The sequence below is a fragment of the Eublepharis macularius genome, chromosome 1 (assembly GCF_028583425.1).
Source record: "Eublepharis macularius isolate TG4126 chromosome 1, MPM_Emac_v1.0, whole genome shotgun sequence".
NCBI classification, from domain to species: Eukaryota; Metazoa; Chordata; class Lepidosauria; order Squamata; family Eublepharidae; genus Eublepharis; species Eublepharis macularius.
Genome location: NC_072790.1, coordinates 51,940,180 through 52,012,268, shown reverse-complemented (window position 1 = coordinate 52,012,268; position 72,089 = coordinate 51,940,180).

The following is a 72,089-nucleotide window of genomic DNA, read 5'->3' as shown; positions in this document are numbered from 1 at the left end:
TCTTCATTGTCAACTTTAAAATCATGTAATTCCTTAGTAGTCATTACTTTTGTCTTCTGTAATCCTGTTCAGCTGTAATCCTGCTTTGGCGCTTTCTCCTTTAACATTCATCAGTACTCGTTTCAAGTCTTCACTATTTCACTAGTATAGAACTGATTGGTATCAATTGGAACAACCGATAAGGAGACTGTTATGTGAAATTAAATTTTTAAAAATAGAGTAAAGTGTAGAAGTTACCTTTGCTGATATTGTAGTTGCTCTGTCCTTTAATAAACGTCTTGATTATATCCTAAGTCTTATTCTGTCTAAGAGTGCTCTCTGATAACCAGGGGAAATAGATGCCAGACTGTAACAAAAGTCTATGAATAATTGACTTGTAGTTAAATAGAAAACTGCCATCTCTGTTGAAAGGAATGAGAACTGGAGTAAGATTGGCTTGCAAGAAGGCTAGTGTAGGAACTACCATTTGCAGGATGCAGAAATCATTGGTTGTATTGCGGCTAGACAACATCTTCTCCAATTAAGAGATATCCATGAGCTTTAGATCTTATTCGTCACCATCTCTAGGTCTTTGTTTTGGAGATTGAACTACCATCTGTTACTACATGTTGTTCTCTTCCTCTATCTCACTCTAGTCCCTGGACTAAATATATCAAACTCTATGGAGTGCTCTACTGTGTAAACCCATTACAGATATCAATTAACATGAGCATATTTCAATGATTTTATGTGGGTTATGTCTAGAGATGGGCACGAACCTAGATACGACCCAAAAAAACCCATGCAGCAGGCTGGTTCAGGGTTCGTGAAACAGGGATCATGGAAGCTCTTTTCTATGCTGGTTCGTTGGGTCATATTTACAGGGGCAGTTTGAATGGCCATTTCCCCAGGGGAATGGCCATTTAAACTGCCCCTTTAAGGGCCCTGCCACAGCAGATCCCTTTAAACCATCAGCTGGCAGGTGGCAGGGAGGATCCCCGCCCACGCCCCAGCCCCAGCCCCAGCCCCAGAGTTATCTTATCCTGCTGTGCAGCGTCCTTCCTCCAGGCGGGGCGGGAAGGTCATTTTTGACCTCTTCCACCACCCTGGGGACCTGCTGTGGCAGCCATTTGAGGGGCAGGGAAGCTGTTTTCAGCCGCTTCCATCACCCTGCAGGCCCCCAGGGTGGCAGAAGAGGCCAAAAACAACCTTCCCGCCCCTCCTGGGAGGAGAGGAAGGACTGCGCTGCAGGATAAGGTAAGTGTGGGGCTGGGGCTGGGGGGTAGGGGGTAGGGGGGTGGGGTTTGGGCAGTTTAAAGGGCCCTGCCACCAGCAGGTCCCTTTAAACTATCAGCTGGCAAGTGGAGGGGGGATCACCCCTGCCGCCTGCCAGCTGACAGTTTAAAGGGACCTGCTGCTTGCAAGGCAGGAAAGGGCCCTTTAAACTGTTAAATGCCCCTTCCCCTGCCGCTGTTAAGGCCAGAAAGGGGCATTTAAACCCCACAAACCACAAACCATGAACTGGTTCGTAACTGGTCCAGTTCCGTGGTTCGGTTTTTTTTTTTTTTTGGTTCCATGCCCGTGTCTGGTTATGACTCTGAGTCTGAAGAGTTTTGATCTGTTGATCTGGCATTGCATAGGAAGGAAGGATCAATGCAAAACTTTTTACAATATTGGTTGTTGTGGGTTTTCTGGGCTGTATTGCCGTGGTCTTGGCATTGTAGTTCCTGACGTTTCGCCAGCAGCTGTGGCTGGCATCTTCAGAGGTGTAGCACCAAAAGACAGAGATCTCTCAGTGTCACAGTGTGGAAAAGATGTTGGCAGGTCATTTGTATCTACTCAGGAGGGGTGGGATTGAGCTGAGTCATCCTGTAAGAGTTTCCCAGGGTGTGGAATGCTAATGGCGGGAGGCTTCACTGTATCCTGAGGAGGTTCTTTTGCATCTGGATTGGTGCTTGATGTGCTAATCTTCTCTGCAGGGCTATTGTCGAGTATAGAGTGTTTTGTTAACAATATTATTGCTAATGAAATAGGAAGATGGCAAAGTCCACCATTTTCTTCTTAGAGTACCATGCCTATTATAACAATCTAAGATTGTCATCCATCTATTATTTATTTTACAGGTGTGTTCAACAAAACTGCTTTCTGGCAGGTTACAGCATTAGAATTTTAAGAGTTAGTAAACTCAAAGCCAGCTTGACCAAGAACTTTTGGTACTACTGATTCTGAACCCAACAGGATCGGTCAAGTTCTGTCCTGAGTGACTCTATTCTTCTTCTTCTTCTTTACAATCAAAAATTGACAGTCCTAAATAGAACCAACCCAATATAGAATGGGATATTGTTTCTTGTATTCTTTGCCTTTTTGTTCAACCACAATAATAGTGGTGTGAGAGATTACAAACCTTTATTATTATAGCGTTTAAAGATACAGAGAACACATTGCTAGGCATCATGTGAAACAGTAGTGTAGAATGATCTAAGGAGAAACAGCTATTTTGCATCCTGCAGTGCAAGCCTATAGCCATGTGCTCAGAAGTAAATCCCAGTTCATCAGGGTTTTACTCTCAAGTAAGTGTGATTAGGATTGCAGCCCCAGTCAATTTTCTGTTTTAGTGATTTGGGACAGTTTATTATTCCCATTCCAATTATGGCCTCACAGCTTCCAATTAATGAACTTTGCTCTGCATCACTTCTCTTTCTTCTTGATGGGAGGGAATACAGATTCTGAGTCTGTGAAAGGGCAAGTTGGATGACCGAGACTCTAATTGGGCTTGAAAACACTAACCCTTTGAAGCCAGAGAAAGATCCACCAGTCTTGAAATTATTATTCATTTTCTTTACATTTGTTGCTTTCCTGAGTGAGCGTCAGTTCTAAAATGCCGAGTGGCTGTTTTGCAGAAATAATGGCTAATCTGAATGGTCTATTTAAGTAAATACAGTGAAGGTGTGATCTAGGGTTACCAGGTTTGAAGCCAGCTGAGTCACTTTGGGTCAGTCTTCTGGGAGCTCTCTCGGCCCCACCCACCTCACAGGGTGATTATTGTTGTGGGGATAATAACAACATACTTTGTAAACTGCTCTGAGTGGGCATTAAGTTGTCCTGAAGGGCGATATATAAATTGAATGTTGTTGCTATTGTTGTTGTTGTTGTTATTATCATTCCCCAGGTTGGGGGCATACCCCATTCCCAGCCTCCGGTCCTCACTACCTCTTACCTGTCCGGCAGGAGGGAAGGGCATGGGGAATGGGCCCAGGAGCCCTGCAGCACTCTCCTGCACACTCCGGAGCACTTCTTTGTCACACTGGGAATGATGTCATTCCTAGCATGACAAGGAACTGAAGGCCCCCATACAGGGCTGATCTGAGGCAAGTACTTGTGATGTGTGTGCCCCACCACCACCCTATCCTCCAGTTTGGGCTCCGGGAAACCTGGCAACCTTAGTGTGATCTCACATGAGTTCAAAGATGTTATTCTGTTCACACAAGTGCAAATCTCATGAACGCTTCTTTATTTTCACAAGTCAGCCACTGGCATATTAATAGAACTGGTCAATAATGCAATGTATTGATTTATTGCTGTGGCAATATTAAGAGAAACTTAATACCTTTGCCGATTTTCTCAAACTATGTCAAATGGAATACCCTTCCAGATTGTATCATACACTGATGAATTACTTGTTTAATACTAAGCATTTGAATAGTTCATGATGAGCAGTGCAGAATTTTAAATAAGCTTAGAAAGATATATTATCTACCAAAAAAAAAACATTTTACATTTATAATAATAACATTCGATTTATATACCGCCCTTCAGGACAACTTAATGTCCACTCAGAGCGGTTTACAAAGTGTTATTATTACCCCACAACAATCACCCTGTGAGGTGGGTGGGGCTGAGAGAGCTCCAGAGAACTGTGACTCACCCAAGGTCACCCAGCTGGCTTCGTGGAGGAGTGGGGAATCAAACCTGGCTCTCCAGATTAGAGTCCCGTGCTCTTAACCACTACATCAAACTGGCTCTAAACCTGCACATTTTTTCATATTCCAGGCATCTAGTTCATAAACAGTGTACTTGCAGGATTGGAGGCCAGTGGCCCCTTAGAGACTAACAGGATTTTCAGAGTATGAGCTTTTGAGAGTCAAAGCTCCCTTCTTCAGATACAAGGAGGACTCAGATACAAGGTGCCACTGGACTCAAATCACGCTGTTCTACCGCAGACAACACAGCTACCTACCTGAAAATAGTGTACTTGTTTCAGAATTTCAAAGTATGTGTTAGCAATGGTTGTTGTGGGTTTTCCGGGCTGTATTGCCGTGGTCTTGGCATTGTAGTTCCTGACGTTTCGCCAGCAGCTGTGGCTGGCATCTTTAGAGGTGTAGCACCAAAAGACAGAGATCTCTCAGTGTCACAGTGTGGAAGTTTGGAAAACTTGTTAGCAAGTTTGGAAAATTTGGCACTAAAAAGAGATAAAACAGAACAGTTGTGTGTTGTGTAACTGTTCAGAAGCAAATGCAAGTAGGCTGGAATATTTGATGAGAAAAGCAAAACTTTGAAGACTATGAAGTGTAACAGTTCTTGCCACAAGTTCCCTGCCTTCTAATGGGCCTTTGTGTTGTAGAGATGAAACCCTTACAGATGCATAGCTCCCAGTGACGATTATACTTACTCCATGCCAGATGGGCATTCTCTTACAGAATAAGGATACATGCTGGGAAGTTCCCCTCCCTTCCAGGCCCTTTGTGATGCCAGAACCCTTAGGAATGGATTACTAGTTAATAAGAAAGTTGAACTGCCCCAAGGACCAGCTTATAATGTCGCCTGTTTCCAAGATTCAGGATCTGTAAAAGTGGCTTGATGTTCAATGTTGCCTCCCTTTCATCAACTTCAATAGAAACTGGATACCGCCTGAGTCTAATCAATGTGAAAAAGGAAAATGGAAGCTTGGGTCTTTGGTTCCACTTAACAGGTATGGGGACTTTTTTGTGCATGTATTTCTGGTCATTATTAAATATAAAATTGTTCTTCTTCTTTGGTCTGATTTATTTACAAAAGGAAAACTCCCAATTTTCACATGAACCAATTTGTTGTTGTTTTGGAGGTTGATGGCTCTTTATGCACAATAGACGCACAATCTCTGTGGTGGTTGGTTGATAACTGGCCGTTTCCACACAGCTTACCTTGTTCCAGAAAACAGCGAAATCTCGCACGAAATCACGCAAGAAGATGCTGTTATCACGCGAAATTGCACAAGAAGATGCTGTTATCGCGCGAGAAGATGTTTTGGTGACATGGTGTCATGACACAAAAGCAAAGGTCTGCTTGTCAGACTCTAATCTACCTCTTGCTACAATCACTACTTTTATTCCTTTCCTTTCTTTTCCTTGGCACGAGGCACAAAATGACCAGGAAGCACAAGGAAGTTTTACATCTCCTTGACTTTTGAGGAAATGGAAACATTTAACAGCAACTTCAAAGCAGTCACTCTAATATGGATTTTTAAAAATATATTTCTGAGGAAATGTCTGCCTAGAGTCATACCAGGGCTACTGTGAAGTGCTATGCCAAAGCCAAAGAGTCATATAGTACAATCATTTAGTACATCATAATCAATTCTCTCACCATAACAAATGGACTTGTACTTTTTATGAGGAGCTACTCAGAATACTTGGGGAAGTGTGAACCTCAAGTGTGTTGCTTGCAGCACAATCCTCCAGCATTCGTCTCAAGAAGTTTGGGGCCAGGACAAGGAGGAGTATCTATAGCTGATTTGGAGAGCTTTTGTGTGAATACTCAAACCAAGAACTACTTCCCCCTCCACCCGATAAAGACCATGGAATGTTCAAAGTAAATTGGAGTGAGCAGAAGAAAATTCAGCTACAACTTTAAATCCTGCTGTTTGCTACCCTGAACTAGACAGACAGGGTCATGGTGTTCTGGGAGGGTCTGATTACATATGCACTAAACACAAGGTGCATTGGGGGGAATCCTCCTGACCCGTCTTCCGTTTAATGTGTGACCACACTCACTTTCAAAATAGTGTGTGTGTGGGAGGAGCTCCAGACAGAAGCAGCTTCATCTATCTGTGCTTTCCACCCAGTGCACTTTTCCAGATAGAAGGGGGTCATGGGGGCAGGCCGTCCAACTTACTGCCAGAGACACATCTGCCTTGGCAATAAGACAAATAGCCTGCCCCCATGGGCTTCTTCAAACTGCAAAAGCATTCATGGTGGAAAGCAGGGACCAATAAAGCTGCTCCTTCTTGAGTGTACATTTGGGAGCTCATCCTTCCCCCCATACACACCACTCTGAAGATGAGTGCAGTCATACATTAAACAAGAGTTGGATTGGCGTAATAGTTTTGCTCCTCATTCAGACAGAAAAAAGCTCCCAGAGACATATTTCCAGCAATGGTCCAGAGAAATGTACTTGCTTGGGACATCTATCAAAGACCAAACAACTTTCAAAAGCATTGTAAGACCTCTTTTCTTCAGCTGGCTTTCTAGTAAGTGATTGTGCATTATTGGTTAAGTCACCAGAGAGGCCTGAGTAGTCCAGGCTGTAATCGTATTAATGTGTGCACAAGACCAAGCTCCAACCACACATGCACATATATTTATTTCTATCCAGAACTAACCTTATTCAGTTTTAATGGTATATTTTATATTCTTTAGTATTCATATATTCTTTTAAACGTGTTAATTGCTCCAAACCTTCAGGACAGGATGAACCCAAAAATTAATAAAGCAAGTTAAAAGGGACCTAATGAATATTTCTCTGAGCAGACTTACGTAGCCTGCTGCTATTCATCTCTTGGCTATTTTGCAGAGCTTTCCTTTATACTAAATACACTGGAATGAACCCATTTCCTAATTATATAATGCACAGTCTACAGAAAAATACAACTGAAGAAAAGAAAGAGCCAGGGAAAGGGTTGGTTTTTTTTCTTTTTCTTTTTTGGAAAGGCTGGAATTAGCTTAATTGCAATCAGTTGCTCAAAGGGTTATATTACATTTGCAGTGATACCAAAATGCAGCCACCATGATTAAAGTCATAAATTGAATGCCAAAGGAAATAATACTTATTAGCCTCCTTTCATAGAGAAAACATTTCCATTATTGTGTACAGTACAATTATATATTTTACTTTCCACACTGCAGTTGCATTAACTTAAAGATCCAGAGGAGTTAGCCGTGTTAGTCTGTAGTAGCAAAATAAAAAAGAGTCCAGTAGCACCTTTAAGCTTTCGAGAATCAAGTTCTCTTCGTCAGATGCATGATACAGAGACTGGTCAAATATAGAAGAGGAGGGAGGAGAAGGGGAGGAGAGAGAAGAGGCAATTAGGGGGGGGAGGGGGAGGGTGCAACCAAAACATTCCTTTGCTAGTATATGTAAACATCTCCTTTTGGTGTGTGGATCAGTTGGCTTCAAAGGAGTTTGCCCTGTTAGTTTGTAGCAGCCAAACAGCTAGACCATCCAATTCCAATGCAGAACTCTTCCTCCTCCCTCTTCACTAGGGTTTCCAATCTCCCAGTAGGGCATAGAAATCTCCTAGAATTACAGCTAATCTCCATACTAGAGAGATCAGTTCCCCTGTGAAAAATGGCTGGTTTGAAGGGTAGACTCTATGGCATTCTACCCTGATGAGTTCCCTCTACTTCTCCAAACCTGCCCTCCTCAGGTTCCACCCCAAACCTTCAGGAATTTCCCAAATTGAAGATGGCAACTGTACCATTCACTATTGCCTAGACTAGGGGTGGGCAATTGTTTTGGCTCGGGGGCCACTTTGTGGGAGCAGAGGTTAGCGGAGGGCCGCACCTTTTAAAATGATTGCATTCATTAGTTAACTTTGCATTTCAGAAAAGGTATAAATTGTATCATAAAAATCAATAAATATAAATTAAATAAAATAGTGGTTTCACTAAAGTTGGAAATTTATAGATTTACTGTTGCAAAGACAAAATTGAAATTAACCAGATCAACCAGAAAAGCGAGTATCTACACTGCGCATGCGTATTGACGTAGCCGTCCTAGTGGAAAATACGAGACAAATCTTCGGTCGCGCACAGGAAGGAAATCTCGGTTCAAGGTGGATTTTTCTGACTGTCTTGGCAGGCCACAAAAAACTCTGTAGCAGGCCGCATGTGGCCCACGGGCCGCAATTTGCCCACTCCTGGCCTAGACCAAAGAGAGCTTCTCCAGGTTGTCTTAAGCCCTAGAAGAAAAAAGAAGCACATTATGAGTACCTGTCTCTTCTTAAAGCAGCTGGGCGGGGCGGGGGGATCATTTTTGTTAGGAAAGTACTATGTGAGGGATCTCCCTTCATAAGCATCATGGCCCTAATCTATATTTCCCACCCCTCTTACATGATATTTAGGGTCAAAAATATGTCATCAGCTCCAGCCACACAATTCCAATGCCATGCATAGTTTGGCATTGAGCCTTATAACAGTTATTTATTTATTATTTTAAAACTCTCCAGAGAACCTGCTCATGGTGGCTTTGAAAGTAAAACATGATTTTAAAAGTATAAAATTCACTAAAATTAAAAATTAACTACCACCACCACCATCCCCCTAGCATAAAAACAGCATCAAATATTTCATAGCATAAAGCAGGTCTGACTCAAGAACAATTTTAAAAGATCAGCTTCTCAGTTTTAAAAAAACCTTGATAAAAATGATGTCTTTGGACTGGTTCCTAAAAAAATGTAGGCTCCAGACAAGCCTGAAGAGGACATTTAACTAGTATGTAAAATGGCTTCCCCAAATGCCTATGGAAAGCCCTTCCCCCTCTTTCTGGACACATTCCTTCTAGCACATAGAAGAAAACAGGAAGCCTTTTCTAAGCTTACATTGGAATTGTCAGTTCATAGCCAGGTAGTACTAACCAGGGCTCATTTTGAGGGGAGAATGCACAGGAACGCAGTTCCGGTAGTTCCCCAAAGAGGTCACATGTCAGGTGGCCTAACCCACCTGACTTTCAGCCATTTTGGGCCCGTTTCGGCCTGGATTGGGGTCAAAACGGCCCGGATCAGGCCTCTGATGGGTGGTGGATCACTCTCCCGCTCAGCAGCAGCCCAATCCTGACCATTTGGGGCCCTTTTCGGCCATTTTCAGCTCCTTTTTGCCATTTTGGGCCCAATTTCGGCCCTGAATGGCTAGGATTGAGTCCAAAAAAACCAGGATAGGTGGTGTCAGGGGGTGTGGCATATGCTATTGATTTATGCTAATGAGTTCCTCCAGCTCTTTTTCTACGAAATGACCCCTGGTACTAACCATTATGGTACTTCAGAGGGGTAGCTGTGTTTGTCTGCTGTGACAAAGTTAAATAGATGACCAGCATGCATTTGAAGACTAACATTTATTGCAGCAGTAGTTCTCACCCACTGAGAACTCAGATTGGTTTTACATGGACCTCTCCCTGTAACTTCTCTCCACCCCCCTCCCTTCTCTTGTGTGAAATCTGAGTAGAAATATATCTACTTTGGAGGAGCACTCCATGCATCTGATAAACTCTGATTCATGAAACCTTATACTAGAATTAATTTTGTTAGTATTTAATGTGCCACAGGGCTCTTGTTTAATTCCATTATTTTAATTGCTTATATTGCTTTGGATCTCTGATTCTGATCATTTTCTTTATTTTTTAGGAGACTGCTGACAGAAAAATTAATCAAACTGCGATTTTGGGTACAGGTTTTTGTAAACTTATTTAAAACTTCACACTCAGTCAGCTTTTATCCATTCTTTCATACTATACAGAAAGAATAATTTAACCTAAATGAAGAAAAGAAATCCACTAAATTATTAAAAATGTTATTAAGAAAAGTTAAAATATAGCAGAGGAAAAAGACCACCAGGGACGTCAGGTATAATACAATCTGAAGAATAATTTCATATCATAAATGCCTGAGTTTTAACATCTAGGCCATAAACAACACCAAATATAAATGAAGAATTAATATCAGAATACATGTATACAAATCTCCCCACTAAAAACATGAGAAATTATTGTAGAGTTACTTGAGGCATAATTTGCTTCAGAGATGACAGGAATTCTCTGTTAAATTTTCCTGCATGAGTTCATAATTAATTCTACAAGCATGAAAACGCAAACTAGCCAGCCACCCTTGGTACAATATCATTATTAGAATTATCTAATAAATATTTAATTTTAGAATATGAAAACTGATCTGTAAACATTTAATAAGGGTTCCCAACTAGAGGTGGGCATGGTCTGGAAAACAGACCAAAATTTTGCACAGTCCGGCCTGGTTCATGGTTTGCGAACATACCGTTCGTGGGACTTACCTTTTTAATGAATTTTGGTGCATTTGGGCCGGTCTGTCGGTCCATGGTTTGCGAGTCCAGACATCCTGGTGTCGGTCTATCAATTCCCTATGCAATGGAGGTCCATAGACCTTTTGCAGCCTTTAAAAACTTGATAGGCAGCTCTGCCTGCTGAGCAGAGAGCTCCCATTCTGCTCAATGGAGCAAGGAGCAAGAATGGATTTCCTAGGCAACGGAGGGGTGGACATTCTGCAGCCAATCTTAGCCCCCAAAACCTTGATAGGCAGTTCTGACTGCCAACCAGAGAGCTCCCATTCTGCCCTATGGAGAAAGGAGCAAGAATGAATTTCCTAGGCAACTGAGGGGTGGACTTTCTGCAGCCAATCTTAGCTCTGAAAACCTTGATAGACAGCTCTGCCTGCCAACCAGAGAGCTCCCACTCTGCAATGTAGGGGTGAATGTTCTGCAGCCAATCTTAGCCCTCAAAACTTTGATAAGCAGCTCTGCCTGCCAACCAGGGAGCTCCCATTCTTCTCTATGCAAGCAAGGAGCAAGAATTAATTCCCTAGGCAATGGCTGGAAAGGTGTCTGTGTGGTGAGTGAGGGGGCTCTTCCCCCACCCTTTTCTGTTTGATTTTGCCTCATTGCAACTTTTTGGTGCTGCTAGCCAATGCAAGTCAATTGGCATTTGCGACTCCAGTATCTACTGGAAGTTTCCTGGGGGCAGCTGCTTTGTGGATCTGTAACTCGGACACCTGAAATGCAATCTTGACCAAACTTGGAGGGTGCCTGGAGGAGAGGCTGCTGAAGATTGGGCTCTCTGAGTATGAAGGGGGCAGAGCCAGGGCTGCTGGAAATGATGGACCATGGACTGACAAACTGGTCCATGAATGGGGCTGGTCCGTGAAAAGTTTGTGGTCTGTGGTCCATGAAAATCAATGGACCACAGGCTGGTGGTCTGTGGGGTTTTCCCGGTCCATGCCTACCTATACTCTATGGCATTATACCCGGCTGAAGACCCTTCCCTCCCCAACCCAGCGCTGGCAACCCTAGTAAATAAGCTTAAACTTGGTCAAAGGACACCATCAACTGAAAAACACCATTAAAAGTTTTCTACCTCTCCAATAGAAATGGGCACAAAACGAACTATGGAACAAAATTCCATACGGAACAGCCGGTTCGTAGTCAAAGAACCACATGTTCCATGGGACCACATTTTTTCAAACCAAACAAACTTTTCTTACCATTCCGTTGCTGGTTCGGACACTATCGGTGCCAAACACTCCCTCGCCCAGGCAACGATGGCAGTCTTTAGCTTGTCCCCAATCTGAGGCCTCCAGGCTTGATTGGTAGCTGTCCCTGCCAACTAGAGAGCTCCCAGTCTGGCCTATCCAGCCAGGAAAAGGGGGGGAGAGGATTAGAATCTCCAAGGCAACTGAGGAGATGGGCCTTCAGCAGCCATGGTAACACCAATCTCTTCCTTCCAAAACCATGTTAGGCAGGTTTTTCTGCCAACAAGAATGCTTCTGTCAATCTCTTGGCTTTTTCCATAAATAGGGGAAGTCGTGTGATTCCTGGTTTCAGTTTCTCTAGAGTGGGAGAGGGAGAAGAGCTTGGTGGTTGGCTGTGGTGTTGGTATTGGGATTGGAACTTGGATCTTTGGCCTGCACTTCTGGCTGCTGGAAAAGGAGCTGAAAAGCCTCTTTTCTCTTGCTTTCTTGTTTTTCTTACTGACGGGGGACTAGGGAGGTTTTTTGGGAAAGGGTGCTTTTTTCCTCCCCCCCCCATCCTTGTCTTAGCTTTTCACCCCACCCCCAGCTTTGGGACTCTATAACTCAGAGATACATATTGCAATATTCATGAAACTTGGAGGGTGGCTGGAGAACAGCCTACTGAAAAGTCCCTGTGAGTTTAGGCTCTCTGAACATGCAGGGGGCCATCATGGGTCCCCCGAACCCCAAACCTCAAATTGTTTCAGAAATTGGGTGAGTTCTTTAAGTTTGTGTTCCATGTTCTGTGGAAATTAACAAACCACGAAATGAGCAGTTCGGGTTTTTTTTCGTTCTGTGCCCATCTCTACTCTCCAATATCAAAAATACCCAACATGTTATCATGCTGCACACTGCCACCCCAAGAACACTTTCCTGGGAGTAAGCCCCACTGAATAGATCAGAATAGGATCTGAGTAAACCTCCTTAGGAGTGCTCTCTTGGTCGAACTGCCTTCAATTGTCTTGGAAGGAATATAAGAAGTTATAAAGGACCTTGCTGTGATAATAAATAAGCTCTTTTCTGCTGTCTTTTCCACTGGCTTTTTAGGTGATATCCAAAGAACTGTCAAAAGTTGTCCATAAAAGAGATTTTTCAGAAATAAGAGATCGATAATAAGTCACCAAGACCAGGTGGTATCTATCCAACAAATTTGAAAGAATTCCTATAGGAATTGCTGGTTTACTGAATTTAAAAGGACTGGTAAATACAAAACGAATCAATTCCTAGAAGTTAAAGGAAATGGCAGAAATCATAGTTAAAAACACATGCATTAAATGTACCATAAGAGTCAAATCTGGATCTCTGATTATGTCAATACATAATGCAAATACATAAGAGTATATATTTTCTACTCATCGTGTCAGAAATTCATCTACCAGGTCTTCAATAAAAATCTCATTTAAAGTAAGGCTTTAAGGGGTTGCACAACAATTAGAAATGCCGAAAGGAATAGAAGAAGGAAACACGAACACGTCTGATAAGGCAGAGAATCAAACAGTGATGAGTCCTTGGCTGTTTATATTGTGCTGACTTCTTTTAAAGAGTTGCTGTGGAACATGAAAAAATTCCAGAGGCACAATTGTCTTGCATGGGAAGGAATAGATTCTATCCTATAAAGCCCGTAGATTCTAGCCAATGCTGAAATATAAAAAGAGACCTGGGCTGTTTCCACAAGGCTTACCTTATTCTGCAAAATAGCGAAATCTAGCGAGAAGACGCTGTTATTGTGCGAGAAGACGTGATAACAGCGTCTTCTCGTGAGATTTCGCACGAGATTTCGCTATTTTGCAGAATAAGGTAAGCCGTGTTGGACTATGGTTGGAGTGTTGGACTAGGATTGGAGAGACTCAGGTTCAAATCCCCACTCTGCCATGGAAGCTTGCTGAGTGACCTGGGACAAGGCACATACTCTCAGCCTGACCTTCTTCACAGGGTTGTTGTGAGCATAAAATGGAGGAGAGAAGAATGATGTATGCTGCTTTGCGTTCTCATTGGGGAGAAAGGCAGGGTATAAATGAAGGAAATAAAATAAAAAATAAATGAAGTTAGATATATATGAAGTTAGCAATCAGTAGACCAACAGTGCAATCTTAAACAGACTTAACCTCTTCTATGCCCAAGGGTATAACTCTTCTTAGGATTACTCTGCAAATGCCCAAAGCCAGCTGCTTGGTTGCATGCACAGAATGTCTGTAAATTACTCTCAATTATAATTTCATTAATTGCTATGAAGTATGTGACCAGACCACGCAACTAAACAGCTTATTGTTTGGTGATCACCTTCTGTGTTGAGGGGGCAGCGGTGTTTCTAATAAATTCTATTGATGGTTACAGTGAAACCTAGAGTAGCTTGGAGGGAGGCATATTAGAAAGAAAAATATGATTTGGTATACATTTTTCATGCCCTACAAAAATACTTCGGCTTAAAACTACAAACCTAATAAAGATCCAAGAGCAGCATGACTTTTCCATTACTCTACCATCTAATGTAGAAAACATAAATTTTCATTTAAAACATAATATGAAGTAGAAACGGCATATTGAACAGCATAGCTGAGATAAAGTTACACATTTTAACAAGAAACAGAATTTTGGATGGCTCCTGTGGAAAGAATGGATACAATAAGTGATCAAGTCACCACCACAAAAATGAAAATTAGTGATCAAAACCAATTTTCTAGTAAGCAAAGAGTCATGCTTGTCACAGAGGGGAAGGAAGAAGGAGGTCCTTCTTCCAGAACCGCTACTAATGTTGTTTTGGATCCCATCTGCCCACACACACACTGCACAATAACATGTGGGGAAAGGAGAAAGGAATATATTTGTTTCACTCAAGCAATGCGGCCTAAACAGTTTGAGATAATGACTGAAAGAACGAGAAACAGCCAAGTCTTCTCTGCCATCCCACGTATAGCAGTCAGGAAACTGGAAGTAATTTTTAAAAATCACCCATTTGAGCTAAAAATGGCCTGGTGTTATGGCAAAATCAGCCAGAGGTATTTTAAAGTATAAGGAAAATTAATTCCTACTGTATCAACAAAAAAGCAAGCAAGACCTATTTATTTCTTATAATGCCAAAAAAGGGAAAATGACGATCTTGCCATCTCTTTTAGACAAGCAAGCTAACCCTATAATGAAAATAATTCCAGATGGGTGCCTGTGTTAGTCAGTTTGGTGTAGTGGTTTAATTTAATCTGGAGAACCAGGTTTGATTCCCCAGTCCTCTGCTTAAAGCTGGCTGGGTGACCTTGGGTCAGTTGCAGCCCCCTCAGAACTCTCTCAACCCCACCCACCTCACTTGGTGATTGTTGTAAGAATAATAATGACATACTTTGTAAACCGCTCTGAGTGGGCATTAAGGCTGCTTCCACACACGTTGGATAATGCACTTTCAATGCTCTTTAGTGATCATTTGGAACTGGGTTTTCGTGTGTGGAACACAAAATCCACTTCTAAAGGACAACTAAAGTGCATTGAAAGTGCATTATTCAACGTGTATGGAAACGGCCTAAGTTATCCTGAAGGGCGATATATAAATCAAATGTTATTATGTTATTATTAGCCTGTAGAAGTAGAATAAAACAGGAATCCAGTGGCACCTTAAAGACTAGCAAAATTTATTCCAGCATCAACTTGTTTGTGTAAGAGTTCACTTCATCAGTTGCAGAGGATGTACATCCATCTGGCCAATTAATATACAGAGCAGAAAGGTGGTGAAAGGATGTCACAAAGGGAGCTCAATTCAAAACAAATCCAACGCCAAACCCCTGGTCTTCACTTTTATGCTGTACATATAAACCAGCCTGATAGGTACACCCTATGCCTCTGATGAAGTGAGTTCTGTCTCACAAAAGCTTATGTGGGAATGAATTTTGTTACATCTTCAAGGTGCAACTTGGACTCCAATTTTAGTAGAACAAAAATGGGGATTTCATTTAAATGACTGTCTTCATTATTGGTCCCTTCAAAGCCATTGCTTTATTTTAAACCTGAAAATAACTTCAAATTAACTCTAGCAAAATATACTGACATGATTTTTTCAGAGTAAAAGGTATGAACATATTTTATGTGGGACAACAGCTACCTGGGTCCTATTTTGGCTAGAATTTATATTTTTATGAATGTTACTTTGTAAGCCGCTTTGAATCCCCAATGTGAGAGAAAAATACCATTAAAAGATTTCCATCAATTCATATTGATCAAAGTGTCAGTGATAGAAATCATAATGCCTTGTGAGAGACAAACAGGCTCAGATTGGATTCTAGCTCAACAGAAGGAATCACAGCAGGGACCGAAGCTTTTCTGTGCAGATGTCAGCTGTATAGGATGTGCTCTCTAAGCCTCCAAGGGAGGTCTGAGGAAATCATAAAATGAGGAGAGAGAGAACTCAGTAGGGAACACAGTTTCTTGGCACTGCTAGGGTTGCCAGCCTCCAGGTGGTGGCTGGAGATCTCCCAGAATTGCAACTGACCTCCAGATCATAGAGATCAATTCACCTGGAGAAAATGGCTTCTCTAGAAGGTGGACTCTATGGCATTATACTCTACTGAGGTCCCTCTCCTCTGCAAGCTCCACCCCTAAAATATCCAGGAATTTCCCAACCTAGAGCTGGCAACCCTATGCTACAAGAGCCTTCTGCAAAACAGAAGATCTCAGAATTTCCTTTGTTATCCAAACAGCACAAGGCATTCTCCTCCAAACCCCAAAGTCATCACCACCATTTCCCTGCAGCCGGCAACCATGATAGACTCCAGGCTACAATTAATGTAAGGGCATCCCAGTTTGACCCTAAAGATTACTTCAAAACATCCCCCAAACAGAGTGGACAAAGAAGTAGTTGCTTGGAATCTGAAAAGGTGTTGAGAATGTCACAACTGGGTTGACCACTTAAGTTCAGGTGACTAAAATTTTGAAATGAACCATGTGAATGGATTTGCAGACTAGAGATGGGCACAAACTAATAAAATTCTGAACCATGTGGTTCATGGTTCATCACATTTCATGAACCACGAACCATGAACTTTCACAAACTTCATTCAGTTCGTGAAAAGGTCACTTCTGGGTCAGCAGAAGGTCTGCAGAGAGCCCATCCCCCCCATTGCCTAGGAAACTAATTGGTTGGCACCAGGCTGTCTGCAATGGTGAACTGAAATACGAACCAAACAAACTGGGCTAAAATTCATCACGGTTCATGAGAAAAGAGCTCCTACAAATCACTGGTTTGTGAACCACGATCCGGCCCAGTTTGTGACAAACTTTGGTTCGTATTTTGGTTTGTGCCAACTTCTATTGCAGACTCAAAACCCAGAGTCCTCAAGACAAAGAAAGCCCAAACAGAGTTCCAGCTGTTCATAAACCAGAAGGCTGCCATCAGTCCCCACAGCTACATCCTCACACTGAGATTGAGGAGCAAAGTTTCAGGCTAACCCTGACTCTACCAGGGTACAGCCGAAGCTGAATCCCAGCCAAATAGTTAGTTTAACAGTAGCAGAAGGCAAATTGGCCAAGGCACTGTGTTTATAATGAAGCCATGAACTGAAGAATCATAGCAGAGATAAAGTATAATAGCTTTTATTAAGCACAGGTCAAGATTACAGGCTGGAATGTGTGCATAAAGTATAAGAAAAATAAGAAAACTAAACATTTCTAATCTCTAATATACCTGACACAAAGAATCAATAGCAGGGGAAACGGCCATGTAATCCATGGTGCCAAGACCCAGAATCACATATCTAGACTCTCGTTTCCCATTTGTAGAACACAGCCACTAGGCTGGCTCACTGCAAGGCATAAATGGACCAAGCAGTCCAACTCCTGATGCCCAAGTGAACCACAAGAACAAAGACCATTCGCTGGGAATTAATCTTTATTCCCTTTGTCCAGCAAACGGGCAAGGCTAATTAGCCAGTCATAACTGAGCAATGAAGTAAAGGTGTAGGATTCTGCAGCTGCCCCAGGCCCCACCTCTTGGCTCATCGTCCCTTGAGAGTCCAGGTTGAACTCAGATAAGGTAACTGAGATAAGGTAAGGAATGTGATTTCAGCCTTGAACGCTCAACTCCCCTTCAGTTAAGTGCTCAGCTCCCTGCTAAGTTTCAGGAGAGCCTGCAGCTGGGTCAAAGTAACAGCGCCAAAATGTCTCTGTAGAAATGCAGGCATTATTCACAGGGTGTACAACTACCCAGATAGCTCTGGGAAAACTTTGCTGAAGCAGGCTCTAACTTCTTAATACAAAATTAGGCCCAAGATAGGCCAAATCCTTCACAAACCAAACATAACTTAGAGCCCATTTGAAGGCCTATTCTGTGGCAGTGTTAACAGTGAAGAAATATTACTCCATTTCCAACAATGCACAACAAAACTTTGTCATGTTTTAAAAAATACATACAACTACCTTAAGTCTGTACCTATGGGATGATCAGGAGTCCAGTATAATTTATTTCCAAAGCATTATGCCAATAAATAAAATCACCTGAGCCTATTCTGACATGAATGCCATATTGACTTCATGTTCTATACAGAACACCCCGCTGGTAGATACAGTTATTTTGTTGATTTCACATGAAGATCATTGTATAAAATGCTTTCCCATCCTTTGTCTTTCTTAATTTTCTGTGCATAACTGTCAGAATGGCATATGCTTGCCATGGTAAGATCACGGTAAGATAAGGTTCCCAGGTGCCTGCTGGTGGCAGGCAAACTCCTGGAGATTTGCCCCCTTGTCCGCCAATCGTGCAGTGATCGGCAGAAGGTGGCAAGCTCGTGGAGGTTGCCCATCATCAGCAGGCACCTCAGAAATGTGCACCACATGGGCACTCCCAACAGGTGTGGCGACATCACTTGATGTTGCCACACCTGTTGGGAGTGTGCGGAAATGATGTCATCTTATCATCTTCCGGAAGTGATGTCAACTTATCAGCCTCGGGGCGCACATTCTTTGTGCATGTGCAAAGAGGATCTTCATGGATGGCACAAGGTAAATGCCAACTGTCCTTACCCTCCCAATGGGGAGGGTAGAAACTGTAATTAGAAGATTAAAATGTTAATAATAGCACTAGCAATAAGTTTTTTCATCAAGTTTTGTAGAATACTATCCCCTCAGGAAATATGTCTGGATCCTTTGCTAACAATATCATTCTACCAGTCTTTGTGGAAGAAAGCCATGTTTGCTATTTTTAGATGTGCTGTCTGGTTTGTCTATCAATTGTTGGTGATTTACTTTTAGGGTAGCCACATCTGGCTTAAGAAATTCCTGGAGAATTGGGGCAGTACCTTGGGGGGACTTCTGTTACTCCTAGACTGTATAGTATACCATAGAGTCTGCTCTATGAAGCTGCTGTTTTCTCCAGGGGAACTGATTTCTGTAGTCGGGAGATCAACTGTAATTCTAGGAGAACCCCAGACCTCCCCTGGAGGTTTGGCAACCCTATTTGCTTTATTGACTTTAATGTAATTAATATAAGAATTTGACAATCTCTGCCATCTTTTAAATATAGCTATCAGTACAAAGGTGCCTTTAGCTTCATTTTAAGGGAATGTATTTTGCCTCCCCCCCCAGTCAAAATAAAGAGGCAGATACAAGGCTTGGGAAATAAAGGGCCACTTTTTATTTATGGCAACAACATGAACTGCAACAATTGAAACTTGGCAAGGGCCTAACCAGCGGTACAGGTCAAGCCCTGGGGTCACTCCCCTGGATCCTGCCTTGACCTGTCTTGGCGAGACCCACTGCCCCGGATGTGAGCCATCCAACTGCGTGACTGGGATCCGGCCGGCCTGGTGGATGGTGTCTGGGGTCTGGGTCCCAGCCCCCAGACTTGCCAGGAGGGAGCAGTGGGAGGCAACCGGGAGGCAGTGGCCCTACCACCCCAGCCAGCAACCAGGTCCAGAACCTGCCCACTCCAGGGGGAAGGGGCGAAAGGCCAAAGCCTCAGAGGGCTGGAGGGAGCAGGGGGAGACCAGCCAGTCCCACCCTCCAGGGGAAAGAGAGGGGGTAAGCAGGACAGAGGAAAAGGGCCAAGGCAGGGGAGATAGGGACCAGCAGCAGCCCAAACAGAGCCCTTACCAGCCAAGGAGGAGAAGCAGCCACAACAGCCCAGAGCCACACCCCGGCTAGAGGACAGCAGCCTGGCTCAGGAGTTGCTAGGAGCCAAGCCCCTCCAGGTGGAGCTGCCACAGGCATTCTGGGGGAGGAGATGGGCAGCCCCGCCCAGCATCAATGAGCAGGCAGCCCAGAGGCTGGCCAGGGCAATTCCTCGTGAGCAAGGCCAGGCAAGCTCAGCAGTGCAGAAGCCGGCTGGGGCAGCTCCTCGTGAGCAAGGCCAGGCAAGCTCAGCAGTTCAAAGGCCTACTGGGGCAGCTCCTCGTGAGCAAGGCCAAGGAGACCTCAGCTGGGGATGGCTCGCACTCAACCCCACCCTGCCAGCAAGGCAAGGAAGCCAAGAAGGGATTAGTGGTAGGAGGGAAACACCTGAGGGAAGGCACAGCTGGGCCAAGTCAGGAGAGGGAACAAGCCTAGAAGGAGGGCGGGGCAGGGAAAGGAAACCCTATATAAGGTGGCTAGGAAGAGCTCTGAGGTGGTGGGTGTGAGTAAGGAGTGATGGTGTGGAGTGAGAGCAGAGCAGTGTGAGAGCAAAGGCGAGGAGAGTGGATGAAGGAGGAGGAGATGGCAGAGGCCAATGAGGGTGAGTGGCACAGGTTGAGCAGGCCAGCGAGTGGATTGAGAGGGAGTCTGGGTGATGTATACCGCCCCTCCTTCCACAGAGCAGGGTCCTGCAGAATCCCTGGCCCCCCTTTGATGTCAGGAGCAGACCACCCAGCGCCCCACCCAGTGGTGGCTGCTGCAAGCCCTGACAGATGGTTTCCCCCTTAAAGCTCCAAGCACCCCCGCTGCAGAGCATGAGGGCAGGACTTTTCCAGGGGCTCCCACCAGGCAGCCTGCCCTCTCAACTGGCCCCTGCCAAGCATGCCAGCCGATCCTGACAGGCCCCCAATATCTCCACCAATGGGGATGTGCCAAGTGTACTCACCATCGCGCTAACATTCCCCCAACTAAATCCTGCCAGTGATCACCTATACAGCACCACCATAGCCAATAGCCACAGCTCCAGCAAGCAGTGCAAGGTACGCGAAAAACTTAGTTCCCAAGGCCAATCAGGGAAAGAAGAAAAAATTCCTACCTGGTCTCCATAAGGCAACCGGTCAGAAACCTGCACTGTCACTGGGCAGGCGGGTGGGCCGAGCAAAAAAGTGGCAAGTGCAGGAACAGGGGCAGGGCTGCACTGTTAAGGTGCTAAGCCCCTCCCCCTTACCCACGTGGCCCTACGAGTCCGGGGGAATGCTGCAGCTTTTTCTCCGCGGCAGCAAATGCAGCTCCCGGCCTCAAGCCCTTGGCTGCCGGCCAGGTGAGGCCGGACTCCTTGATATAAGAATTGTAGGTCAATAGGAAAAAAGACAAATTAATAAAAGAACCATGGACTCTGTGCAATAACTGGAAGTGGCATTTCTACCTCTGACTATTATTGACCAGAATTCAGAATACAGTTGAGAATACATTATATTAAATGTGTCTTAAGAATTGACTGAAATGTAACATTAGAAGATTAAAAACCTCAATACATTCACTAAGTCCCATTAGCAATAAAAAAGATATATACAACAACTGGAAAGTATAAAAAAGCTTAAATGAAAACCATAAGTTCTCATAGATCCAGTGAAAAAAGAATGAGTCCACAAATCAGCCATGAACTTATTCAGCTTATATTCTACTGATTGTCACAAAACAATATATGATGATATGACTTAATGTGGCCAAAATCCAAACTGACATAACATTTTAAAGTATAGAGCAACCCCAGTGACCCCTTTCAGCCCCCCCCCCCAAATTAAAATGATACATTGGCTTAAAACAGATTTGGCCAAACCCTGAAGGGACAAATTTTCTTATTTGGAATGATAATTCAAGTGCGGACTTCCCAAAAGGGAAAAGGTCAGACAACACCAGGCCAAATTCACCACTGTCTTTGGACTGATTGCTAAATTCCAGCTGCATATTGTTGGGAAAAGAGTATTTAACGCTGTCCCTTTCCTCAGGTTTCAGAGGGGGGTAAACCAAAAGAAAGATAGAGAGGTCAGGGCACTCTGTTTACTGTTTACTGCTCTGACTGACTTTTGATATGTAGATTGCTATTCTCAGGATTTCTTCTTCCTGACTTCCTCCCTCTCACTTCTTCTCTTCCTGGCATTGTTCCAGGCAATATCTCTCTCCTTCTCCTCCCTCCATCTTGGCAGCATGGATGCAGACCTTGTCCTGCCATCCATGTCCATCTTTAGACTAGACAGGTAGTTAAGATCTGTCTCTCCTCCTTTCCTAACAGAGTATGGTGTTCCTACAATAAATAACTCTTATTTCTTTTCTAAATATAAAGCAAGTGTATGATTTATTATTTTCTCTCCTGCATACACACCAGGCAGCAGAACCAGCTCACAACGACCTCTAATCATACTTCCTATGCCAAACAATAGAATCTGCTAATGGCCCAAACATGAAATCCTTCAATTAGGTTTCTGGGGCCTACATAACGATTTATTTATCACATATGAAACAAGCACTAACAGACATAACAAACTTCAGAAGTGGACACTGCATGGGTTCAAGGGCCAACCTAGAAGTGACGAATTACACTTGAATGGCAAGTGAACAGACTCACATGTATTCCTCCCTGTTCACTTGTGCTCCTTTTGTGCTCCACTTGCGCTCCATGTAATCAAGTGGAGCACAAGTTAACAAGGAGGAATACATGTGAGTCTGTTCACTTGCCATTCAAGTATAATTCGTCACTTCTAGCTTGGCCCTAAGTTTGTTGCCAAAGAAGAAAGACTGTCCCTTCCCCCGCCCCCGCGCTTTTTCTGAAGCAAGGTGCCAAACACCTAAAGACAGCTGCAGTTTCAACACAGCAAACAGAGTGCAACAGAGCAGCAGAAAATCTATGTAAGCCACAGGAACATATTATGTATGCTGACGAGTGATGCCTGCCATGTCTAATATCATTATAAGAACTTAGAAAAAAGCTAGTAGGTGAGAACCAGGGGAGACCAAACTTGTCCCTGGTCGAATCCACATTCACCCATTACCCGCATGTTTATCGGATATCTTCCGTTTGCCTCCAATCCGCGATTTTTTCCTCTTCATTCACATCCCTGCTTCCAATCTGTCTTTCTCGTGCATCCCTCCAGTCACACGGCCGCTCGAAAACCGCTTTTTTGGGCGGGACCTTTTTTTCCCCGCCCATTTTTTAAAAAATTTTTTGAGCGCACTTTTCCGTTATTTCGATCTTGCCTTATAAAGAAACATCATTGAAGATAATGATGCCTCTCTTTCCCCCACTGACAGCACTGATGGCTCTCTCCCATTTCTTTTTTGGAAATTTGGAAGCATGTGGGAAGCTTTCATGGGCATTTCCTATGCAGGACAGTTCAGTGCCTGATTTTACTGAAGTTTCACTTCCTTGGAGTGTCATTATTTTGATATTTCATAATTTCGATATTACAGTAATATAAAATAAAAAAAATAAAAAACAGTTAAAAAGGAAGTTTCGCGAGTCCGTTCTGAGGATGGATTCACCCCAAAATGATTTTTCAAACTACCAGATTTGATTCAGAAACAGCATAATCAATAAATCTAAGCCATGAAGTCAAAAACAGTCTTTGCAGACTACGGAGCACTTGCAAGTTGAATCAGCCAATAGGAACTCTCGGAACGGCCGGAGAGACAGGAAGGGGGGTGGTTTTTAAAAAAACCGCGTAAATTGCGCATTGGCCCGTTCACGGCCACCGTGAAACTCCCGTTGAAAACCTGTGACCACATATTCGGGAGAAATGCGAATGAAATGCGTCTGTTTAATGAGGTAATGTGACTGGCACTCGGGATTGCGTGGGGAATGCGGGGAACATGCGACTTAGAATGAGTAATGTGGATTCGACCCCTCTGTAACTATATAATAGAACTAACTATAGAACTATAGAAATGTGAGCTTTTCCTGCTCTCAAACTCAACATATATGGACTCAGGGAGGATTTCCACAAACAATGGTGTGGAGGGGCGATTTTTACCATCCCCACCCCCACCCCGTGCTACAAACCTCAAATTCACTCCTGTGAATTAGCTGTGGATCCAAGCTATAAAGATGGAAATTAACAGTGGCAGGTGACTTCCTTTTACATTTGCATAAAACAACAATCAGTTGCTGCAATTTTCACTACAAATAGGGCCACCAGATCATTACTACTAGGAGTCAGTAGTCTAATTTTATCAATTGTGAATCTTCCACAATTTTGAGACAGGACTTGTATTCCAAGAAGATGCAATGCTAGGGCTTCCAACTGTGGGTTGAGAAAGCATAGACAGCTTCAAGAGGGGATAGTGAAAGCATAGGATTTCAAGCATAGACAGCTTCAAGAGGGGATTGGATAAACATATGGAGCAGAAGTCCATCAGTGGCTATTAGCTACCCACAAGGTATAGCTGGAACTCTCTGTCTAGGGCAGTGATGCTCTGTATTCATGGTGTTTGGGGGGGGCAATCAGTGGGAGGGCTTCTAGTGTCCCTTTCCCACTGGTAGACCTCCTGAGGGCACCTGGTTTTTGGCCACTGTGTGACACAGAGTGTAGGACTGGATGGGCCATTGGCCTGATCCAACATGGCTTCTCTTATGCTCTTAAGTTCTTAACATACTTTGATTTTCTTTCCTGACATCTTAAACATTGCTGAGTTAGAAAGAAATATGTGCAGAGGTTTGGTGTGCTAAAAATGAGCTGTGCTTGGGACTTCTGGAATCTGTCTATGCATTTACAAAAAGAACAGCTTCTAGTGTATGCGTAATAGAAATCTGAGTGACATATATGAGCATCTTGTTTTGTTATGTCTGCTGTGTGCTGTATCAATTTTTTTTGGTGTTCTCTTTATCATCAGAGTATTTTTTCCAAACGAAATACAGATGTTGACAAAGAAAATTTTGAAAATTTTGTTTTCTGAAATGGAAGAAATATAGGATTGACACTGTTCCTGCTGTTCATTGGGCTGCATAGTATCACAGATCACCACATATTCATTATCATTTAGTGTTTTTCTTCTCATTGTATATAGAGGCATAACCCATAGTGGAATTACATGTAATATGAATATTGCCATTATTATTATTTATTCATATATTTTAATCTGAATCCAATCCCCTTTTAAATGCTTTGCTACCAGTGAGAGCTCAGTGGCTGTGTACACATTACTTTTCTGCAAATGGATTTTCTGCAAACTTCCTGAAAGTTACAGATCCACTTTAAGTGGAATCCAGCCCTTAAATTCTCAAGGTACCCCGAACAGACATATACAACTACATCAACAGGCACATATACAACAGACATATACAATTACACCAACTGCATATATAACTAATCCATATTTTAAGATAGCTAAATTAGATAGTTAAGTTTCTACAATCCTTGGCTGTAGTCCTGAGTAGAGATGGGCACGAACAGGAAAAAAAAAAAACATGATGTTCGTTGTTCGTTGCCATCCACGAACAGGGTTTCACGAACATCGACGGACATGACATGTTCTCGGACATGTTCATAGTTGGAGGTTCATTGGAGCCAGAACGGCCCCTTCAGGACTTAGCTGAACTTGAGCCGGGGAAAGGAGAGTCCATGAGTCTCCCCCTTTCGTGTTATTTTCTCTTCACAGTGGCAAAAACTGGACTGTCTGCTGGAAGCTAATTGAGGAGTTAAAAACTGACCTTCCCAATGTTCAAAACCCACCAAATTTGCAGGGGAAATAGTTCTCACTGTCCTCTGAAGGCCACCCAAGTTTCAGAAAGATTGCACCCCGAGAAAGGCATGATCCATGGGTCTCCCCCTTTCATGTCATTTTCTTTTTACAGTGGCAAAAACTGGACTGTCTGCTGGAAGCTACTTTGAAGGGTTACAAACTGACCTTCCCAATGACCAATACCCACCAAATTTGCAGGGGACATAGTCCTCACTGTCCTCTGAAGACCCCCCCCCCAAGTTTCAGAGAGATTGGACCCTGGGAAAGCCATGATCCATGGGTCCCTCCCTTTCCTGTCATTTTCTTTTCACAGTGGAAAAAACTGGACTGTCTGCTGGAAGCTATTTTGAGGGATTACAAGCCAGAAGGAAAGCCAGAAGGAGTTCAGACAGAGTTCAGAGAGTCCATGCCTATGTTGCCAGGGGAATTGATTGAAAAGCGCCAGACTGTCTGGCTTTACGAACGGTTGAAGGACGCCATGAAGAGGGGTTGGAACGAACACATGTTAGCAGAGAATGGGGCCTCATGAACAGCTTGCTTGTGAACAGCAGATTCGGCTGTTCGTGGCTTTTTTTTTTGTTCGTATTGCTGTTCGTGCCCATCTCTAGTCCTGAGCATCAAAATCACAATCAATCTAGATATAACAGATTATGGGAGTTTTGCTTTTATCCTCTAGTGAAGAGTTCTCCATCCTTTTTGAGTCTGTGAGCACCTTCAGCATTCTGACACAGCATGATGGGCACAGCAACGAAATGGTAGTCACAAAATGGCTGCCACAGGAGCCAGAGTCAGTCACAAAATAGCTGCCATAGCTTGCTTAGGGTCACATAGTGAGGATGCAAACTGCAGTGCTGAAAGGGCGGGGCTGCATTATAAGCCCCAGATGAAGAAGCAGCACTCTGCCACTTCCTTCGCCGAGGCGGCAAAGACAACACCACCAGTGTAAACAGCTGCACCGCAGGCCAGGAAGAGCAGGCCTCTAACATAGAGTTGTTCCTGACATTCAAGTTCTTTATTTGCAGGAAATGTTTCTTTTTCAACCCAAGGAAACATCTAAAAACATTTTTTCCTCATATCTACTGACTGAAGCGATGCATTGCTTGCAACTGGGAAGAGAAAGATTTCATGGAATGGAGCTCATAAGATGCAACCCATTGATTGAAAAAATTGATTCTGATTAACATGTAGCTCTAAATTATAGAAATATAGTTCTAAACTATAGAATGGTATAAAAAGAGGGTCTGTATCTACTTTCTACCTATCCCGTCAAGCTTCATCTTATTACATGCCTATCTATCCTTGGCATATTAAGTGTTTCAACAATAACTGCGCCAGGTAAAGTCAATTTTTAATTAGATGAGCCATGAAAAAGTGCAAAACCTGCCAGTACTGAAAGACCTTAGCCAAATATCTCAAACAAAGCTTGAATACACATAACCTGCCAATAAATAGTGTTTTCAAAGGGAGTAGAAAGGAACCTGAACTGGTTTTGCTCTGTTCTAATTAACTGATCATAAACCTTTGCAGTCTCCTAATCTTCTGTAGAGCAGATTGTTCAGGAATGTTCTACAGTCAAAAGGCTAGCTTGATAATGATTAATGAAATATCAATAATCAGACTCAAGAGAGTGTTTGAGGTATATCTTAAATTTGTAGCCTACATTGACGTTGGTACACTGGTGATAATATATATATGCTCATTCCCCATCCCCTAATATTGATTTTTGAACTTATTTTGATGAGCCTGCATCACCATTTGCAACTTAATTTTTAGAACTAACTTGCGGCAGACTGAAAGCTGGCGTGCAACTTTTTTCTGATCAGCTACAAAGTTTTTTTTCAGAATGTCTGTTGAGCTCAGCTAGTAAGCACAATTTATAAAACAATGAATGACTAACCCCTGTAACCATTTTAATGACCCTAAAATAAAGTGCTTAGAGCAACATCTGTCCCAGCAGCTGGGTTCTCTGCATGAGTGGGCAGAGCGACACATTGGGACAAATTCTGTTCTCCCTTTTGACAGAAACAATTGCAGCAGATCATTTTTATCGTAATCAATTTAGGTACAGTTTCTTGGAAACCATCTGTGTAGTGTTCATAGATTGTGCTTAAGAATTTAAATGTGTATATTTTGGGTTGCTTGATGTAGCATCTGCTAATGACCACATAAGTTCTACTTTTTATGCAGAAAGCTGCTTCCTTGTAAAGGGATTAGTAGAATGACTACTTGATTTTATCCTTTTAACTACCCCATAAGCAGCCGCAGCTTGAATGGCATCCGCCACTGAACGCAAGTTGCAGAATTAATTGCATTTCAGAGCCAGAGTTGAAGTCAGAAGGATAACAAAGAAATATAATAAAACCATTCCACTCATGCTATCTCAAATCGGTAATTTAAAATTAATATATGTTTTGTACAGACAATTTAAATTAAAGAAAGGGAAATGCCTTTTTAGATAGCAGCCTTTTTTCCCAATTCTTGCCTCGTTTTCATATTGTCCTTTATAGCTTTTTTTGTTTTGTTTTGTTTCCTTAGTGAGTTATTAAAATAAAAGGGACTTTAAAATCAATAAAACATATTGTAGTTGCCAGGTTTATTTCAGTCCTATGCTAAAAGATAATGGCCCTAAAGCAAGAGCAAAATGTTTCAAAGACCATAGCAACTCTACTGAAAGAATTATTTTTATTAAAGCAATTTTATAATTAAAAAGAATACTCCAATCTCTGTCCTAATTCTTTCCAGTACTTAATATAGAAAATAAATCCTCTACCCCAATATACAGTTTAAAATTAGGAGGACTTTTTTGGTCAATCATGGGGAGGGGGGGAGTCATGGACAACTTTAGCTATCAGGAGGTATAAAAGGAATAACAATTAATGGTCTTAAAATGCACTAGGATTTTATTTTTTTGCATTTAATTTCAAACCTTATTGCAAATCTTGTTTCCCTACTGAAATTTGTATAATCCTCCAAACTGCAAATGATGTTCTAGCTCTATAGTTTAACTTCTTTAAGTAACTTTGGAACATCCACCTGCCATAGACAAGTGAAACAGTCAAAATGATCAGAATCCAATCACTGCGGTTGTAATTCTCTTTGTATCTACTTGCAAAGAAACCCATTGTGAATGAGCAAATGTGCAAAAGATTGAGCTGCACAACATCTTAAGAAAAACGTAAGTGGGTAGCTCTTTAGATTGAAAAGGATCCAGGGAATCAGTTCCCCCCTTAAAGACCCTGGAGTTGCACCATCATCAACTATGAGTACCTTGCCTAAGAACAGTATATTTGTCACAGATCTAAGATGGTTGATATCAGCATTTAGGAAAGACTTCTTCAATAGGGTCATCATCACACAACTTCCTTCTTTAAGATGTCTAGGATCTTACCTCATGGAAGCACACACCATTTGGATATATGCAAGCAATCCCCTCCAGCAAGAAACCTATATGGGCAGATGTCAAGCATGGAGGTCTTGTCCTCTCTCTATAATTACATTTTATTATTTTACTTTTTTAGTTTACTGCATTTATACCCTGCTTTTCTCCCCAATGGGGATCCAAAGTGGCTTACTTCATTCTCCTCTCCACCATGTGTATGTGATGGGCACAAGGTCACCCAGCAAGCTTCCATGGTAGAGTGAGCAATTGAATGTGAATTGCCCAGATCCTAGCCCCCCCCACTCTAGCCACTATACCACACCTTCTCTGAAAATATCCTAAGATTGATCTGCTAAAATAGTGCTCATACAGATGATTTTGTCTATAAAATGCCTTGTAAGTAAGTCATAGTGAGATTCTCTGTTATCCCAGTTCAGCTGGATGTTAAGTAACTTCTGTTGTGTCTAGGACTTACTGTATGGTGTGTGTGTGCATGTACAGAACAACCTTAAACTAATGTCTAGCTTTTTAAATACAGAAACACACACAGAATAACTAGTTTGTGTTGTTTCTAGTGCAAATGGAATTAATGGGGAAAATATTATTCAACACCAGGGAAAAGCAATGAGTAATATCTACTTCATTGTTTATTACATATTTTATTACATATTTTACCATTACATTTAGTGAGATAACAATACTATTGTTAAGTTGCTAGCACATACATACATACATACATAGTCTTGATGAAACTCTAAAATGATCACACTGAGAGCCGAAACACACGTGATGAAATACCTAGATTCAACTTGTGTTCTCTTACCTCAAGGTTTGTCAGGAAGTGTAGGCATCCTTGCAGCTTAAAGTTTAGCATTTACAGAGCAGCAGAGAGGGAAGTGCGGGCGTCCTTGGAGCTTAAAGTCTCCCGGTGCAGCCAGGCGTCGCTCTGCAGGGCCAGGCCGGGTGAGGGGAAGGGAAAATGCCGTGATGCACCTTGAGAGCGGGAGGAAAGGCGCCCCATGCCTGCACTTCCCTCCCTGCTGCTCTGTAAATGCTAAACTTTAAGCTGCAAGGATGCCTGCACTGTAAATGCTAAACTTTAAGCTGCAAGCACACCTGCACTTCTCTCCCTGCTGCTCTGTAAATGTTAAACTTTAAGCTGCAAGGACGCCTACACTTCCTGACAAACCTTTAGGTAAGAGAACACGAGTTGAATCTAGGTATTTAGTCACGTCTGTTTTGAGTCTGATACTCCACTCTTTCCATGGTTCAAGCACCACGCAGATCTCTAATTAAGGCCATTTTCACACAGCCATACGCCTGGAAGATTGCACAAAACTCAAAGCATAAAAGCATCTTCCTAGTGCGACTTCCTGGCACGATTCTGTTTAATGGCGCTTTTTCTGATGTCATCGGGCCATTAAAGGGGATCGTGCTGGGAGATCATGCTAGGGAGACACTTCATGTCATGAGTTTGCGCAATCTCCCGGGGCATGTGTGAAAATGGCCTAAGTCTCAGTGACAGCAACATCAGATCGAATGACATTCTTCTCATATAAGAAGGATTACACCTTGTTCAAAAGTAAGAATGCATGGACTCATTAGTCAGTCATTCTGAGTCATCAATATAACAAATGAATGATCAGCGAGCAGAGTGCAGGTTAGAAAAAAACTTAATCTTAGTTCCTTAAAATGTGGGTATCAATAATATCTATTTTTTTCTATTGAAATATTTCTGTAAACTGAACATGTACATCACTCATAGTCATAACTTCATTTCTCAGTTTGATGCAGGCCATCAAAGTTTGAGTTGAACCAATGCAAAACCATGGCAAAACTGCTGAAAGATCTTTGGGAAACTTTGTGCCTTTACAACCCTGACATTTGAACTAAAGGATTTTCAGACAAACTTTCTTGCTATCAACAAATTTGAGGGGTGCTGAACTTTCTTCAGACACACCTTTAATTGCAGGAAATCATCTACAGAGCAGGACTGGCAGGTTCATCCTAAACGTATGAAGCTCTACTGCTCATAATCCATATCCCACTAGGAACAGAGTTTTCCACTCAAGATGTCTGGCCCTTTATGAAAATGTGTAAGTCCACAGTATTACACAGTCTTCCTATATTTCTTGGCATCACTCATGCAATATTAGTATTGTTGATATTTTAGATCTGATACAGTTCATTGTTATTATTGTATTTTACGGTATTCTGTCAGCTGCCACAAGAATGATAGTCATTAAGTGGACTGTAAATGTTTGAAACTGGACATGTCTTTCTGGGAGCAGAGGAGGCCAGGTAAATCTCCCAGCAGCTTATTCTTGATGAACTGTTCAAATGCATACAAAGCGTTTATCTCCTATGGCGATGCTTTTGGGTGAAATTTCTGTAGATATTACAAAGTGGGAATTTTGAAAAGAACATTGAATCTAAAAGGCAAGGATGTGAAACTAGAGTAGGGTTGTAAGAATTCTGGATGAAATCATTATGCATTTATGGGGGGTTGGGGTGAATCATGTTCAGATCCCTACTCTACTAGCAAAATAGAAATACCACCGCCACAAAAAACCTCTTCTCTACCCTGTTTGCTACCTATTAAGAGTTCTTCATCTCAGAAAAAGTGTTGGGAGATTCTTGCAAGCAGTAAGCATATGGCTGCAGAGACTGTGCGGTTTGCTGTTGTTGCTCCTCTGCTTCCACTCTACAATACCAGAGTGTAGCAGGAAGCATTGTCCTCACTCTGGTTTGGCTTCATGTCATTTAAACAATCAGATTTGGTTTCATGAGGACCGCCCTCTGGTTTCTCTGTGGGGAAAAATGGCACCATGCAGTGCTAGAGAGTACAGTTACAACCAGGATCACTAACAAGCAATGAAAGGAGAGGGCAAATAGCTCGGGGGGGGGGCTTTTATCCTCTCCTCCCCTAAACCTTCTTTGGCCCCCCAAAAGATTGCCATAGAATATATAACTCAGCCTAAAAACAAAATGTGTCCATGTGTAGAATGGAAATCTTGCATGTGGCAAGCCAATCACATGGTCACCACCACTTGAACTAGTCTCGCCACTGAATTGGGATTAAGGCATTTATTGGGTTTAAAGCTCTTGTGAACTGAAGCAACCATCAGAAGACAAAAGGAGGTTTTGTGTATCATTTAGAGGTGGGCACGAACTGAAATACGAACCAAAATTCGTCACAAACCAAAGTTTGTCAGAAACCAAACCAGTTTCTGGTTTGCAAACTGGCGGTTTGTGGGAGCTCATTTCTCAAGAACTGTGACAAATTTTAGCCCGATTCATTTGGTTCGTATTTTGGTTTGTCACTGCAGACAGCCTGGCGCCGATCAATCAGTTTCATAGGCAACAGGGGGGATGGATTCTCTGCAGACCTTCTGCTGATCCAGAAGTGACATTTTTCACGAACCAGATGATTCGGTTCATGAACTGGGGCAAGTTTGTGAAAGTTTGTGGTTCGTGAGATGCAGCGCCCCACAAACTGCATGGTTTGGAATTTTCCCGGTTCATGCCCATCTCTAGTATAATTTCAATGATTCTCCTTATTCCAAGCGCCCCTCAAATGATATTTCAATGTTGTTAGCTACATGCTTAATAACAGTTCTAAACTACTTTCTTTTTGACTTCTATATCCAAACATGAAAAATGAGCCCTTTTCTCTTTGTCTGAAACTTAGTGGATTGAAGATGTGAAAGCAAAGTAGAAATAGGCATGCAGTCCTGCTTCTGATTTGTAGGCATTTTGTGTAGTGTAATCAGTAAAAATAGAAGCAGATTAAGTAGAAAGATCCAAGGCACACAGAAATTGCACATGCACAGGATCTACGAACAGAAACAAAGTATGGGTAGAGGGCAGAGCTGAGAACAGCACAAATCCCCTCCATCAATTTATCTGGCATAATTTCAGATCATATCAAAACAGTCATAAGGACCAAATCCTTTAACCTGTATTTTCAATGGGGTCCTACATCCTTAATTACATACAGTCCTATTCTTCTAAAAGTTTGTTTCATCAAAAAAATAAAAAAAGGTTTCTTCCATTATACCCTACAGTTGCTTGAACACAACAGTGCCATCGTTTAGCCTAACGATGTAACTCACTTTACTTGTGTTTGAGGTGCCTAATAAAAATAAATTTGATTATGTATAGTAGGAACCGATTTAATTTTGGCTTCTCGTGCTGGATGAATAGTGGATATTATAACACAGAGGAAATACACTCTTTGGCACACAACTTTATACAGCATTTTGCTTGCTGTGTAATTCAGACTAACACAGCATGACTTACTAATATACATCATAATGTTCCTTCTTTTTAGAAACAAAAAATTTCCAGGGTAAGTGGGGGAGGGGTGGATTAGCTGGTAGCTCCTCATTAACAGCAATTGCAAATAACCCATCTGAAAAGCAGGTGGGTTTGGCAGATGGATAGAAAGTAGTAAAGCGAATGTATCAATAGCATTTGCAAGCTGGTGAATGCTTACTGCCTGACTTACTTTAAAGCAGTTCAGGAGATTTCTATTTTCTATAATGACAAGCTTATTTGCTTCGTCCAGATTTTAAAACTATAGTTAACATAATTTGCCTTTTAGGTCTTGCATGCAAAGCTAGCTGTTCAATATGAGGAAAGAAATCCCATGTTGAATGAAAATGATAGGAAGGAGGGCAAATGTAGAATGAGAACACCAGAATTGCCATAGTGGGTCAGACCAATAGTCCATTCCATTTATATCATCTCCAATAATAACCACTACCAGATGTTATTGGGGAAATGTATGGAAATCCACATGACAATTACAGAGACTCCTATTTACTGTCATTTCCCCCTCATTTCTGGCATCTGAAAAGTTTATGGACACCCTGAAGACTCGGCTGAATCATCTGGCCATTTGCACAGTGACCTGTTGGCCATGGATGCATTTATGACTGTCTAATCCTTTTATTGTAATCAGCAACAGATTCGCATTCAAAAAATCTCATTAAACTGAACCCCATTCTTCAATAATGCATCACATTTTTTTTTTAAAGTTGCCTTCCGCTGTGTTAGTTCTGTTGTTTGTTTATGCTGAGGCTTTCACAAGATCATCAAATGTGGAAGAGTTATTCTTTAACCTTGTCCCATTCCTACAGTCAACGGGATTCGGAAGCAGCCAAGCATGGGTGATCTTAGTGATTTTGGAGCCTGGGAAAGAAATCCAGGATGGGGACCCAGAATCACTGCCCCCACCTACCCCTTGCCACTGGAGTCCAAACAAGGAGTGGCCTGAGCCCCACGTAATGGTGGCGGGGCTACTGCTGCCACCAGAAGTCAGCTATCCAAGTCTCAGATGGAGCGTGTGCAAGTGGCGGCTGCTGCTGCTGAGAGCCAAGCTACAAGTGACGCCTGACACAGGTTGGACACTTGTCATCTTCCCTCAAGTTTTGATGGGAAATGTAGGCATCCTGGTTTTACAGCTTGGCTCTCCATTACAGCTGCAAGACCAGGATGCCTACATTTCCCATCAAAACTAGAGGAAAGCTGACAAGTGTCCAACCTGTGTCAGGCGTCACTTGTAGCTTGGCTCTGAGTGGGCTGTCTGAGCTCCAGATGGTACAGAAAAGAGAAGCACCCTTAGAAGTAAACTGCAAAAACCCGGGTGGATAACCACGTCTAAGGGAACAAACAATGTACATTAAAGACTCTCTTCAAAATTATATTATGTGAAATGTTCTTAAAGTGGTGCAGTGCATATAAGACAATAATAATTATTATTGTTTATAATTTCATACTTAATTCACACCAATTTACAAAGTGACTATAAGACACAAAATCCGACCAATAATGGGAGTGGGATTGGCTCCCACAAAGTGCTGAAAGTTTAGTAGGGGATTGCCAATCATGTCCATGCTGAAATGTGCAAAATAGTTGCTGTTTGATTGTAGATATTTATGTTGTTGTTTTCATATTTCTTCACAGATGGAACAAGGAGATGACACAACTTGAAGGACTGAGGACCCGACAAGGAACCGGTTATTATAAACGTTTGTTTCCAGACTGCATCAGGGGTCATCAGGCCTCCTCCCCATGCACTTTCAAAGCAACGCTGCTGCTTGGGCAATCTCAGGTGGCATATGGCGCACCCCTCTTTGAGAATTAAGGGGGAAGTGATGCTACAAAGTCTTAGAAACACCTTCTGAATTATGTAAATGGATTTTAACCCATTTCTACGAGGACAGAACTACACAGTGTCTTTTATCTAATGGCGTGTGTATTATGCTGTGGTTTTTAATTGTAAACTTCCTCGAGCAAGATTCTGAAGAGGTAGGATAAAAATATTCTAAATAAATAATTGAATAAATATTCTAAATATTTAAATGAATAAGTAATAAACAATGGCATTCATAGTGAGCATAGTGAACATCACCCCCAAACAAACAGACACAGCAATCATACTTGGGTTTAGCTAGTTTATTTACATGGCTGATCTACACCATAAATTATTATTAGCCTATGACACAGTATACATCTTGTCTTTCCCAGATAAAAAGCCAGGCTTAGTTTTACCCATCCTAATATCAAGTATTAGTCTTGTGACTGGTTAGGCAAAATTAGGGATTGCAAGATTAGGGCTCTTTGCTCATGATAAGTGTGCAAATTGGTGAGCACCCTGAGGCACGGTCCTTTGACAGAGAGCTGTTCTTGTAACAACCTATTGCAAGATGGATTTGGGAGGGAACACCCTTAATGCTGAACAGCCTCAACCGCTATTTGTCTCTGCAGGATTTGCGGGGAGGGAGATGAAGCTTTGCACCTCTTTGCACAATTCATGTGCAAATGAGGAAAAAAGCTACCAATTGATTGCTGGCCACATTTGATGCCAGAGTGAAGTTGCCCAAATGATGGTAGCTTCAAAAGGCTACCTAATGCTGACATTAACATAGCCCTGTCCAGAGGCAGCCGACCCCTCAACACTAGGTGCTAAAAAATAATCTACAGCAAGGGTGGTCCTGTGACCTTCCCAAGAGAGCATTTGTCTGGCAAGTGTTGGAAACGGGAATGCTGGACAAGCCGGCCTTTGATCTGATCCAGAAGGGCTCATGACCTCCAGAGGAGCTGCAGGTGACAAGGGGCTACCAAGCCACAGAATTGATGTCGCCTCAGTTGTTAGCTTCAGTTACTTGACTCACCTATTCCAGTAACAGAAAAGCCAGCCAAACATATGAATGCAGCACCAAGTACTAGCTTGAATGGTTCCAACTGACTGTGAAAGGAACTGGATGATGCCAAGTGAAGGAGATCAGGGTGGTAGAGCCCTGAGGCTAGGAGGACTCATTCCCTCTTTCAGGTAAGACTAAGCTTCATCATCACCACTCATGTGCACTTGTATACCTGGATAAACATACAAGTACTATGGAGAATGGATGTCCTCAAGGCCCTGCCCCTCTGCCTCTTGGCTGTAACAGCTTCTGGTGGGCATCTTTCTTTTCTTCCCCTCCTAGGGTTGCCAGCTCCTGGTTGGGAAATTCCTGGAGATTTGAGGGGGTGGAGCCTAGAAAGAGCAGGGTTTGGGGAGGGGAGGGGCTTCAACTGGTTATAATGTCATAGAGGCCACCTTCTAAGGTAGCCATTTTCTCCAGGGGAACTGATCTTTGTCATTTGGAGATCAGTTGTAATTAGAGATGGGCACAAACCGGAAAAAAAACGAACCATGTGGTTCATGGTTTGTCAAATTTCATGAACCACGAACTTTCATGAACCTGCCCCTGGTTCACGAACCGGTTCGTTTGGTGAAAATGACACACCCAGGTCAGAAAATCATCACTTCCAGGTCAGCAGAAGGTCACTTCTGGGTCAGCAGAAGGTCTGCAGGGAGTCCATCCCCTATTCCCTAGGAAACTGAATGATTGGCACCAGGCTGTCTGCAGTGATGAACCAAAAAATGAACCAGCCTAAAGTTTGTGGCAGTTTGTCAGAAATGGGATCTGATGAACTGTGGTTCGTGAACCACGAACCAGCCTGGTTCATGCTTAATTTTGGTTCATATTTAGGTTTGTGCCCATCTCTAGTTGTAATTCTGGGAGATCTCCAGCCACCACCTGGAGGCTGGCAACTCTATCCCCTCCTCTCACTCCCTAAACAGGCCCCACAGACTTGAGTCCTATGTGCTCCCTTTTGAGTCCTTGGGGGACAGGGGTCAACTTGAGGTTTTACCTTTTCTTTCTAGTAAGCTGAAGTGATTGAGTCATGCTGAGATGGCAACATCAACAGTAGCAGGTACATGCCACTGGGATATTGGAAGAGCAGGCAGCCTAATGGTCAGAGACCAATGCTTAGCTCCACTGCTCAGGCATCCCTGACTCTTGCTGGCCACAAGAGCAAACAACACTGCCTGAGGTGGAGGTGACATCTGCTCCATTTGGTGGTCCACATGCAGGAGTCAGCAACCTCCTGCCTCACAGTCTAGTATGGTTGGCAAAGCTGCTGGAATGCATGGTAAGTGAGGCTTAGAAGAGCTCTGAACAAAGTCTCAGAGCTTTGCTCTGGCCCATCTTTGCTCCAGTACATCTCTAACCACTAGCACCAAAGTGTTTTTATTACAGGCACCAGAGAACTCATCATAGTATCAAATACAGCAGTATGACATCATGAACAGTCATGTGTGTTGTCAAAGCCAATCAGATTAAATGGCAATGACAGCAAATATTGGCAAGAACAGCAATGGCAAAGTGAGATAATGACACAGAGAAGAACAGCAGCTAACCACCATGAAAGCGTTTTTCAGTAGGCACAAGGAACTATCAAATACAGGCGATACTTTCCAACACTTAGGAAAACAAATTTGAAATTAGTTTAGGTTTTAGTTCTGCCCTAACTAATAACGGCAGTCAACAATTTGGCATTTGTGGGCTATTTCACATATAGTACGCTTCTCTGGACTATCACTGATTTTTTTAAAATTATGTTTTATTCAACGTTTTCAGTAATTTTTTTAAACAACAATAACAAATTAACAACATAGAATATTACATACAACAATCAGAAAAGTACACCTCCTGTTACATGGTTCAGTATTCATTATTCAGTTATTTGAGTGGCTGTTATGTGACAAAGATATATAGGAAAAAGCTCTGTTAAACAAAAATTTTCCAGGTTTGGTTACTGCTGATTATATTAATGTGTCAACTGGTATCATAAGTATGCTAGGGAATAGTAGACGTCATGTTTCCTGCTTGCATTTGTCATATTTTCATCTTTTGTTAAGTAATCTAGAATTGAGGAGCATTGCTCCAGAAGGTGGGATTTATAGTTTTGGTTTTCTCTTTGGGCAAGTTGATCCAAAGTTTTTCCATTATAAAATGGTCCCAAATTCAGGCTTGCCAATTAGAGATAGTTGGTGTGGATTTTTGTTTCCAATTAGACTATCACTGATTGATTTAATTTTACACTTATGTGTTCAGGATGCTCACACTCCTGTGGGTTCTGATCCACTTGTAATCAGGTGCCAATTTGTCACTGATTTTACTGACTGGTTTGCAAGGTGTTTGTTGGAGCTCTCTGGTGGGAGGGGTGGCTGCACAATAGGACTTAGACACACTCCACTTTGTTGTCTCTTACATCTGGCACAGACACTGTTTTCTCTGCAACCATGATTAAATCTTTCTTATAAAATAAATTAGTTTTAAAGTAGATTCTACCTTTGTTCTCATGAATGAATCCCACCTATAGCCTGCTAGCGTGGTTTTCAGCGAAATCCTCCCAAGCAGTTACTCCAGTCTAAGCCCATTGAAATCAACTCTGCTTTAGAATCTCACTGTTTGTTGCTTACAATGTAGCTGTTCTGGAAAGGAGCCCAGCATAGTGGTTACTGTTAGCCATAAAACTAGAAACTGATTTGGAAGAACAAGGGAATGGATTCAATATGGTCTCTACATGTAGATTGAGGTTGGGTCCTTCATTTGAGTAGACCTACTTAAAGATGGACTGGGAAGCCAAAACACCCATAGAAAGAACCTCACCATCCAACAACATCTTCTTTTGTTGAAAGAAGTGGACAGGACACCAACCCTCCAACCATTAGGTCATACCAACCAGTTTGCTTTCTCTCTCAGTTCTGTACTTTTCTACACATAATACGAATATACTTTGCTAATAAAATCTGCATGCTGCAAACCTATGTATCCTTACTTAAGAACAATTCTGAAGAAAAACATGTGAATGAGGCTAATACATTCTCTGTAAGTAGAACGAGGATACAGTCCTTCTTCCTGGGAGAAAGCTCATTGAGTAAAGAGGGGGAGGGCTTGCATCTGAACAGACCAGCTAAGGAGGTGATCTGGGAAGTCAAAACATCCCAGAAAAAAGCACTCATTCCAATTCCAGGGACAATTATTCTAGCCTGTCATTTCAGACTTTGGGGACTGAGAGTGCAGTCTGAAACTGATGTACTCAGAAGCAAATTCCATTTTATTCAATGAGGCTTACTTCTAGGAAAGAGGATTGCTGCTCATTCTGCTTTGGGGGACTGTTTGACCCATTCCTTTGGTTTTTGTGATCTATTCTCAAAGAGTTCAAGTGCTTTGTTGCACTAATGAACTAATCCCAAGATCTGCTTACAAGAGTCACTATATTTGGTTATAGTAAATTCACCTAGTAAATTTGTTCATGGCAAAGTTTGTGGGCTTCTGTTCTGGTAAAGGAGGGTAAAGAGCAAAGAAGACACATACCTTCATTGCTATCCAAGTGATTAATATGATGCATACTTTGCTGTGCTTAAATAATCTTTACACATGCTTGTCATTTTCTGGAGCTGCTCATACATATTGCTTTATTTTTTTTCCCATTAGTGGGTAAATATTTCATTGTTTTTTGAACAACACCTGGCAGTTCTACAGCAGGCAGACTCCAAACCATGAGATGCAGCATTAAGTTAAGCTGATTAACATGGATTCCCGAGTTATTTCTGAAATACAGCAAGAAGTGAATGCTCAGCCACTACATTCCAAAGATCTATGTCTCTCAGCCCATTTTGCACTCCCCTATGAATTTATGCCCATTCCAGGAATCACTGAAGCATTTACTTAGCTGAGTTCAATTCAGCTCCTTTGATAGCCAGTTAATTCCCAGTGCTGCCTGAAAGCAGGACATTTCTGTCCTTGCCTGAGAAAATAAAATTGGCTTTGGATTTTTCATTTCACAACTAATATTATTACAGAATTCTATTATCAGAGAAATGATCGCCTGCAAATAAACCCTAGGAGTAAAGAGAAAGAGAGATTCCAACCTGTATTCACATCCACATGCTAATAACACTCGCATGTTTTAACCAACAGAAAGTTAAGTTTTACGGAGTTGCAGTAATCCCATCCTGCCAGCCAGGAAAAGAACCATGTTGGCAGTAGCTGCTTGGCCTGTGAACCATGTGGTATCCAACTTCTAAGCCTGTTTGGAGTTGGCCAGGAATCATCTGCTTATGCTGGCAAGGGGGAGGTGGAGAGGGGCCTCAGCAGCACAGCAGTGTAGATTTTATCACACCCAAAGTTTCAAGACCAACTTTTAACTATGGTCCCTGAACAAAACTGGCACTTTCTGTCAGAATGAAACATTGCCATACTGTCGAATAATGAATTCTGTATCACGTTGCTGCTGCTGCCATCTCCTGCAATATGTTGTCTACAGAAGGGTACTTTCACAACTCTTTTAGCACTGATTTCTGTTTATTATTAGCTTTCCTTTCTGGACAGTTGACATGTATGTTTGAATGGGGGGAAATGGCAGCGGAAAGCTTTGAGGTCTGAAATATTTCAGTATGCTAAGTATTTATGTAGTCAGGAATGTCTGCAGATGATTTCACAGCATGCTGGATTTTGGATAAAGATAAATTGGCCATCATGTTTTTAAAGGGTTACTCTTAAAACCTACAAGATTAGAGTCCAGTAGAATCTTAAAGTCCCACAAGATTTCGAGGGTATGAGCTTTTGAAAAACAGAGCTCCCTTCATCAGATACAGGACCCAAACATCTGAAGAAGGGAGTGTTGACTCTCGAAAGCTCAAACCCTGAAAATCTTGTTGGTCTCTAAGGTGCCACTGGACTCAAATCCTGCTGTTCAGATCCCCCCTCCTTACACACATACTCCAGATATTTTATTGTCCATTACTCAGAGCTCAACTAAATTCACTCTACAGCAATATAATCATAATTCCAGATGGGTAGCTGTATTAGTCTATAGCAGCAGAATAAAACAGGAGTCCAATAGCACGTTAAAGACACAAAATTTATTCCAGAATAAGCTGTGTGAGCCAAAGCTCACGTCATTACAAGCAATCATAAGATCTTAAAATCAAAGGATTGTGCTCTGCGACAAGTATTTAAGGCCTGAGCATGCCTACAGGTGTGAACCAAAAGGCTCTTTGGGTCACAGTCTAAAGTATGGAAGAGGATGGTCTAGTTGAAGGAGAGAAAGAGAGGCAGGCATGCCCTGCTTTTTGAAGATCTTGTTTTGGATGGGTTTTGTTGTTGCTGTATTTTTCTTGTATTGTGGGTGTGTGTTTTTTTTTGGATAGGAAATTGCTTTGAGTCCTCATGGGAAGAACAACAGGATGCAAATAGAACTGTTAAATAGCTGTCTACTCTACTTTATGATATGTTTATGTGGGTTTTATCTTTTTTAACTATATGGGTCCATTACAAGGGAAATGACTAGACATGGGCACGAACCAGGAAAAAAACGAACCATGGGGTTCATGGTTCGTGGGGTTTCCACGAACCACAAACCGGCACGGAACTGGCCCAATTATGAACCAGTTCGTGGTTCGTGATTCCTGGGGTTTAAATGCCCCTTTCCGGCAGGTCAAGGGGCATTTAATCATTTAAAGGGCCCTTTCCTGCTGCTTGTAAGCAGCAGGGCCCTTTAAACAGCCCAAACCCCAGGCCCCCAGCCCCAGCCCCCCACTTATCTTCCCTCTGATGCTGGGGTGGTGGAGGCCTCCTTCGCTGCCCGCACAGCAGAGGAGAAGGCCAAAAAGGCCCTTTCCGTCCCTCAAATGGCAGCCATGGCTGCCATTTGAGGGGCGGAAAGGCAGTTTTCAGCTTCCCCTGCTAGCCTGCGCGCATGCAAGGCAACGGAGGAGGAGCAAAAGGGCCCTCCCACCCATCTCTAGAAATGACTCAAAGGGTTATATAGTGCAGTTGTAAGAAGAGTTGCACCATTCTAAGCCCCTAATAGACATGTGTGTGTGTGTTAACTCTGTTTGAGATTACCTTATAAAGAGAACTGAGGGCAGGAAAGCCTTTTATTTATTTTATTTATTTATCACATTTCTAGACCGCCCTCCCCATCAGACGGGCTCAGGGCTGTTTAACAACAGTTTAAAACATTATAAAATTATAAAAACATTATAAAAACATTAAGCCTTCAAGAAGGTTAAAGGTACATGTGAAATGCCAGATTTCCTTTGCTGCTAGAGATCCAAATCTTTGGAAACCAGTATACTTTGGAAACCAGTATTTACTTCAAATTTCTTAGGCTTAAGGTTTGGCTATGTTTAAAGCTGATATTCAACTGGAACACATTATTGAAATGTGAGTGAATGTTCCTATTGGTGAGGTGGCTTACAACATCCCAGTAGAACAATGTAGCGGTTGGATGCAAAGGTATTTTCCAGCATTCTTGCAGTCCAGGGCCAGCTCAATTTAAACAGCCGAACAGGTTCATCCCATCATCACCTACAGAACTGGGTCAGAGGTCTGGGTTTTTGATATGAGCAACAGCAGGCACATGGCGCAGGAGCATGCTTTACAAAGAATAGCCTAGAACACCTAACGTTGAAATATAGTGAAGAAAATGGAAGGCAGTGGGCAGTATTCTAGCACTACGTAGCTGTGGATCTTTCTGAACGCTAAGGAGATCAGTCTTTGGGTCCTGGGACGCATGTGGAGGAACACCTGTATGCAGGGGTTATTTTGTAGAAAAAGAGCTGGAGGAACTTATTAGCATAACTCATTAGCATAACTCATCAGCATATGCCACACCCCTTGCCAGCACCGGAAGTGTGTCATTAGCATAACTGATTTGCATATGCCACACCCCCTGACATCACCTATCTTGGCTGTTTTGGACTCAATCCTGGCCATGCAGGGCCAAGATTGGGCCCAAAATGGCAAAAAGGGGCTGAAAATGGCTGAAAAGGGGCCCAAAATGGTCAGGATCGGGCCGCTGCTGAGCGGGAGAGTGATCCACCATCTGTCAGAGGCCCGATCTGGGCCGTTTCAGCCCCAATCCAGGCCGAAATGGGCCCAAAATGGCTGAGTCAGGTGGGCAGGGCCACCTGTTATGTGACCTTTTTGGGGAACTGCCTGAACTGTGTTCCTGCGCATTCCCCCTCAAAATGAGCCCTGCCTGTATGGGTTGCGGTAAGTAAAGAGGGATCACGAGTTAAATTACTCCTCCTTTCTGTTGTCCATGCACTGCTGCACTAAAGGGAAAGAGCAATTTTTATCCCCTCATCACTCCTTGCTCCACCCACTGACCTCCATAGCTTTGCATGGATCCTGCAACTCTCAGAGTAAATTTTTCTGGCAGTGACAGGGAGCTACAGTGATGGATGGGAATGTGAGAAATTTCCATGTGCTTTTTGCACACAGATGGTAGGCTACAACATAGTCTGACTCTTTTTAGGATGAGATAATAATCTCTGTAGGTGGAAGGATTTTTTTTAAGGACCAGATATTTGAAGTATGTTAATTGAAATAATTATTTGACAGACTTCAATGGAATTGTTCCAGTTTATGCCAGCTGAAGAGGTAGCACGCAGAATGTAATCAATAAAGGTTCATTGAAACTAATTTAGCCAATATATAGTCATAAGATTAAACATATGATTGGAAAATTGCCAAATTACTTGTCAAAAACCTCAGTTGAATACGCTTGTTAACTATAATGATAAGCAGCAACATAATTTACAAAAGTCCTTTCAAAGTCCATATTTGTCATTGGCTACTTCAAGAAAAACACAAAATAACCTATTTATATCTGATGTAGAATCTGTTGTTCTTAATAATGAGGCTGCTAATGTAAAATGCTGGGATAATTGATCACAGAATTCTCCTTCATTAAAATATTTTAAATTTTTGTCACAGTTGTTGGTAGAAAACTGCAGGCTTAGCATGAATTCTAGGTGAGTGCACTGAAAATATTTTTGTTATTTCAGAACCAGACTTCAGGGGGAATTTTTACTCTGATTGCTTATTTCTGTGTAGGATATTACTGGTTTGTGAGTCAAACTCATACCCCACCCCCAGCTGGGACAATTATTTTCAATGGGAAACTTATTCAAGGTTCTGGGGCAGCTGTGTATAAAGATAAGGGCACCAAATTTGCACAGAACACAGTTCTACCTCTAATCTAAAGGTCTCCTAAATTATAACCTGATTGAACAAATGGGGTTAATTTTACAGCCCCCCCCCCCACCAAGTATGTCCCTTTCTGCACAGCCACATTTATCACCACTGATTTCTAAAATGGCAGCAGCCTAGCAGCAGAGCTCCAGTCTGGGTATCTCCCCCCGCCCACCATTTCATTTTCTTACTCTTAGAGTGACTGACTCACAATAAAAATTTTATGTTTCTATCAAAAACTGTTTGCCACAGTTCCTTGTTGTGGTTTATTTAACAAAGTAAGGAATGAGATTGGTAGTTTTCCCATTATTCTCTATGAGGGACTTTTTCAGGGAGTGCTGGAGACATTTTTCAACTAAATACCAACAAATTGCAGTAGAAAGTCTTCTGCCCGTCTGTCAAAGAGCCCCCAAGTTTCAAGCAAGTTGAACAAAGGGTTTGAATTCTACAGGCCCCTGAACAAGCCCAGGCTTTCTACTTTCAGAGGGAAAGAAAACTCTCTCTCCAACCCATGAAGGAGCGGTGGAAGGAGAATATCAGCTCTCTGCAGGTTGGGATAGGCTGGTGGTGCTCTGTGCTCCTGCCGTGCAAGGGTCTGATAGGAAGGGAGAGATGCCATTTCCAGGAAATCAGTTCAGTCAAAGAAAAACATGTGTTCATGCTACATGACTGGTAAGCATCAGAATTTTTTTTAAAAAAAGATTTTTGATAGGAGGAGTTTTCATTATTCCCAAGTATCTTGGATTTGTATTACTGTTGCACAGAATCAACGTATATTCTACCCTGGCAACTTCTCTCATCTGTAGAGGGCCTTCTGCAGGTACCACCCTTCACAGGGGCAAAAATCAACAGCTGCCCATACACAGGCATTCTCTGTGGTGGCCTCCACTTTATGGAATGGCCTATCTGAGGAGATTAAGAAAGCTCCCACTCTCTTGTCCTTCCATAAACAACACAAAACTGATTTGTTCAAGAGGGCTTTTTGCTCAGATATGAGGACTATACTGTAAGAAAGTGGCTTCAAGAGATCCATCAGTAAAGGGATAGGGAACCAACCCATAAAGGGATAAGGAAGGACCAAAGATTTCATTACAATTGCTGTAAACAATGAGGGACAATAGATTTCACTGCTATTGCTATTAGTACGATTTTACTGGGTAGTTCCTATGTTGTTTAATATATCATTTAGGGAATTTGTTTATGCTCTGGTTTAAGACTGTTAAATCTTTCTTTCTCATTCTTTTCTTTCTCTTTAAATCACACAAAATTATATGTATATACCCATTACATGAATGTTGAAATATTGTGATATTGATTGTAACTCACACCTTGTAATCTGCCTTGAGTCTCAGTGAGAAAGGTGGACTATAAATGACATAAATAAATAAAGTCAAACAGAAGCAAATGGAGGGCAGGGCAATGAAAGGACAGGCTTATTATTAGTCATGGGAGAGTCAGAATGAATGTACTGAAATATGTAGTAAGAGTGTGCAGAAGGCCATACTTACAGAGAGAGAGAGAAACATATATTATTCTGTCATATGTGATGCTATTCCCAATGCCTCTAAGCATACAAAGCTCTTCATAGCCTTGGTCCAGCATACCTATGGGACCACCTCCCTCCATATGCTTCCCCACGGCAGTTTTGCTCATCCAAACAGGGTCTCCTGCAGATGCCACCCTGCACATGGGCAAAATCAACAGCAGCCGGTACATGGCCTTTCTCTGTGGTGGCCCCTACCCTGTGGAACAGCCTGCCTGAGAAGGTCAGGAGAGCCTCTAGTCTCTTGACTTTCCACAAACAATGCAAAACCAAATTATAGAAAAAAGGCATTTTACTCAGATAGGAGGGCTGTATTTTAGGGAGGGGGTCTCAGATGCTTCACTAATGAGATAGGGACCACAGACGTCACCACTATGTTGTATTGGATTCCTGCTGATGCTATATCTATGTAAACTTGTATTTATTTACCCTGTGGCATTGTTTATGGAAATGTTCTTGATATTGACTGTACTAATCTCACACTGTGTAATCCCCCTTGAGTCTCAGTGAGAAAGGTAGACAATAAATGACATAAATAAATAAGCATGAATATGTGTTAATATTGTGATTTGTTGTTTGTAACAGACAGTGGTATATATAACATTAAAGAAGCTTATCATCATTGAACTTTAAAAAGGAGAACAGATAGCTAAAATGCTAATAGGCATCTTGAGGAATCATAATATTCCTCTAGATGACTGCAGTGCAGAGGTCAACTTATTATGAAAATAAAAGTGTTCAGGCCTGCATTATGTCCCAAAATAAACTTAATGTGTACTCTCCTTGTGGTTCCCATTTACTCAATCTTATAGGGGATAATGCTGCTGCAGCCTGAACTGAATCAATAACGTTTTTTGGTTGTGTTTAGCATTTTTTTGTGTTTTACAGCCCTAGCCTTGTGAGGTGGAAGATTATATTACAGATAGGATTCACTGCTCACTCCACCTTCAGTCAGACACAAGCTGGAGTGCATTGCACTGCTGTCTTGTCTTCCAGGTATCCTAGAACCACTGAAATGTGCTCTAGAGTTAAACTTGTCACATGAAGGGCAATCACGTTGAATCACTGAAAAGGCATTTCAGCTCATTTTTATGTCTTTTGATAGTAAGTTTCTGGTACAAAGTTCTTTCAAGTACTGAGGATAGAGACAAGATTTTACAAGCCAAAGGAATCTCTCTTGAATCATTGTTGATATTATTGAGACAAGATTTTACAAGCCAAAGGAATCTCTCTTGAATCCTTGTTGATATTATTGAAGAAATAAAACAACAGTGGCCCAAAATTCTACAAGAAGCACCTCTTGTAGCAGAAGGCAGGGGAAATCTGCAACAATTGCCAAAGAAGAAAGGGATGAAATAGAGATTATTTTATAATGGGGAATCTGAGCCTGAGGAATCATGTCCTACAATACCTGGTGAACCAGAGTCTTTATTCAGACAAAGTGTTTGTGATGCAACTTTGAACAATACCATTGGTGCATCTTATTATATAACTGAGTAAGCGTGTTTCAGACAACTCACTTTATACCCTGGTGCACCACCAGAGGGCGCTGCCATGAAGGGAAGCCCAGGAAAGGAACCATGTCCCTCCAGAAAAAGTGCCATGGTGAGAAGCCCAGGCTGGAAGCAGGATGGGAGCAAGTGGCAATGCCCGCCTCCTGCCTTCACCCAACTGGTATTAGGAGAGAGGCAGGTGGCAATGCCCACAACCCAACATAACCCAGCGGATACTAGGAGTGGAGCAGGTGACAATGTCCACTCCCTGCCTTAACCCACTTGGTATTAGGAACAGAGCAGGTGGCAAGCCCGCTCCCTGCCTTAACCCAGTTGGTATTAGGAGTGGAGCACGTGGCAATGCCCATCCCCTGCCTTAACTCAGTTGGTTTTAGGAGTAGAGCAGGTGACAATGCGCACCCCCCACCATCACTCGTTTTGGATCAGGAGTGGAGCAGGTGATAATACCCACCTCATGCCTTCACCTGGCTGGGGTCAGATGCAGAGCAGGAGGCAATGCCCTTCTTCTCTTCACCCAGCCGGGATAAGGAGCAGAGCAGGTGGCAATACCTGCCCTCTTCAACCTTCCTGAATAAGCAACTGAGCAGGCTGCAATGCTCACCCTGTCTTCACACTGCCGGAGTCAGGAGCCAAGCATGCAGCAATGCCTGCCCCCCTTTCAACCTGCCGGAATCAGGAGCAGAGCAGGTGGCAATGCCTGCACCCCCTTCACCCAGCTGCGATCAGGAGCAGAGCAGGTAGTAAAGCCCACTACCCATCTTCACCTGTCAAGATCAGGCATGAAGCAGGAGGCAATGGCTGTTCTTTCTTCACCAGCAGAGATCAGGCTTGGAGCAGGCAGCAATGCCTGCCCCCTTTCACCCAGACATAGTCAGGCGTAGAACAGGAGGCAATGCTCCCCTTTACCCGGCATGTATCATGCATGGAGCAGGTAGCAAACCCACCATCCCTTCACATGGCCGAGATCAGGCAGATCAGGCATGTAGCAGATGACAATGCCCACCCCCCTCCTTCACCAGCTGAAATCAGTGACAGCAGAGGAGCGAATGCCTGTTTGCCTACCCTCCCCTTTCTAGAGCTGGTTGTATTTTTTCCTCACAACGGGCTTTGTTGCTAGTTACAACATAAGACTCAAAGCAACCAATATTTATTTGAGGTCCATTTTCTCATTGAGACTCATGGCAAATTACACAGTGTGCATCAATACTGTCAATTTCAAAGACATTTCAACAACAATGTAATAAGGTATATACAGGCAAATTTGTAAAGATTTAAAATGAGCTAAATCAAATACAGAGATGAAGAAATACTGAAACAGAGCATAATCAATTCTAAGACTGAAATGTTAAACAACATAGAAATTACCTAGTAGGATCATACTTACAGCAACAAACAGTACATAGTAGTAAAGTCTATAGTCCCTATCCCTTCACTGATGCATCTTTTTGAGACCACTCCCTTACAATACATCCCTCCTGAGTAAAAAGCCCTCTTGAATAATTCAGGTTTGCATAACTGATAGAAAGCCAGGAGAGTGGGTGCTTTCCTGACCTCTTCAGATAAGCCATTCCATAAAGTAGAGGCCACTACACGTGTGTGGACAGCTGTTGATTTTCTCCATGTGCAAGGTGGCACATGCAGAAGGCCCTGTTCAGATGAGCAAGGCTCATAGGGAGACAGAGGATCCTGTAGATATGTTGGATGAAAGTCATGAAGAACTTTATATGTGGTAACCAATACCTTGAACTGAGCTCAGTAACTGATAGGTAGCCAATGGAATAACTGCAGAATGGGAGTAATATTTTTGCTCCTCCTAGCGCCTGATAATAACTAAACTGCAGCATTCTGCATCAACTTAACTTAAAAGAGAGTTCTATGTAGAGCGCATTACAGTAGTCAAGTCTCAAAGTTACCATGGCACAGATCCAGGTGCCAGGTCAAGGTAGGGAACCATTATCCAGGCTAAACTGAATTTGTAGAAAGTATTTTTTGCAGCTGCTTTAACTTGCTTTTCTAACAATAGTGCTGCATCCAATATAACCCCTATGTTCTTAGCTGAGTCTGCAGAGTAGACATGGGCATGAATCGAAATACGAATCAGATTTCGTGACAAATTGGGCCAATTCATGTTTCACGAAGCTCATTTTGTGGGGCTGTGGTTTTCACAAAATTCACGATTTTTTGGCCCAGTTCATTCGATTCGTAAATGATTTGTGATGCCAGACTATTGGTCATTCAAGGGACAATATTGTTTATATTTACTAGCAACAGTTCTCTGAAGTCTCAAGTATCTGTCTTTTACATCACTTGATCTTTTTAATTGGAGATTTTGAGGATGGAACTTGGGACTTTCTATCATGGAACTATGGCCCTATCTACAGAGTCATATCCTTTATACATGGACAGGCTCAGGCTTGTCCAGATCTGCCACAATGAAGTAGTATATCAATGGGAAGTGAATATATATATACAAATTATTCTTGTAGTCATTACATTTACTGAATTCATTGGGATTTACTGCTGAACAAACAACTATAAGGAGCCTTCCCCTGCTGCAAGTTGGAAGAGCATTTAGACTCCCTTACAATCCTTTCAGAAAAATCTCAGATTTACCTAGAGTCCAGAGACCAGCTGGGCTGGCTGTTGTGCTTCTTCCTTGAGGAACGTTTTTATCAGCGGCCAAACAGTGCCTCTGTGCTGTTGCGACCATAGACCAGTCACAACCATCTCAGTCAGAAAATTAGAATAATATTTAAAGCCAGAGCTGTTGCCAGATGATTAAACATAACCATTATGTAGTACAGAAAAGGAAGACATCACTGTTCCACCGATCATAGAGACCCCCTTAACGCATGTTGAATAGCATAAAAACTGCATGCAGTCCCAATCTACTGGAGAGTATATGTGAGTATTCCCTGTGTGGAACTTCCGCAGTTTTCCCATCCAGTCACCTCACCTAGAAACAGAGTGCTGATTAAGTAGAAGAACCCAATGGGATCAGCCCAGCTTGTGTGTTTAGAGTATTCACACACACACACACTCCTCCATGGTGCTGGATCATACCTCAGAAAATCAGCTGCCACAGTGGTGAGATGGAAACCACAGCTGTGTACAAAGTGGGTATTTTCTATCTTATTTGTGTTTCTCTGTGGTTTTACTTAGCAGCCCTGCTCAAAAGCTATTGAACATAGACTCTCCTCTTTCATTGATGCTTCAAAGAAGCAATGTTAAAATGTGTGTGTTGTTCAGGGACATGGGCAAGAATGTACCCAAATGCCTAGGCAACTGGGCATCTTTGCCTTCTTCCCACGAATCTTGGCACTGTGAAGTTTGAGATTTTAAATGCCATTAGAGTAGAGGTAGAATATGACCAGCATGGTATCTCCCCAACCTCCACCTGACTGACAGCAGCTTTTAAATGCAGCTAAATTTCAAATGAGGCATGAGGTAAACAGAAAAAAAACAATAATCTTTGTTAACTTGCTTGCGTGGAATATGTTTGTTCAGTAAAGAAACTTGAAATTATATACAAGTATAACATGCAGCATTTATGGGCGTATACAATTAGAACATTTCAGTTGACAATTCAGGAGTGCAGAGAGCAGCTATCAGCCAAGCTTTTATTCCTGAGGTGAATCTTTGGCCTTTCCTCCTCCTTAGGAATCTCATAGAGTAAGTGAGAGCTATTTGGGTAAATTCCAATCCTTTGGCTAGCTTTCTCAAGAATCTAGGATCTGACAACCGGACAACATGGTCTCCTTTTCAAAGTGTTCACTGAAATTAGTCTGCGTTCTCCCAAGAGCCAGGCTCTGAGACAACACAGTCTCTTGAGACAGGTTTCCTCCACTCTCACTCTCTGAAGGCTCCTTTCTGAAACATTTACTATTTTAACCTGCTTACTCTCAAAGCCAGGCTCTGAGACAGGTCCCTCCACTCTCACTTTATGGAGGCTCAGATCCTATTTGATATGAGTTGACAGTATGACATATTCTGTCTTCCATGGCTCTTGATTGGCTGTTGGCTGCTCTGCACATATACCAAACTAAATAAAGGGGCTTGGTGGTGGACAGAAAGGAGCAGGATCTTTGCCCATTCGACACAGGCACAGAGTCAGAAACTCCTTTGTGTAGGAACAAAATGGCATGAAGGATCAGAAACCAAGATCATCATGGCTGCAAACAAACACTGGTAAAAAATCAAAAGAAAAATACATGCAAGACGTAGGTTTCATTCAGTATCTCACGATCTCTCCCCTTATTTCCTTCCAAATTTTGCGACAGATGACACTTGTGATTGGAGATGTTTGAATCCATATGGAATCCTAGCAGATCTAGTTCAACTACCTGATACAAGATAGTACCAGTGAGCCAGTCTTTCCCACTCTCCTCCTTTTTTATAACCAATACTATAGAATGTCACAAGTACAAGCCCGGCACACCCATAGAGGCAGTGCTGGCAGCCGTCTCAAGCGCTGAGCTCTGAAGGAGGCGCCACGCTGGCCCTGACGACCCCCCGACCCAGAAACGGGCCACATCCCTGCCTGCCTCTCTGCCCCTTCACCACTGCTGCCTGCCTCGGCTCGGCTTCCAGCAAGCTGGACGCCCAGGCAGTGCAGCAGCAAGCAGGGAGACGGCCCACCTCCCTGCCCCTTCACCACTGCTGCCCGGCTCAGGTGAGGGGGATGCTCCTGCGTGATGATGTCACAAGTGACAGCATCACGCAGGGCCGGAGCATGTGCATGCTTTGCGCACATGCACGAGGCAAAGGGCACAAGTAGGTATCTCGCCTCAGGTGCCAGAAACCTGGCACCGTCCCTGCACAAGTAGAGAGGTTTCAGGTCAAATAGCACAAGATCACTCACACAGGTCAGCCCAACTGCACTATAATATATAAGGCAATCTGACAAATGAGAAAAACATCCTTCCCACTTCAAATATGGGTCACCTAACTACAGGCTCCAAAAACAAAACAGAAATGTTAGTGCACTCTGAAATCAATGGGCTTAGACTGGTAACTTTACTTAGGATTGCACTGTAAGTTTTGGATCAATGTGGCTACCTGCAACCCTTTTGTGTAATCTGAGTACTCTCAATGGGTGAAACAGCAAATGAATTATTTCTCCCTGACCCCTAATTTAGTTTCCCTGTATAAAAACACAGTTCCCCTCCCACCAGAGCAGCACATCCCATAGAAGGAGCAATCAAAAGGCTGATCTTACCTTCCCTCCCTTGGAATTAAAGCAGTCGTCCCCAATTCCTACAAGCCAACCCATTTCATTTCAGCTATTTCCATTGTGCTCCAGTGTTTTATCTAATAGTTCGTTAAAAACCTACTCTAAATATAGAGTAGTGTAACTGCCTAATGATATGTTTATGTTCAGCTAGGGGGGAAAAAAGTAAGTGAAAAGAGTAACAGTTAACAGTGTCACCTCCTGTTGTGCCCAAACTGTGAGATGTGGAAACGAGAGACAGCAGCCTGCATAGAATTACCAAGTAGCTGATCCACAGAACCATAGACTCAACCCTCCTTACTAAACTATCCTGATTCTTCTCAACCATTACCAAGCCATGCTCACAAGCATTCGGTAGCACATGGTTTCAAAGCAGGTAATAATATTCAACAAAAGTAACTATATTGAAATGAATCATGTCCATTGAAATGGCAACAAATCCATTAAACATAGCACTATGAATACCCATGTTCATGGTAAGAGGAAATCAAAGATTTGACTCAGATCTTTATTTAGCAATATGTGCGTGTGTGTTGTATATATATCACACTTCCAATGAAGCTTCAAGAATGAGGCATATTAGTATTGCCTCTACTACACAATTACCATATGTACGTACCTAGCTTGACATTTCAGATCATTAATATATTTCTTCACTATTTCCACTCTCATCACAAGCAACGCTAGCAGTTAACACCTCCCTTTTTTTTAAAAATTTTTTAATTTTTCATAACTACAAAACACTACACAGCACTACACAAGACTATCACAAGGAAAGGGGAGAGGGAAGGGACAAAGGGGGGTGGAAAAAGAAAAAAAAGAAAAAGGGGGGGGAATGAACTACAAACACTAAACACTACACTTCAATGTTTCCCTTCATACTGTCATAATACAAAAATAGCTCCATAGGATAATGATGGAGTGGTTAATCATACAGAGAATAAACATTTCAAATTCTGATTAAACTTTCCTCCCCCTTCTAGGTCCCGGACGCAGTTCTCTCTGTGCAACCGCTGTTGCGGTGCTCTCCTCCTCCTCCCCCCCCCTCCGGCTCCTCCTTTTCTTCGTTCTCGGTGCAGCAGAGTTCTGGGTTTTTATTCTCAAAATCCTTTAGTTGATCTTCTGATAATATCTTATAGGCCTGATCTTTATATCTGAACCATATTCCTTCCGGGAATAACCATTTGTACTTTATTCCATGGTCCCTCAGAAGAGCTGCAAACTTTTTATATTTAAAACGCCGTTTCCGGACTAGAAATGGAACGCCCTTCAAAATCTTGACTTTCAAATCCATAAAGTCCAAATCCGCATTGTATGAGTTATATAGGATGGTGTCCCGAATCTTTTTAAATGAAAAGTCAATAATGATCTCACGAGGCAACTGTCGCTTTGTTGCATATTTTGAAGAAGCCCGACGGACCTCCAAAATGGCGCTTTTAACCTCTTCTTTAGTCGTCCTCGCGGGTATCGCCAATAGTTCCGAGACCACCTCCCACAGATCCTCTTTTTCCTCCTCTTTCACGTTTTGGAGACGCAAAATTGTCTGCGTTCGTTCCATCTGTAGCCCGATCAGCTGGTTCTCAACCAGCTTCAGCTCCTTTTTTGTAGCCTTCACAAGTGACGCACTTTCCAGAGCAGACTTCTCTGCCCCCCCCCGCTGCTGCCTTAATGGTTTTCACTTCGCTTTCAATTAAGCCCACCCTTTGATCAGTTTCGTTCAGCTTGTCAACAAAGGGTTTTATGGCTTCCACCACCGCCCTGCGCACCAACTCTTCGAGCGACTCCCCCTTCAAGGTAGCCGAGATTGACTTACCGAGAGCGGGACTTTGCTTCTTTGCTGCCATTTGGGGGGGGGGGCGCCGACAAAATTCTGGAACTCAATGAAGGGGAAGAACGAGTCTTCTTCAGATCAACCTCTCCTTCACAAACGCTTGTAGAACAGAAGGGATTCGCTTGTTTACGGGCTTCCGCCTGTTTCTTTTATTTGCCGTTTCTCGTTGCCCGGCGGCACTCGAGGCGCCGCGCACGTCTGCCGGCCTCCATAGGGACAAACGGGCAATCCCCCCCGCATTGATTTCGGGGAGTTCTTCCCGCCACGTCCCGGACCCTGGCTCCCTCCCTGGGAGTCCTGGGGGCTAATCCTTGCGGATCAGCCGCCCGGTCAGGGTGCCCGGTCGTTTCCTCCCAGACCAGCCGAGAGGAGCATCCGGCATGGCTGAGAAAACGAAACCGAATCAGTTAACACCTCCCTTTTAAAAGATAGTTAATCTGTACCTGGTGCTTAAAAAGATTTACTAGAATTCACAATTGTAGTGGGTTTTTTTTAAAGGCAGTGCACTGGATCTTATCATGTGATAACAGAAGGCTTCCTTTAAGCAGATTCTGTTTGTGCAAGAGATTGTACAAGAACTACCATAAGAGCAAGCACAGATTTTTCATTTCTGATCAGTATCATTGTGTACAAAAATCAAAAGGCAAAGACATGTTTGATATAGACATTACAATTCATTGTGAAACTATAATGTGATTAAATCATAGGTTGTTTTGGGGGGACAATGCTGCTGAAATATACTTGCACTATGTCTTGTGCAAGATGAGACACAGCCAAACTGACTTAGCACGCACAAGGGCTGCTTGGAATGACTTTCTTATGTTTCCCCTAGTGCAAGACCTCTCTTTTCACTCAAGTCTTCTCTGTCCATATTGGAAATGTCAATGTACGGATGCAACATTCTATCACATGTGGTGGACATGCAAGGAAGCATGAAGATCCAATAATATATGAAGAGATGCAGAAGCTGAACCTGAGAAATATGCTATTAAATATCTTACTGAATAATGTTACAAAAGAACAAGGAGATCTCTTCTGGTATACGGCAACATCTGCGAGAGAACTATATGCAGCAAAATGGAAAACAGATTCTTGTCCTGATATGGCTGCCTGGATAGACAAGCTGTATGAATATGCATCAATGGCTAAATTAACTTCCTATGTGGACAACAGACCAATATCAGAATTCCGGAAAAAATGGAAACGTTTCTTTGATTACTTAGGTCAAAGTTAAGATAAATTAAGGTAATCATAATATAGAGACAAAATATGGAAAAGATGATGACTGATTAAAAATTATTGATATTAAAGTTTGGGTATAAGCAATCAAGGAGGGGGGAAAGAACTACTATATAAGCTAGTTGTGCTGTTATATATTTTGAATATACTTTTCTGTTGTAGCTCAAATTAACTCAAATGTAGTGCTTTGTATTTTATATGTTTCTATGTACTTTCTACTGTCATTTCTATCTTTTCTTTTAAAATAAAACTTTTATTTTTTAATTAAAAAATTCTTCACTGTCCATCACACTTACCCTTATTTCCTTTCAAGACACAAGGCTTTTTCAGAGGGACAGCAAAGGAGCTTCAGGTCACCTCCATGCATTTATCTGATCTTCTGCAGAGGACCTATGTGCATGGTTTCTATACAATGAACATGTGGGAAATGGGAGCAAGGGACATTTCGTGCAATTCAAACCCATCCTCTATGCTAGTCAACTGAAGAGGACTCTCAGTGTTCCTGTGCTTAAAGTCCTTTTGAATAGAGATGGGCACGAACCACAAAAAACCAAACCATTAGGTTCGTGGTTCGTGGGTTTTCACAAACCAGGAACCAGGAACTGGCATGAACTGGGGCAAGTTTATGACCCAGTTCGTGGTTCGTGAGGTTTAAATGCCCCTTTCTGGCCACTTAGCAGTGGCAGGGAAAGGGGCCTTTAACAGTTTAAAGGGCCCTTTCCTGCCTTGCAAGTGGCAGGTCCCTTTAAACTATCAGCTGGCAGGCACCAGGGGGGATCCCCCCCTCTCCCCAGGGAAATGGCCATATAAACTGCCCCTTTAATACGACCCAAATGAACCAGTAGAACAGTTCGTGTAAGTTCATGGAAATGAGCTTCCACGAACCACCGGTTTGCGAACCATGAACTGGCCTGGTTCGTGTGTTTTTTGGGTCGTAATTTGATTTGTTCCCATCTCTATTTTTGAACTCTGTACAACCTACACTAGCCAAAGCAATAGTATATATTACTCATGGTAGCTGTATTCATCACCAAACTTCTGAGATTGTGGCCGAGATGTTTGTGGCTCAACTTTTGATTCTCTGAACACTGATTATTTCTTCTTCTCCCTCATCACTTCACATCACTTCCTCCCCCTTTTGAGCTGGCAAACAGAAGGGAAAGGTGGGAAAATAAATTAACATATGGATTAATTTATTGCAATTCCTTGCTGGGACAGAATACATCAATATTTCTATTGTACAGGGCTATAGGGATAAAAACAGACAGGGTCAGAGCATAAATCAGATAACACTACATGTCATTTTTATTTGGCCAATGCACAACATAAAAACAACTTTCCAAGATGAACTGCTTAGAATGAAAGGGGGTTCTGTTGTAGAACAACATGGGCCTAAATCCAAGCATTTTGGCTTAGCTAGGTTATAGGCTGGACTGCAAGTAGAAGATGAGAACCCTGGAGAGCACATTAGGCCTGCTCAATTCAAGAAAAACGGGGCTGAATCAACTATAGAAGCTTAGCTGGCAGGGTAGCAACAGTATACTACATTGAGTAAAAATACCGGTGCTTAAGATTCTGTTATTTCTATACCTCTTCAGTATGTGATCTTAGGTCATGTCCCATTTATTCTGAAAGCATGCTCATTATCTCTCAATTAACTGCACATTTGAAATGCCACTAATAATGGCAATGTAGGAACCATTTTTCATGATATAAGGGCATCCATGATGCACACTCCTGCTGTTTTGGCTCATGCACTGCTCACCCATAGCAGTCAAAACTGTTGCGCATTTTGTCAAATAGTTTTCTGGGATTCAAACAATTCAAACATGTTCAGCTGTGCTAAAAAGACAATCGCACTGGCTGAAGCTCATGAGGCTTTCCCTCAGCCATCACCTCTACCTGTCTTTTGCCTGCAGTTTGCCATGTTCTTAAAGAACAAGTGGGGGGACCTGCAAAAATTTGCAGTACGCATCTCATTTCCTCTCCTCCTCTATTTCAACTATCTTTTCCTTGAAAGCCCCCATAGCCTCTCTCTTTTTCCTGCTTCCTTCTCTCTTTCCCGCCCACCAGCAAACCTAACTTTATCTGTCACCTTGTCTTCATCTTTCCTTTCTTCACTCCCTCAGCAGCCACTATCCAGGAAAACTATAGTTGAGTTGTGCAGGGCTGACCTCTGGGGCAGTTATGTGGTGGGGAACCTGCAAGGACTTGTAGGGACACCTTATTTTCCCTGTTTCATCTTCCCCACATGATCTCATCTTTCCTTCCTCCAGCCAGCCTCCACCCATATCCCTTCTTCGTTCTCTCTTCCCATGCACATATCAACCTACCTTTTATCTGCCTCCTTTTTGGCTATATTTATTATTTATTTACTTCATTTATAGCTCATCATTGTCTTTGATGAGGACCCAAAGCAGCTTACATCATTGTCCTCTCCTCTGTTTTACCCTCACAGCAACCCTGTGAGGTAGACCAGGTTTGAGAGTATGTGACTGGCCCAAGGTCACCCAGTGAGCTTCCAAGGCAGAGTGCAGATTTGAATCTGAGTCTTCCAGATCCTAGTTTGAATCTCTAGCAGCTACGCCTCATTGGCTTTCATGGGGTGGCTGCTGTGAACAGTAGCAAGCAGCCAGTTCTGGGTGAGTCATGCAGGCTATGAGCTGTCAAGATGTGCGGTGGTTGCTGCCATGCCTGGTCTTGATGAGTGTTCCCTCAAAGGTTGAAACAGCCTTGGAAGAGGCCCTACCCCACCCATACCTTTTACTGACAGAAATCAAGGCTCAAAGGTTGGCAATACTGTTATGGTTGCCTAGCAACAGCCACTGAGAGGGTGTACATTTCATAAAACTACAGATACTTCTCAATTTTTCTGCAAACCTGGGACTTCTTTGTAGAAAGATCTGTATAGTTTGTCCATGGCTACCATTTCTAGGTTTAAGTATCCACTGACTTGGCCATGTTGAGAATTAGATATGTTGATACACATTCACAGTGACTGGTAGGGCTGCCTGATTTGGCATTCTTTAATGGAATGGGTTTACATGTTCACATTCTTGCATTCCCTCAAAAGAATTATAGTTCCCCCTCCTGCAAGTCCCCTAAATTCTTCTTATTAAAAGGTTTGTCCACTTAAAAAGAGATGTCTATTGCCTGAAATGCACCCTCACACCTGACATGCTGCTCTTGGGGGGCAGGGAGGGAACTTCCAGGAATAGCTTGGCAAGCAAATCACAAGAAGGAGAAATCAGTAAAAATCCCCCCTAGACAGAATTCGAGTCATCAAGATGATCCAGTGTGTTAAAAAACAGTGATCATAATGGTCATAATAAACAGTGGTCATTTCGGCAGCCCAGATAAAAGCACTGAAAATTTAGCTGTTTTTCAGTTAAGCTACTTCTGTACCTATATTTCATATTTCCGCCAATAAAGTGCTCGACTTTGGCAGCGACTGCTTCTAATTAAGTAAAGAGTCAATATATCCCCTCCCCATGCTGGTTTCACTGTATGTTAAACTAGTTCAGCACCATTGCTGTTTGGCCAACCTTTGATATTAAATGCTAACTTGGCTTTGAATGCTGTGCTGTACTTTAAAGAAGAATATGCACAGTATCCTTATCATTTCCATCTTAGGAGGGGGAGGGCAGACAAAGGGATAATTATAAACTGTTTCTCATATTGTTACTCTTGCATTTGGCATCTATTTTTCTCTGTCTCTCCACATAAAAAAAAACGTTGCTGCTGTGGAGATAGCACCAGGTGCATGAGGGTGACCTCACACACACACCAAATCGGGAGCTGACATCCATCACACTTTGAAATTTTGGATTTCATCATTTCCTGATCTTTCTAAAGGGATCACAGCACCTGGCCCTCACAGCTGTAGTTCATTTAGAAAGCAATTTAAAAACCGAGGAAAAAAGCAAATGACATCTTGCCGCCTCAGCCTTGTCATTAAGAATAGCAGAATGGCCTTCATTTATGAGACACATGGCTAAGAATTAATATATTTCAGTGCTTTCTCCAGTTGAGATTACAAAAGGTTTGAAAAGACCACTAAATATTTAGAGCTCTGGCTGACTGAGGGAGGGGGGGGAATCTTTCTTCTTCATTGTAAAAATAATGCTGAGGAGCCCATAGACCACTACTCATTCAACACCATTTACTACATGTTTCAGATGCTATAAACCTTGAATATTGTTGTACCATTCAACTGCATGCATTCAGCTGATATTCCCTTCCTTTGTTGTCCTCTGTAGCATGGGGAATTATGTACATGTACATTTTGTGATACCGTTCCAAATGTGCTTATCACTGGACCAGAACCAAAACCAATCAATAGTAAAGTTTTATTCTTGCAAATACATTCTCAAATAAACAAAACATTTCTTATTTCAGTTTAACATGTTGTTCCATTTATGTTTTTTGAGGGGCTGCAGTGCTTGTGAAATAGCTAATAATATTGCTGAAAGATAAATACAGTGCTGGCAGATGCTATGAAAGTTTGCCATGCCCCTCTACCAGAATTCATGCCAGCTGGGATCCAGTGGATTTCCAGAACAATATAGAAGATTTTTCTCTGAATCAAGGAACTTCCACTTTCTCTTGTCAGATCTATCTTCTTCAGTAGATGTTGATACCTGATTTTTGATTGGTATGATTCTCTTTCCAAGACAATTTAAATAAAAAATACAACTCGCCAACAGCAGTTGAACATTACATAGAGAAAGCATACTTAGGACCTTTCTAACAGGACTGTTGTACATGTCCAAGTCTTGGCCAATGCCCTTTGCTTCCATTAATTGTATGTTCTTTGTATATGTTCTATCCATTCCAATATAGCAAAACATAAAACATGGTTGGAAATTTAAACAAAATAAATATATAGATTAAAATGCACAGTTCTCTGCAAAATTCAGGGTTCATTTAGGGATGCTGGAAAATTAACAGACCTAGAATTATCTGAAACCACATCTTGGCCTTCCTTCATATATAGCCACAAAAAGAGACCCATTTCATCTAGTAGAACAGAAGAACCATGTGGGCAGAGCTAGTTATGTGCGCCTTTCCCATCCAATCCCATTTCAATGAGAGAGCCAGTGTGGGACTATGACCAGGGAAAGGCAGGTTCAAATCTAACTATGCCAAGGGGCTTAGTCACTGTCTCTCAGCATTGGCAACCTCATAGGAATGTTGGGCGGATAAAATGAGAAACATGTAATCTGCCCTGAGCTCCGTGGAGGCATAGTAGGATAAAAAGAATAAATGCAATTAACCTGTACCTCATCTATGGAAGTGAAAAATGGTCAGAATGCTTAGAACATGGCTATAGCTGGACATGAGCAGTGTTATAAATGACCTTATAGCCAACCAGAGGCCAGCAGGAAACTATTCCACATAACCATCTAAAAACTGCGGGAGTGCTAAAACTTCTACATAGTCTAGAAGAAATCAAATTCAGTTGGGTCATATTTGATCATCATAGAAGCTGTCTGAATTTCTCCATTCCAAAAACAAGGTTAACGAAAAATCTGCAAATGGAAACAAATAGTGACTTAAATTAGTATTTCCTTTCATTTGGGTTTATGTTATCCCTGGCCTACTTCTTGCTTCAAAGAATCCCCAACAAGCTATACATTGCTGTTGACTGAACAATGGACAGCCACTGGATTCAAGAACACCTATTGGAGAAACAACACCAGCAAGTTGCATTAAAAAAAACTTTTGACTATTCAACAACTACACAACTGCTACATTTGCTTGTCCTGTTCAAAAATTACAGTTGTGACTATTACACCTAATGGAAATACCATTCTTTCCTGACGGTAATATGTATGTGATCAAGAAGATAGGGTGGGTTTCAGCTGAATGTTAGGAGAAACTTCCTAATGGTAAGAGCAGTTTGAAAATGGTGAGCAAGTGTTCTCCTTCGCTGGAGATCCTCACTCAGACTGGACATCCTTGTATTGGGGTGGGGAGGCTTTCACTTGTGGATTTCCTATATTTAGTGGAGGAGAGTGGCCTCAAAAACCTAGATGGCCCTTCTAACTCTATGATTTTATATAGAACAATCTCTAATTATAATCTAAAGTGCAATCCTAAAGAGAGTTTTTTCCAATCTAAGCCTATTGATATCAATGTGCTTAGACTGGAGTAACAATGTTTAGGATTGCACAGCTAATCAAGTCAAAGCATTTGAATTAAAATGGCTCCTGTCCAGCTGAGGTGGATGAAACATCCATAATGCTGAACACAGTTGCTTTATTTTTAAGAGGTTAGATATAAAAAAAGAGATGACAAAAAAAGCGATGACTTCACTTTTAAAGTGATCTTTTTAATTTGAAAGGCAGCATACACATACAGATGTAGACCTACTGTACAAGAATTTCAAATCTGCGTTTAGTGAACTGGGATGTGTGAGAATACTATTACATTAGATATCCAGTATCAACTTTATTAAAGTGATAGTCAAAGACAAACTGATACTGGCCTGCTGAAAACCATAGGGAAAAATTAAAACTTGCTTTTAATTTTTTTTTTTTACTAAATTTGTATAGTTGTAACTTTTGTCCCCTCTCCTACAATAGGAAATTCATCTTGTTCACATACATTGGGATTAACTGTGTGCATGAAAAGCTCTTTTGAAACAAAAGAGCAGGTGACAACACACTAGCTCTGATGAACAGATTTAAGTTTCGTAACTTCTTGAACACAAAAGAGCAAAACTGCTTCTTACGGCTTGGATCCAAAACATATTGTTCCCACATGAGTTGGGAACTGCAATGCTTCCCTAAACCTGTTTATTATACTAGATACATCCACCTACCATCATCTAGACAACATTTCCCTTAATTTCACACAGACATGGTCCAGTCAAACTTTTCATCGCTCTGAAATTGTTCCTGGACTATACTAATTCAGAAGATTGGTTGAGGGAAGAAAGGTTTTGATAGGGTAAATAGAAGCTAGATGTTTCTTTATCACTTCAGTCATAATAGGTGTTGATATGCTCTGGTGAGGCCCTGATTTTTGTGCCACCACCATCATAGGTTAAATGGCTGGCCACATATGAAAGCAACTTGTATGTTTAATATTTAATACAATATATACTTCAACAGAGCTGATATGTCCAAGGTCTAAACCATGAAATGTGCAAAACACTTTTTTTAAAGTCTATACACGCTTCAGCTATACTGGACTCATTGTGAGAAATTAATCTAACTCAGAATAAGTAATAAACATATAAAAATAGCCCTAAGAACTAATTTTGTGGAAGCTCTCAATTCAGCATTTCAACACTAACAGTGTAATCCTAAGAAAAGTTACTCCAGTCTAAGTCCAACTGGGCTTATACTGGAGTAACTCTTCTTCGGATTGCACTGTACACCACCAAACTTTGCTAGAAAAAACACATTTCACCTGCCCTCATATTCATTGTTCATTACACAAGCTGCATGGCTGGAGGTAATTCTGCAGCTGTGGAGAGCATGTGGAGGGTATTCCAAGTATTATGTGATGACTGATACGTATTCCACATACCCTTTGTCTCTTTCGCAACTATTGGCACTACAATAGGGAGCAAATATATAGATGCTGACAAGCCACCACTACCTCAGCAACAGCACAGAGCCAGTTTGGTATAGTGGTTAAGAGCGCAGGACTCTAATCTGGAGAGCCAGGTTTGATTCCCCACTCCTCCACTTGAAGCCAGCTGGGTGACCTTGGGCTAGCCACGGCTCTCTCAGAGCTCTCTCAGCCCCACCCACCTCACAGGGTGTTTGTTGTGGGAATAATAATAACATACTTTATAAACCGCTCTGAGTGGGTATTAAGTCATCCTGAAGGACAGTATATAAATTGAATGTTGTTGTTATAATTGATTATTCCAGCATACATTGCACATTCATTCCAGGGAATGGTCTTCGTGGAAGTAGGCTGGCTGAAAGAACGTAATGTTCTGGCCACCACAGTCTGGTAACGCTGCAACAAAAAAGCACATGGGAGCCCCTTGCACCCTGGACAAGTTCAGAAAATCAAGCTTCACAGGTATCCTGCTGTGAGGTTAGTACAGTTACCATGCCATGGAGATGAGCTAGTTGTCCAAATCCAGTGTACGAAAGTACAGCCAGCACTGAAAACATTATTTGCAGGCATTTGAGACAGAAAAGCATTCATTTGTATACACACACACACACACACACACACACACACACACACTTTAAAAACACTATACTCGCTTCTGTGCCTTTTTCTTTGTATGTTTTCTCTCCGTTTTCTGTCCCAGATGAAGCTGTGTTCTTCAACTTAAACGGTAAGATACTTAAATGCTAATAGTCTTTTGCAGCTTAACACACACATGCACCAGAAGAAAGAATTTAACCTCACTTCCTCACTCTGAAATTAGCTCCATTGTCAAAAGATGACAGCTGTATCCTGATTTCAAGAATTTCATGTCGGAATAAAAGAGCATTTTTGAAAATCATTGTGTTGTTTCTTCAAACAGACCTATAATGGTCCCTCAGCAAACCATTTTCAGAAGTCTTGTGTAAGTAAGATAAAAAGGCACCATTTCTGAAGAGATGCTTTTATGGGCTAGGTCAGAGTGCTCTTTCCATGTGGTTCATTCCCAGTCGAATTTCCTAATAGCCTATCTCCTCAGCTAACAGATGCCCAGCCTCATGTCGGAACCAACTCGAGCCACCACTGAGATGATATCCAGCTCCTTTCTTATTGAGCCGTTTCCCTAGCAGATGGTGCAGTGCTGCAGGCACACTCCTTCCTGTTAATTACCAGCCTTAGCTACAGATGGAAATGTCAGTCAGCCTCACAGGTCCTGGTTCCTGCCATTGCCTCAGTCCATAGCCCTCTACCTAGGCAAGATGCTGCCAACACACACCATGTGTTTTGTGACTGCTGACTAGGCAGGCAACAAAAAACAACTTACTTCATGAATATTCATGGAGGAATGTTTCGAGTTCTGTTCATCTGTAATGCTTATAGAGTTGCTTAAAGGAAACTGCACCTTCCTAAGCTCGCCGTGTCCCCTTGTTTTATCCCAGTGCAGATATGTGAGTTATCAAAGTAGGTTGCCATGGCAACCTATGAAGGACGATCAAACACCTGCCATATAAGGGTACCAAATCCTCACTAATATCCTTACTATACCTTAAGTATCATTTAATCATTCTTGCCCTGTAAAAACAGACCAACAATCACCAAGGCTGAACTGATTAGCTTTTTAAAAAGTTTATTTTCATTAAACCCTGAGTGTCTCATTCACTCCTATGCTACAATTCAAAGTCCTTACTCTTCTCTAGTTTCTTTTAGAAAAATACAGAATTCAGATAAATTCAGTTCAGTGTAAACATTTATAACCATTAACCTTTTTTGTTTCTTTATAACAGTTTCAGAAAACATTTTATAGTAGTCAAAGTTACATTTCTTTTTAATATCTGTGATCCATATTTGGGAGGGAAGGGGAGAGGTTTATGGGAGAAAGATTTTTACCTTTCAACGTTTTGGCTAAAATCAATTTATTGTTTATTTCATTTATAAACACCTCTGCCATTAATTTCCAGCTGGGACTCAAAGCCGCTTCAATCATACTCCTTTCCTCCATTTTATCATCACAACCATCCTGTAAGGTAAGTTAGGCTGATTGTATATGAATGACCCAAAGTCACTCAGCAAGCTTCTCATTTGTGTTACAAAAAGCATAGTGAAATAACAAGAACATGATTCAATATATTATATTCCTCACAGCTAGAGTCCATTCTTTTTTGGAGTACTTACATATGCTATCAAAAAAATTTTTGGAAACAGTAATGGTAACAGAATTTGCCAAAACATAACATGTTATCTGGGTTAGGCACAAAGATGAAATCTCATATGTAAGGGAGCAGCCATTTTAGATACCATTCTAGAATGGTTGTACAACAATAGTGATGCTAAAGCAGGGGGCTTGGCATGTCTTGATATGGCTGACCTGGCCACTTGGATCTATGCTATGGTAACTAGGGGTGTGCAACCCGAAAAGATTTGGGTTTCCCGCTTCGGGTTTACACAAAGCGGGGAAAAAGATACGGAAATCCCAGAAATCCGAAGCGGCATGCTGCTTTGGATTTGGGTCTCCAGGTCACTCCAGTATGGGGGAGGAGGGAGGGGGAGGCTGCCCCCACTCTTAAATACCCAAACCCACCCTTTAACCCCATCCCCCCACCCCCTACCCCACTTACCTTGTGCAGCCAGGGCCTTACCTGTCACCGGCATGGCTGCCACAGCTGGCCTCAGAGAGGGCCTTCCCATCTGCCGCCACCATGGCCAATGTGGCTGGCCAGCAGAGAGGGCCTTCCCTTCTTCTGGCACTGCGGCCAGTGCAGCTGGCTGGCAGAGAGGGCCTTCCCTCCTGCCAGTGCAGCAGCCAGTGCGGCTTGTCAGCAGAGAGGGCCTTCCCTCCTGCCGCTGCCATGGCCACCGCAGCTGGCCAGCAGAGGGGGCAAGCCTTCCCTTCTTCTGGTGCCAGGTAAGTGGGGTGGGGTAGGGAGGAAAGGGTAGGAGGGAATGGTTAGTTTTAAAGGGCCCTGCCGCCTGTGAAAGGGCCCTTTAAACCTAACCCCCCCGGGTCCCCCAAAGCTTCCTGAAGCATTCTGAATGCTTCAGGAAGCTTTGCTTTGGAATTTCCGAATCGGGGCCAGCATTCAGAAATCCTGAAGCTTTCCGGATTCCCGAAGCGCACATGCCTAATGGTAACTTCAAGGATTGACTATTGTAATGCTCTATATATTGGCCTCCCATTTAAGTTAACTAGGAGGCTCCAATTAGTGCAAAATGCTGCAGCTCGATTGTTATCAGGAGTGAGAAGGAGCATGAACATCACTCCCATCCTACAATTGCTCCACTGGCTACCCATTGTTTACCATGCTCAGTTCAAGGTATTAGTTATTACATACAGAGTTCTTCATGGCTTTGGTCTGGCATACCTATGGGACTGCCTCCCTCCCTATGTTTCTCCATGGCAGCTTCGCTCATCTGAACGGGGTCTCCTGCAGGTGCCAGGCTGCACATGCATGAAGTCAGCAGCAGCCCGTACATGGGCTTTCTCTGTGGTGGCCGCTATCCTGTGGAATGACCTACCTGAGGAAGTCAGAAGAGCCCCCACTCTCCTGGCTTTTTGTAAACGATGCAAAACCAAACTATTCAAAAAGGCTTTTTACTCAAATGGGAGGACTGCATCGTAGGGAAGATGCTTTGCTAATGAGTTAGGAACCATAGACTTCATCACTATATTGCCTTATATAATATCTGCTGCTTTAAATATGTATTCCTATGTACCACCAGTGCTCCATGTTGTCTACTGTTAGTCCTAGAATTTATTATGTTCTACTTCAGTATCTTTTCTACTATGTATTGGATTCTTGCTAATACTATGTCTTTTAAACTTGTATCTCTTTACCCTATAGTTTTGTTTATGAAATGTCCTTGATACTGTATGGAAATGTCCTTGATACTGATTGTACTAATCTCATACTGTGTAATCTGCCTTGAATCTCAGTGAGAAAGGCGGACTATAAATGATGTAATTAAAATAAATAAAATAAAAATAAATAACGTCCTATTTTTGCAAACTCTTATATAAGTATGAGAACAAAGCCTACTTTTTATAGCACTGAGTGAAAAACAGTGCTAGTGGCTGTTTTCCTTCTTTGGACCCAATCCAATGTGCATTAAAAAAAATCCTGTCAGGTTTTGATATTATTTTTGTCAGCACTTTAGTACTATCTTAACTAACACCCCTCAACAAGTCCAAGTTAAATTTTGTTATTTATAACATAAATGTGCCCTGACCTGAATAGTCCAGGCAAGCCTGATCTTGTCAGTTCTTGGAAGCTTAAGCAGGGTCAGCCTTGGTGAGTAATTGGATGGGAGACCTCCAACAAAGATCAGGGTTGCAGAGGCAAACCATCTCTGTTAGTCTCTTGCCATGGAAACCCCACCAAGAGTTGCCATAAGTCATGTATGACTGGATGTCACTCTCTACCACCAGCATAAATATACTGAGAGATAACAACAAAATCCAATGTAACAAACTTGTATTTTCACAAGTGCTTCTTTTCTTCTTTTCTCAGGATTTTATTTATTCATACAAGGTTGATGTAATTAGCTGAATTGTTGAAAAAAATGCTCACTACAATGCATTGTTTTCTCAAAAAAAAATCAATGTTTAATAATGGACAATTTCTTCAAATTTTCTGTCAAAACATGAACAAATATCGAGTCCCTGTAGTAACATATTGAGAAAAAAATTCACTGGGTATTAATGGAAATTTCATTGTTTTAGATTGGCAAAAAATTAAAAATAGGCAAAGCAAAACTACAAAGAATGTTTGGGCAGACTGCTAAAGAACATGGTTTTGTCATTTAAAATGTTCAGTTTTAAAAGCTGTGTTGTGCTCCAATTATACCAGAACAGGCCCATAAGCAGAAATGCTATGGTAAGAGGACTTGGGCCGTTGTGGTGGGATGGATAGGGTAGCAAGGCTCCCATCATCCCAGACTCATTGGGCCAGGTCTTAGGATGGCATAGATTGGGGCTGATAATGTTACGAGCTGGATTATGTTACATTGAACTAATATTAGGGTGATTGTTGTGGGGATAATAATGACATACTTTGTAAACCGATCTGAGTGGGTATTAAGTTGTCCTGAAGGGCGATATTTAAATGTAATGTTATATCATCATCATCATCATCATCATCATCATCATCATCATCATCATAGTTATTGTTGTCATTATTTATTTATTTAATATTAATGCATATATTAATAGTAGTATTTCCTCTAGGTATGCACTGCATGATATTTATGTAGAGTGATTGTGGTTTTGAAGAGATAGGCTTTTTAGTACACTAAAAAACATCAAAATTAACTATGTGCTAAACATAAACTGTAGCCAGACTGTGTGACAATTTTTGTCTCCCATCTTCAGTTTACATGTGCAGTAGCTACCACAAATAGGCATTTATGGAAGTCTTTTAAAAAGCCATATATCTGCAATATGGCATAGCATATTGCAGTAACCAGCGAAAACCTATGTGTTTACAATAAGAGATGGGCATGAACCAAAACATGAACCAAAGCATATCACGTGAGCCCATGTTTCATCAGAACCCATTTCTGATGAACCACCATGAACTTTAGGCCAGTTTGTTTGGTTCATTTTTCAGTTTGTCACTGCAGACAGCCTGGCACTGATCAATCAGTTTCCTAGGCAATGGGGGGGGGGGCTTTCTGCAAACCTTCTGCTGCCCCAGAAGTGACATTTTCATGAACCAAATGAACCAGTTAACAAACCAGAGCAAGTCCATGAAAGTTCGTGGTTCGTGAAATGCGACGGACCACAAACCACACGGTTTGGATTTTTCCTGGTTCACGCCCATCTCTATTACTCTATTTGAGTCCTTTGCCATGCAATTTGAAGCAAAGTTGCACCCTCCCATGCTTATTGACTTTGATGTATTGTGTTTTATTCAAAGTTATTAAGAGCCTTCTGAAGTATGGAGTGGTTTTAATTATAAAAGTGCTTGCCCCAATCAATCTAGACCCAATCAACACACATGGAAAATCTGGTAGAGAAATTGAGGGACATCTCTTCCAACAAACATTGTATGTCTCATTAAATTTTAAAAAAAAATAAAACTAGAATAAAATTAACCAAATTAAGATGTTAGGTCAACATATTTTCTTGGATATTGGCATGTTATGGCCTTGCTGCAAAGTCATTTTACCACATAATAAAGGTGCATTTGTCCTCATATGATCTGTCATTTGCATTATAAAAAAATCACATTTTTTGAGTACTCAAAATGCAATCATTTGTAGTTTTAACCTTGTGACCACTTCTGTGAGACAGCTCATTCTTGCTACTGTGACTGTAAGATGGAATGTTTATTTATTTATATTTCAATTTATATACCACCCATCCCAGGGGCTCTGGGAGGTGAACAGTTTAAAATCGATAAAAACAAAAAACAACAATACTAAAATCAATATACAAAACAATAATGAAATAAATTAACCAAGTGCAATGGTGGGGAGAACCCTCGCCCACTCCAAAGGTGGGAGGCCGACATGGCACCGCCCCCTTCAACCACCGAACGCCTGGCGGAACAGCTCTGTCTTACAGGCCTGGCGGAACGATAATATGTCCCGCTGGGCCCGGGTCTCCATTGACAGAGTGTTCCACCAGGCTGGGGCCAGGACTGAAAAGGCCCTGGCCCTGGTTGAAGCGAGGTGGGCTTCCTTAGGGCCGGGGACCACCAGTAAACATTTATCCGCTGATCAAAGTGGTCTCCGGGGAACGTACAGGGAGAGGCAGTCCCGAAGATATGCTGGTCCCAACCTGCTCAGGGCTTTAAAGGTAAGTACCAACGCCTTGAACCTGATTCGGAATTCAACCGGAAGCCAGTGCAGCTGGCACAGGACAGGTGTGATATGTGACTGGTAAGATATACCAGTCAGGACCCGCGCTGCCGCATTCTGGACCAATTGTAGTTTCCGGATCAGGCCCAGGGGTAGCCCAGCGTAGAGTGAGTTACAGTAATCTAGCCTGGAGGTGACCATTGCATGGATCACTGTAGCCAGGTCCTGGGGCGTCAGGTAGGGAGCAAGTTGCCTGATCTGACGAAGATGGAAAAATGCAGACTTGGCAACCGCCGTGACCTGGGCCTCCATCAATAGGAAGGCATCCAGGAGCACGCCCAGACTCTTCACCACTGGCAAAGTTGCCAGTGGTGTCCCATCCAGGGTAGGGAGCTGGACCCCAACATCTGGCAGCCCCCGTCCCAGCTGCAGGACCTCCATCTTCACTGGGTTCAATTTCAGCCTGCTCTGTTTCAACCATGCCATCACAGCATCCGAAGCTCTGGCCAGATTGTCTGGGGCCGTGTCTGGCCGGCTGTCCATCAACAGAAAAAGCTGGGTGTCATCCGAATATGGTTGCAGGATGTCCTCTGCACCTACTGGATATGTGTTTGTTTGCTTGTTTCCTGATAGGTATTGAGACCATCTCCTATCAGATCATAAAACAATAAAATGTAATCAGCAACAGTAAAAAAAACACTCACTCAAATTAGTACTTAATATCAATTTATGTGATCTAGTTAGTGCGATATGACATGATTTTCTCCTCCCCATGTATGCATCATTTTATAAACTTTATAAATAATTATAATTCCTTTAAGGAAGTTTACTTTGTACCTCCCATGCCTACACACAAGGATAATGCCAAGTTAATGGTTCATCCACACCAAACTAATACCATTGATTTAAATTAGAAATGCTTAAAGTAAGGATGGAGCAAATATAAGGAGTTTGTTAATTTTACTCAAAACACTGGTTTCTTTTTAAAAAAACTAGTGGGATGAAATAATTGCTTCTGAACTTGTTGATGAGCCTTGATAGTTACAATAATGTCAACACTGATGTCTTTTATTCAGGCATTGTGGGTTTAAAAGCAAGCTATTTTTCTAATGCCTCCGTTCTGCTGTCTGACCATTCTTTTTTATGTTGCTCATCATAGGCCACTTATAATAGGAGAAAATTCTATGAACTCCATGAAGATTCTGGAAGATAAAAGGGGATTGTGTGTGTGTGTGTGCTGCTGTAGCAACTACCTGTATAGCATATGTCCTCCCTCCTATGGCCAGAGCAGTAACACACGCATGCATGCATGCACGCATGCGCACACACACATAGGCAGCCACTGACACCAATTTACACTAGACATTAAAAGTAACAGTGAAGATAATAGGCATTTAAATGAGTAACAAAAGGTGTAAAAGCCATAAATGAAACAGATCAATTTGAATTTTAAAATAAATTAAGCAGGAAGAATTTGGACATAAGTAATTGCAAATTCACAGGTGTGTGTTTCCCTAATTTAAAGAAGCAATGTTTGTGAAATTCTCTACTGTTGAATTTCTCACCCAAATTTGATCTTTCCTGTCACAAGTAGAACAAACTAATACTGACTTTTTCGCTGTTCCCTTCATTTTACCAGTATTCTGGATCAGTACACAACTAGCATTCATTCAGTCACATATGAAATATAGCGAAAGAAATACTATTCAAATAGGCATTTTGGAGGCAAACATCAGGGGGGAAAGAATTTTTTATGAGAAGCAGATGGCCTGAAGAACAGAGAATCTACAAGTAAATAATCAGAGAAATTATAATAGATCCAGAGTAACTTTCTCATCCTTAATTTAAACATATTTTCCCCAATGAAATTAATAGCAATTCAAGTACTTTATTTTGGATGGACTCTGCTTAATTGGGGATGGACTCCTCTTAGCTTAGCTACTTATGGTTCAACAAGGGCTTCTGTTTGTTCTTAAGAATAACAGTAGCCTTGCAGAGGAGTAGAATTTTGCTTTAACAGTTTTTGACAGAAATAAACAGTGATAGACATGTAGGTGGCAATAACATGCAACCAGCCTTCTTGTGACAAGACTTCAAATACCAGATTGCTCTTTAAGTCCAAAATAATAACCAAGGTCACACTGAAATCTTAAAATCATGCTGTTTTCATCAGAGAGAGAGAGAGA